This window comes from Dipodomys merriami, unplaced genomic scaffold (assembly GCF_024711535.1).
Source record: "Dipodomys merriami isolate MVZ:Mamm:240054 unplaced genomic scaffold, mDipMer1.0.p SCAF_9, whole genome shotgun sequence".
Lineage (NCBI taxonomy): Eukaryota > Metazoa > Chordata > Mammalia > Rodentia > Heteromyidae > Dipodomys > Dipodomys merriami.
Window position 1 is genome coordinate 10813454 of NW_027206512.1, and position 71855 is coordinate 10885308.

Genomic DNA, 71855 nt, shown 5'->3' on the forward strand with positions numbered 1-71855 from the left:
AAAATTTCAAGCTATGTCACAGACTAAGTCTTTAGCCTAAGTTCATATTAAATCAAGTGGTTCTCAAAATTCTCAGGTGTTGGAGTCAATCTGGGTTTGACTAAAACAATGCCTTGCTTCAGATTTTTTTTTTTTCAGATTCTTCTTCTCATATATTGAAGTAAGGAGGTCAGGTCTGGCTGCCGCCATATTGGCCACATGGTTGGATGGTAGGGTCTAGCATCTTGTCTTCATGCTGGAGGGGAACGAAACCCCCTGCCCATCATCTGCCTCCCAGGTGATGGTGTGCCGGATCTCTGGAGACAGGTGTGGACACTTGATTGAATGGTTACTGTCAGTCCAGTGCCTGGGACTGGGAAGTTCCTGTGTTTCTGCCCCCTGAGCCAACCCTATTTAGCTTGGCCACCATTATGCCCTGCCAGGTATGTCTCCATGATCGTCTCCTGTGTCCTGTTTCCTGGGTCATCTCTGGTCATCATGGCATCCCAATTCAGCTCTCCATTGGAGCTGAATTGGCTTGTTGTTATTGGTTTTGTTCTTTCTTTCCTCTCTAGCATGTTTCTTAGCTGTGTTATGTTTATTTGGTGGCTGCAGGCCTTGTAACAACTGCTGCCTGCACCCTGTTAACTGTATCCTAAGACTCCAATATTCTATATTTCAAAATGTGGCTTCTGGGAGGATTCACAACAATATACAGTTTACTATGTATCAAGACCCAATGTAAGCATTTGAGTAACATCAATCATCCAGATGACCATAATAAAGCAAATATTGTCATTATCAGTCTTTTATTGATGATAAAGCTGAAAGGTCACAGATAGCAATAAGCTGATCTAAGGTTCAACCTCAGCCACTCCAAAATCTGCTTCCAACACAATTTTTCTGTTATCTTCCAAGCAGTGCAACTGCATACATGCACACTTTGTTTCTACCCCATCTATGTGTACAAAACAGAAACAAAAGTTGCATTAGCACATACTCAGACCAATACCCTATGATATCTTTTATATTTAACTTTGATTTTTTTAGTGAACCTCTTAAGAAGGACAGGGAGCAATCCGAGTTTTATTTCTGTTTCTGATTCCATAGTGAGCATTCAGATAGATAGATAGATAGATAGATAGATAGATAGATAGATAGATAGATAGATAGATAGATTTAAATTTTAAAAGTGCCAATATAACCCTTTACATGGATTTTATAATAAAATTGGTTTTCTGACCGAGTAATAGGCAAAGTCACACGAATTTTAAGTGCTTGACTAGAATACAAATATACTTTTCCAAATAGGCAGAACTTATTTCAATTGACTTAGTTGCAAATAAAAGATATAATTTTAGGCTGGATGATGGTTCAAGCCTGTATTTTTAGCTACTCAGGATGCTGGGATCTGAGGGTTGAGATTTGAAGGTCAACACTATTTGTTGACCTTCAGCTTTTAGGATCAACTAAAATATGAAGCAAATGTTAGTGCTATAAAAATGAGAAAGAAATATCATCAGCCCTGATAATGTGAAGGAACACAAACAGAATATAGAAAGTGGGAGGGAGACATAGGCAACTGAGGGAAAGAGTGGGCATGTCTTCCTCCCACAAAACAGGAAACTAACAGTTGTCACCTATAGTTGCCACAGCAAGAAATAAACTTGTTAAGTATGTTCCCTAAAATTACAAATAAAATGTAACAGAAGCAGTGAAGAAAGTGACATAGACAGAGAAGGAAATAAAATTTTAAAAAATTGTGAGGCACATCTCAACTAGTATAGGAGGAAAATCAATTAGAATTATCTATACTTGATGAAACTGTGTTGTAAACCTTTAGGAAAGACAGAAAAATCAACCCTGTAATAGACATATGAATGGGTTAAAAGTGCTTGATCAGAACTACTGAGCAATGGTAGAGTTATTTACTGAACCACTTTAAAAAAAAGTATTCTCACAATAAAAACTTATTTAAAAAAAAAGAGTGCATTCATTGCTTTCAATTCAAGAATTCATTTTTATATGTCTATGCTGGTACTGAAGCTTGAACTCAAGGCTCAAGCTGGCATCTTACCACTTGAGCCACACCCCTACTTCTAGCAATTGTGTGTGTGTCTGTGTGTCTGTGTGTGTGTATGTGTAATAGATTTTTTTTTTTTTTTGTCGGTTGTGGGGCTTGAACTCTGGGCCTGGGCGCTGTCCTTCCGCTCTTCAGCTCAAGGCGAGCGCTCTACCACTTGAGCTACAGCGCCACTTCCTGTATGTGTAATAGATGTGAATCCAGGCACTCATATTCACATCAGGGCCTCTCCCTTAGCTTTCTCAGCTTAAGTACAAAAGGGAACTCTACTGCATAGTTGGTGGGAGTATAAACTTGTTCAAGCAATTGGAAAGCAGTATGGAGGTTCCTCAAAAGACTACACATAGAGCTCCCCTATGACCCAGCAATCCTACTTTTGAGCATTTACCCAAATGATCACAAACAAGGCAATACTAAAGCCACCAGCACATCTATGCTTATTGCAGCACTATTTACCATAGCTAAGATATGGAACCAACCCAGATGCCCCTCAGTAGATGAATGGCTCAAGAAAATGTGATATATATATATATATATATACATATATATATATATATATGGAAAGACGGAAAAAATTATATTAAGTGAAGTAAGCCAGGACCAAAGAAACATAGGTCCCATGGTTTCCCTTATTTACAATAACTAGTATATGTCTAGGACAAGCAGAAAAGGTCAAAAGCTATGTACATATGACCAGATAAGATGATACTAAGCAAAATGAACCCCAAGATAGGGACACAAGTGGTTTTATCTTTCTTGCTGTTGTTATTAATGTATTTATAATGTACTTTGTGATTTTTTTTTTGTTCCTTTTGTATGTTCTTCCCCCATGGTCTAACTCCTGTTTTCACTGTATTTGATTCCAGTGCCCTGCATCTTGTATATACATTTTTCTAATTTGGGGAGGGGAAGGGGAAATAACAAAATGCTGAAATAAGGATACACGTTGACCCATTGTAACAATGAGATATAAAAGACACTATGTTGAAAAAGAACTTTACAACTTGAGGTGGGGAGGAGAGGAGTTGGAGAGGTGAGGGAAGGGATGGTAGGAGAAAAACAAAGGAGGAAGTAACAATGCTCTACAGGAAATGTGCTCTTTAGCTTATTCATGTAACTGTAACCCCTCTGTATAGTATTTTTAGAAATATATATATATTTGATTTGATATATATATATATATATATGATTGGCACAATATACCTTGACCCACACATACCTCCAATTCCAGCTTTTTGCCAGTATTGGAAGATAAGAATCTCACAGACTTTTCTGCTCAGAATGGCTTCAAAAGTTGATCCTCAGAGCTCATTCAGCCTCCTGAGTAACAAGGATTACAGGTGTGAGCCATCGGCATCTGGCTGATTATGTATTAAAAATGTGGTTCCACCAGCTGGAATCTAATTCTGTTTAGCTCTCAAATTCAGATTCCAGAGCCAACGGTAAAGACTTCTTTCCCAAGGTGACAGCAAAACTACTGAAATGCCTCCTTTGGTACAGCCTGGATACCAACTTCCTCAGCACACAGTTCTTCATGCGGTAGCCAGATTTACAAACACAGACCCCTTGCTGATGATTGGTTAGAATATAACAGGTAATTATGAAGCTCTTACTGAACACAGTTCTACTTATGTATTTTCTTTCCATTTCCAATCTCTAGAGGTTTTTTGTTTTGTTTTTCGTGTTTTTTTTTAAATCACCAGTTAATATATATTGAATACTCACATGTTTTGGCTACAAAACCACAAACTACACAGGTTATCTATAGGTGTAATGCATTTCTAATTATTATTCACTCAGGACACAGTGATTTATTCACTAATAATACCATTACACCATGAAATATATGCTGTTGGTTCCCTGGTCCTATTTGAGATAGGTCAAGCGGGAAGATTGTCTAGATATAGTCCTTCCTTGTGGAAATAATTTCTCCTCTAATACGATAAGATTTTTAGGTAAAATTTGATTATGACTTAGAAAGACACAATTTCCTCCGTCCTCCGGAAATGGTGCTTCATTCCAACTCAAGTGGGATGCAGGGTGAAATCTTAGCAGCAGAACTGTTGGCTTTTTCCTGAGTATTTTCAGATTTGATTCTTCATTTTCATCCTTTTGCCAGTGATAGACAACCTTCAACTTCCAAAGAAGCCAGCTCAGGGCTGCAGGCATTCAATCCAGAGAGCGCGATTGCGCTAACAGGGGAAAACAAAGGGTCAACGAACCCTGCCAGGCCAGCTGTGGAGAGAAGAAGGAAGTAGGTGCAAAGCCACCCAGGCCCCACCCGCAGTGCGAGTCCGGCTGGGGTATGGACTTTTGTCCCTCCCAGCTCTCTGAACCAGCGAGCGGTCGGTTGCTCTGCACTGCAGCCGCAGCCAATTGAAGAAAACCTAACAAAGCCCGGCCCAGCGGAAGGAAAGGTTTCAGAGTTGTTTTTTTTCTCCTAGGGGTTGAGCGGATCTTTTCCTTGAACCGCTGTTTGTTCAACCCACTCTCAGAAGCAACTGCGAGGGTCGGTAAAGAAGGAAAACGGAGCTGAGGCTCGCCGGAAGAATGAAAGTCTTCCTGAACTCCCTCCTCCTTCTGCCCTTGCTCATCATCTGCATCTTGGAGTCACTCATCAAGCTTTTTCTCCCGAAGAAGAAAAAATCAGTCACCGGAGAAATAGTGCTCATCACTGGAGCTGGACATGGAATTGGAAGACTGACTGCCTACGAATTTGCCAAACTTAAGGCCAAATTGATTCTCTGGGATATCAATAAGGTAATAGCACTTTCCATGCTTTCCTTTCTGGTACGTTTAAACTTAGGGCTATATGGCTACATTTTATCATCAGCCACCCTTTACCGTGTCGTCTTAAAGAAAGCATAAGACTGTTACTTTTGCCATTCCAGGCAGGGAAAGATGAATTAATTAATCTCTTTAGGATCACAGGATGAGTAGATGGAGAGGAGACTCCATTCTCCGCTTCTGCCGGTCACCATGTAACATTGTACATTCATCCAGAACTTTTGCCTTGAAAATCATTTTTAATCTTTCCCCATCCTGATTTTACTCCGTCTATCTAGATCATGCGGAAAAAATAGTCACCTACGGTGTCCTATTTGCAGTAACTGAATTAAATGGTTTAAAAGATTATATCCAACAGAAAACAATATTATTCTGCTGTGATGACTGCCAAGAGAAATTTTTGCGAATCACCTTTTAGTGAAAATATTTTTTTTAGAAAGGCAGGAAGGAAGGAAAAAAAGGAAGAGAAAGGAAGGAAGGAAGGAAGGAAGAGAGAGAGAGAGAGAGAAAGAAAGAAAGAAAGAAAGAAAGAAAGAAAGAAAGAAAGAAAGAAAGAAAGAGAAAGGAAGGAAGAAAGAAATAATTTTCAATTAAATTTTTCCCCAGGACAAGCAAAAGTGTGGGCTTAGGGAAAGAGAAAGCCCTAAAATAGAACATTTTGTTTGACCTTTGACAGATGAACAAAGGTTTCTGGGAGGCACTGTTGAAACACTATTGATTGCATACTAGCCAACATCTAATTCTGTAAACAAGAATTTAAGTACCTGAGGTTAAATAAGTGTAGCCCAAGGGATAGTTAATGAAGATTATAAGCAGCAAGTACTAATTATTAACAACCTAGACACTAGGATCAGATAGAAAATAGAAGGGGCCCTAAATCCAGCACAGAAAATATGTTGTTGTTTTTGTTATTTTTGGTTCCAGTCCTAGGCTTGAACTCCCAAGCCAGCTTCTCTTCCTGAGTTTTTGCTCACAGCTCCACTTCTGGCTTTTTCTGAGTAGTTTAATGGAGATAAGAGTTTCCTAGACTTTACTGTGCTGACTGGCTTCCAACAGCCATCCTCAGACCTCAGCCTCCCAAGTAGCTAGGATTACAGGTTTGCACCACAAATGCCTGGCTCAGAAAATAGTTTATAAGTAACCAATAGGGCAGTGAAAGATAACAAGAGGGCTTATAGGCCTCGGGCTGTGGTCTACCTTGGAAGTTTGGCCAGACATAAATGCTTAGAGTCTTAGTCATTTCTTAGCTTAAAGACTTAGTCACATTCTCAGAACTTTAGTTTTCAGAAACAATGGGTAATATAACTGTCCCTTCAAAAATCAGGAAAATGATAGGAGCTAATGCATGAGATGATTTAGCCTTGTGAGGCATATGGTAAACACACTAGTTTGCTAGTTATTGTTCTTCTTTGACAAAGAGGAAGGAAGTTCATGGTTCCCCATCAGTGCCTAGGGTTGATTAGCACAAAATTTCTCTGATCTGAAATGATGTTCATGTATCCAACAAATACTTATCAAGCATTTACTTTCTACCACACAATATGGATACAGCAGAAAAGAAAAAAAAAAACAAACAGCTGCTGCATGGACCAAAGACAGTGAATAAGTCATACTGCATAATAATATAATTATTGGATGCTGTTAAGTATAAAAGAAAAATAAATAATACTTGAAAGGAGATAGGGTTGTATGTGGTGGGGAGGGCTGGGTTGACTATTTCATACAAGTGTCTAGAGAAGGCCTCATTAAAAAAGATAAAATAAACAAGATAGAGACATTAGAGGCTTCAGATGTAGCTCATTGGTGAACATTTGCCCAGCAAGCAAGGCTCTGGGTTCTATCCTCCGCACTACAATAAAAAAAGATAGGGACTGTTGAGTCAACATCAGATGCTGAGAACACAGGGAGTCCTATGCTCTGTGGCGAGTGCTCAGCAAATGCAATACCTGGCACAATGTGAGGGAACAGAGAGAAATAAACAGAGCTGTCAAATACAGAGCCAGGGAGTAGCCACTGGTCACTTGTGGCTGGTGAGCCTTTGAAATATGGCGAATCTGAGCTAAGGTATGATGTCTGTAGCCCACTTGTTTTTGACAAGTTAGCATGAAAAACGAATGTAGAATATCATATTTAATTTGCTAAAATGACAATGATTTTAACATACAGGGTAAATAAAAGGATCAGTTGAATAGTTCGTCAAATCCGCAGGATTGTAGACATTGCCCATTGTTATGTAGAAACTGTTGGCCATGAATCTGTTCAGATTTTGCTGCCTATTTTGTGATGCTAAGTTCAGCCTGACCCTGATTCACTCTGATTCATGAGCTGTGGGTAATAGCATTCAGCCTTTTCTTGACTTTCCACACTTGAATCAACCATCATAATGTCAACTTAGTTCAGTGTTACCTGTGGTACACATACCCCCAAATTAGGGCCTGTTGGAACAATAAAAAGTAAAGCAGAAAACCATTAGAAGAGTTTGACATAATATGTTGTGCTTTATTTGTCTGAATTTATGTGGTACAATCAATGTGGAAATAATGCTTTCAATTCCCCATGTCTGAACCATTTCTTGTTAACTATGACATGTTTTGACCTTTGACATTCATATGTTTTTAGTACAAATACCCAGGAATTAGTACAAATATCCACAAGTTATCTCATGATAAAATAGGTGAAGGTACCTAAGAGACAAATTGTTCAGGTAATTCAGAGAAAATATACTAAGTTAAATCTTACTTTTCTAGCCAGGCAACAGTGGCTCATACCTATAATCCTTGCTTAGCAGAAAGAGATCTGAGCTCAAATCACAGTTCAAAGCCAGGCCAAGCCAGGCAGGAATATCTGTGAGATTTCTTATTCCCAACTAACTAGCATAAAGCTAGAAGTGGAGCTGTGGTTTGTGTATAAAGTTCTAGCCTTTAGCAAAAGAGCTATGGGACAATGCCCAGGCCATGAGTTCAAGCCCTAGTACCAGCTCTCTATATACATTTTTATGCATATACAGTTATTTTTATATAAGGAAAGGTTAAATTAGGGGAGGAGTTGACAGGGAAGAATGATGAAAGGAGGGACATCTCTCAAGATGCACTGTACTTATGAATTGATTTGTTAACTGATAACTCCTTTGTACAACAACTTACAGATAATACAAATATCATTTTTTAAAATTTAAATTAGATATGTAGTTCACATTACATTTCTCTGGGACAGTGCTGGTCTAGAGATGTACCTATTGTTTGAACCTGGTATCTCCTCTTGGGAAAGCAATGGAGGGTTTGACTCATTTTCTATTGAGAAGGATCCTGCAGCCTCCAGCTGAAGAACAAAGTGTTAAGGACAGTTGGAAGGAACAACAAACAGGTTAAGACACCATTGTGGTAATCCCAGTAAGAGGTCATATGGTGGTGCCAGGTTGGTAGGAACAGAACTTGCTAGAAGTGATTGGAAAACGTTAAGGACCAGATAGCGAGCTCTTTATCAGGTGCAATGAATTCAGTTTTAAAACTTCCCCTTTTGCCTGGGATTATAACCTTCCCAATTGCAATAGGTCACCTGTTGGTCTCTTGCCTTTTGTTGCTTTTTCTAGCATGGCATCGAGGAAACTGCTGCCCAATGCAGGAAACTTGGGGCCCAGGCTTATTCGTACGTAGTAGACTGCAGTAACCGGGAAGAGATTTACAGCTCTGCAAAAAAGGTGAGAATTTTTGCATTCATCTAGAATCACATCTGTTAGCACTAGGAAGTATTTTGAAGATCAAGTCTGTTCATGATATAAAGTAATTGGCAAATATTGTGATTTTTTTTTCTCCCAGTAGCTGGCTAATAGTAGACCAGATTTAGAACTAAGATTTGCAGATCATGGTATATTCCAGATCCTTCCAGGAAGCTTTTTGAAATATATACCCTTGAGCTCTACTCACAGTCAGCATGAGAACAGGACTCAGGAATTTATATGTTTACCAACCTGGCATCTTCACTCATGATTCTGATACAGTTGAGTACCTGTGTTGTAAGTTCTTACATTTGCAGCATCCAGCAGCAGTGTTTTAGATAATGACACTTCTACTACTAGTTAGGATTTACTTAGAGCAGAATATATATCAGAAAGTATATGACTACGTTGTAACATTAAAAAATAAAAAAGTACAAGCTGAGTGCTGGTGGCTCATGCTTGTCATCCTAGCTACTCAGGAGGCTGAGATCTGAGGATTGCAATTTGAAACTAGCCAGGGAAGGAAAGTCCATGAGACTCTTATCTCCAATTAACCACTTTGAGCTATGGCTCAAAGTAGTAGAGTACTAGCCTGAAGTGAAAGAGCTCAGGGACAGTACCCAAGCCCTGAATTCAAACCCCATGACTGACAAAAAAAGAAAAGAAAGAAAGAATGAATGAATGAATGAAAGAACAAACGAATGAAAGGACGAAAGAAAGAAAGAAAGAGAAAAAGTAAAAAGGACAGCTTAAGCATCAAGTTTCTGTGAGTGTCCTGAACAGTGCAAATATTCTTCACAGTTCAAAGAATGCCTTCTATTGTTTTGGGCAGAAGGCTCTGTTCTCTTGCTTATTCTTTTTCAGTTGAAAGCATTTTTCCTATGATAGTTGTAGTAGCCTTTGAAATTTAGCCTATCAGCATATATAAACCCTCCCAGTCTAGGTACCCATGGCTCATGCCTGTAATCCTACCTACTCAGGAAGCTGAGATCTGAGGATCGAGGTTTAAAGCCAACATGGCAGAAAAATCCTTAGACTCTTATCTCCACTGAACCAGAAAAAAGCCAGAAGTGGAGTTGTGGCTCAAGTGATAGAGGACACACCTTGAGTGAAAAAGCTCAGAGCAAGCTGAACCTTATTGGTTCAAGTCCTAGTACTGGCACACAAAATAAAAAGTTCTCCCATGTGACCACATAATTTCTTGAATGTTCTTCCTTTTGATTAATACCAAAATAAGTAATTATAAAAACACATCTATACCACACACAACATATATTAGGAAAATATACAAATACTTTAAGATTTTATTTATCTCATACTTAAGTTCCTATATTAAGTAACCGAAGATGAGCCTTGAAGGTGAAATGGGTAATTCATGCCTATAAATCCAAGCTACTCAGAAGACTGAGATGCAGAGGATCTCAATTCAAGGTCAGCCCCAGTTAAAAAAAGTTTACTAGACACCATCTCCCAAAAAATAAACAGCAAAAGTGTAAGGTTAGAGTGGTTTAGTACCAGGTATGAGCAAGAAAGCCAGACAAGCATGAGGCTTTAAGTTCAAATCCAGTACCACAAAAAAAAAACTTCAAACATGTACTTCATACATAGGAATGAAGTGTATAATAATACAGGGTTGAAGGTGTAGCTCAAGTGGTAGAGCACTGTCCTAGCAAGTGCAAGACCCTAGTTTAATCCTCAGTATAACATAATAACAAATAATAATATGATACACAATAATAATAGTCATAGCAATTTATAAGGCATAGAGAGAGTTCCATTATATCATTTCATTTGTTCCCACAATAACTCACAAGCAAGTTATGTTACTCTATTTTATTTCATTATTTTTTTTTGTCAGTCATGGAGCCTGAACTCTGGGCCTGGGCACTGTCCCTCAGCTCTTCAGCTCAAGGCTAGTGCTCTACCACTTGAGCCAAGCACCACTTCCAGCTTTTTCTGCTTATGTGGTACTGAGGAACCGAATGCAGGGCCTCATGCATGCAAGGCAAGCACTCTACCACTGAGCCACCTTCCCAGCCCCTTTCCCTCTATTTTAAAAGGAGTAATTGAAGTTTTGAAAGGCTCAATAGTTTTGTTTCAATAGTGATAGAGCAAGAACTCAAGGCTGGCCTAAGACACCCCAAACTACCCCTCCCTTCATTAGGAATGTAGGAAAATGACTGGTGACCAGTAAGACAAAGTGATTATGAAGATATAAATATAAAAGCTGGACAGCGGTGGCCTGTAATCCTAGCTACTCAGGAGGCTGAGATCCAAAGATCACCATTCAAAGCCAGCCCAGAAAGGAAATTCTGTGAGACTCTTATCTCCAATTAACCCCCAGAAAACTGGAAGTGGCTCAAAGTGGTAGAACATTATCCTTGAGTGAAAATCTCAGGGACAGTGCCTATAATCATTTATATATATATATATATATATATATATATATATATATATATATATATGTGTGTGTATGTATGTGTGTATATGTATACATGTATATATATATGTGTGTGTGTATATGTATACATGTATATATATATACATGTGTACATATATGTGTGTGTGTATATATATATACACATATATGTATATATATGTATACATATAAAATGTGTGGCCAGCCTCCAGTATAGTCAGTTCTCCAGAGTAGTCCCTGAAATTGCCCATAAATTGGACTCTTCTAGACTTGCCTTTTTAAATAGTGCTTCAAAAATAAATGCTGCTTAGGCAGAGGTCTTTTGAGCTATAATCAATAGAGAAACATCAACTTTGTCTTAACTAAGTTTCAAAAGAAAATGTCTAACTGGGGGCTGGGAAGTTGGCTCAGTGGTAGAGCGCTTGCCTTGCATGTATGAGGCCCTGGGTTCGATTCCCTAGCACCATATAAGCAAAAAGAAAAAAATCTGGAAGTGGTACTGTGGCTCAAGTGGTGGAGTGCTAGCCTTGAGTTGAAGAGCTGAGGACAGCGCCCAGGCCCAGAGTTCAGGCCCCACAACCGGACCCAAAAAAAAGAAAAAAGAAAATGTCTAACTGGTATACTGGTTGGCAGAGTTGCTTTGGACAGTAAGTACTTAAAATTAAAAGAGTGTGCTTTTTTCTTCATGTCAACACAAAGACAAAACTACTTTTCCTACTACATCTAGTAGAAAAATATATATGCATTTAAGGGTCATTACATGCAAACCTACGTGCCTGCCTCTTTGTGAATGTAGTTTTCTGGTTTTATTTTAAAGGTGAAGGCAGATGTTGGAGATGTTAGTATTTTGGTAAACAATGCTGGTGTAGTCTACACATCGGATTTGTTTGCCACACAAGACCCTCAGATTGAAAAGACCTTTGAAGTCAATGTTCTTGCACATTTCTGGGTAAGCATGATTCCTTCCACAAAAACACTTTAAGCAGGGTGCTGGTGGCTCCCACCTGTAATCCTAGCTATGCAGGAGACTGAGATCTGAGGATTGTGCTTCAAAGCCAGCAGAGCACGAAAGTCCATGAGACTCTTATCTCCAATAAACCACCAGAAAACTGGAAGTGGCGTTGTGGCTCAAATGATAGAGTGCTTGTCTTGAGCTGAAGAGCTCAGGATCAGTGCCCAGTCACAGAGTTCAAGTCCCATGACCAAAAACACCCAAAAAACAAAAACACTTTGAAAACCCCAAAGATTAAGTTTAAAAGGTGCTTCAGCACATATATGAAAGTATTAAGTCAGTCCTAAAGTTTCCAGGGAAAACATTCTACAAAGAATTATTTTTTTTCATGCTACGACCAATTCTGCCAATTGCCTTGCTCCCCAAATTTAATAATACTAATAATGAAGTGAATAATAATAAACTAACTTACTATTATTCGTCCTAAAATTGTATTGTCTGGGGAGTGAGGAAGAATTGAGACAGGGTCCTATTATGTAGCTCAAGCTGGCCTAGAACTATACGGGATAGGCCAGCCTTGAACTCACAAACTCACACTCTCCTGCTTCAGCCTAAATGCTGGGATTGCATGTAGACACTTACCACACTTGTCTTTATCTTTGTACTTTTATGTTTGTTAAAATGAAAGACCTGGAAGTGGCGTTATGGCTCAAGTGGTAGAGCACTAGCCTTGAGCTGAAGAGCACAGGGACAGCGCCTCAGGCCCAGAGTTCAAGCCCCATGACTGACAAAATATAAAATAAAAAAAAATTACAAAAAAGAAAGACATGCTTGTATTTGCTTCTGCATAGGGGGTCAATGTTTAGTCCATGAATCATGAGATTGCCCTTCACTTCCATAGTATGATACTATGAGCAAACTGTTTTTTTTAATAATTTCACATTAAGTATAAATTCTCCTGTGACTCTAGTTTGTTCTCCTTATTTAACACATGAGTTGGTAGAAGACATCATTGTGTTTCATCATTTGTGTTTTTAATGTGAGCATCCTACCTAATTGCCTTATGAGGACACACTTGGCAATTTAGATTTTTTTCATTCAGACCAAAAGCAAAGTTTTTTAATATACTTGTGTTATAAAATATTCCCAGGGGTCCTGTGGATCATAAAAAAGATTTGTTTTTCTCTTTCAATGAAAACTATTTCTAGACTACTAAGGCATTTCTCCCAGTGATGATGAAGAACAACTATGGCCATATTGTCACTGTGGCATCAGCAGCAGGCCACACCACCGTTCCCTTCCTGCTGGCTTATTGGTATGTGAGTTCCACACTTACTGGTATTGGTTCCTATGCTTAACTCATGTGGGATTTCTTACTCTATCTAAAGGAGACTATCTTTATCGTGTCAATAGCCTAAAATCACTGATATGCAAGGCGTTGCATCAAATCTCTTTTAAAGCAACATAATTGCTAGAAACCAGTGGCTCACACCTGTAATCATAGCTACTTGGGAGGCTGAGTTCTGAAGATCAAGGTTTGAAGCCACCTAAGGCAATAAAGTCCTTGACATTCTAATCTCCAATTAACCACCAAAACGCAAGACATAAAACTTAAGTGGTGGGGGCTGGGAAGTTGGCTCAGTGGCAGAGCGCTTGCCTTGCATGCCAGAGGCCCTGGGTTCGATTCCTCAGCACCACATAAGCGAAAGGAAAAAAGCCGGAAGTGGCGCTGTGGCTCAAGTGGTAGAGCGCTAGCCTTGAGCTGAAGAACTGAGGGACAGCGCCCAGGCCCAGAGTTCAGGTCCCATGACCGGACCCAAAAAAAAAAAAAAAAAAAACTTAAGTGGTAGAGTGCTAGCTTTGATCATAAAAGCTAAAGGACCATATCTAGACCCTGAGTCTAAGCCCTAGTACTAGCACCAAAAAAAAAAAAGAAAGAAAAAAAAAAATAATACTGTTCTAGAGGTGGCTGTGGGAATTTATGCAATTGCAGACAAACATCTTAACTCATTTCTCATCCTTTTCAACAGCAAGGAATTATAAAACAAGGCTGGTATTTTTGTATCGCTAAAAAATTTATATTAATCATTTACATGATCAATATTAATTAATTACTTGGGATATAACTATCCAAGTAAAATTTTTCCAGAAAGAAAACACAATGAAAAAGAGGGAGAATGAGTGAGAATATTTATCTGGGATTCTAAACAAAGAAAGCATCCAAATAATTAAATTGTTTTTTACTTTAAAAAATGTAATGGCTTTCCATTTTTGGAAACCCTATTGTTATAGTAAGTGGAGAATTTGCCATAACATGTATTTAGTTCATGGTAATGGTGTGCTACACTGTACTGTAAGGATCAGATTTGTGGCTGGCTGAAGTGGTGCTTGCCTGTAAGCTCATATTGTTAGAAAGTGGAGACCAGAAGATAAAGGTTCAAGACCAGCTTGGGAAAAGCCCCAAGACTCTATCTGAATAAAACACCAAAAGGATTTTGGGCCTGGCTTAAGTGGTAGAGTACCTATCTAGCAAGCCCAAGGCTTGGAGTTCAATTTTCTAACCATAATAAAGAAATGACTCTTTCCTCCCTCCCTCCACCCCCAATACTGAGGTTTGAACTCAGGGCCTTGTACTTGGTAGGCAGGCACTTTATTAACTGAATCACATCCCCAGTCCAAGAAGTTGTTCATATAGGCTAGTGATACAGCTCAGCCACAGATCACTCATGCACAAGACACTGGGAACTGAAAACAAAACAAAAACTTCAGTTGCCATTCATAAGAATAACTACTTCTTGTTTTTTAAAGTTCATTGCCCTCCAACAATTGATTTTTTATTTGATTTTTATTTTGTTCTTTGTATTCATCTGTGTTTTCTTTATTTTTCCTTCAGATTATAGATTTGTTTTCTAATGTTTTTAACAATGAATATAAACTTAGATTGAAATTTCAAATTTAAAAGAAGATGACAAAGTGGTGAGCCAATCCTAGAACAGAACCATTGTATCACATTGCACAGAGCCAGCTTAAGTTAGGGGATTAGCTCAAACAGTATACAGCTAATGTGGCTATACTTCCTTTACTTTGCTTCCTGATGAAAGGTAGTTTCAGGTATGCTACCTGCAGGGCTACTCCACCACATTCCACTTTCCTGCCACCCCTAATCTTGTTACTAGGCTCTGAGGTAAATGGAGGATTTACATCTAGCAAGATGGGGGGACGATTGCCTGCTTTCCCCTCCTTTTGGTGGCAAGATGAGAAGGAAAGGTGGAACTGGAGCTTGAACACAGAGCCTGGGCACTGTTGTCCTTTAGCTTTTTTGCTCAAGGCTTGCATTCTACCACTTGAATCACGCTCCACTTCTGGCTTTTTTATGTTAAAGATAAGAGACTCAGAGACTTTCCTGCCTGGGCTGGCTTCAAACCACCATCCTCAGATCTCAGCCTTCTGAGTACCTAGGATTACAGGTGTGAGCCACCAGTGGGTCCAGCAGGCCCTCCTCCTTTTTCATGTTAAACAGTAGTTCTTGGGGCTCTGAATTGATTCTGTGCCAATGAGTGTTCCTTAATAATAACAAAGAGAGACTACTTTGTGTAACTAACACACACATACACACACACACACACACACACACACACACGCACACACACTGTTAGTGATGGAGCTTTGGGCAGAAATATGGTTCTCACTAATTACTGTCAGAGTAGGGATGACACACAGTTGTAGAGATTGTACACTACACAATTGTTCTCTCATTCTGGTCATTTTTAGACTTGAATTACATCTTGAATTATATTTTACTGCAGGTGGCAGTAAAATAGCTTGAGAAGAGGAAAAGCTTTGAAAATCTACACCAAGTTGTCATTTGATATAGCAGGAAAGGATATAACTACCCCAGGGGTTTGTACTCTTCAAACTTAGCAACAGATTTGTGGTTTCTAGTACTCCCAGAACTCCCTTCTGGAGACCACAGTTCTCTTGGCCATCTGTGATCCTAGCCTGACAGTTATCTTCTTCATTTGGCTCTGGTTCTTACTAAACATCTGATCAGTGGTAGGACTTGGAAGAAACATGCCAAAGACTTCCACCAGCAGTCAGCATTGTTTATCAGATGCTATTACAGCTGGGCAGTTTAGGAGACACAGCTATTTAAGTGTAAACATTGTCTTTCAAAGCACAATACACATGGCCTGAAAAGAAGAAATCTTGGGTATACCAAGTAGATGCATTTGTTTTACTGCCAGGCAGGTAAAAAAAAAATAAACAAACATTACCAGATCCTAGATTGGGGACAGTGTCTACCACTCATCTCCCCCTTCCTTTTCAAAGGTAACCACAATCTTGACTTGTGACACCACAAATCAATGTGCCTGTTTGCTATTTTTCTATACATGGACTACACTGCATTTGTGAGGTTTATCCATGATGTAATTGTGAACTATTGTTTGATCATTTTCATTACAGTGGAGTCTGGTTTTGTGTGACTCAACAATAACCTATTTTTTCCTTTTTTTTTTTTTGTCCGCCATGGGGCTTGAATTCAGGGCCTGAGTACTGTCCCTGAGCTCTTTATGCTCAAGGCTAGTGCTCTGCCACTTTGAGCCATAGTGATACTTCCAATTTTCCAGTGGCTAATTGGAGATAAGAATCTCACAGACTTCCCAGTCCAAGCTGGCTTTGAACCATAATCCTCAGACCTCCTGAGTAGCTATGATTACAGGTGTGAACCACCAGCACTCAGCTATTTTTCTATGCTGTTTGTGAATATTTGGGTTATTTCCAGCATAGGATTATTATGAATGATGACATTGTGAAGATTAATTCAATCGCTGTTTTTATAATCTTAGGCAAGTTAGTCAACTCTTCTAGAGTTCATTTTCCTCATCCATACAATGGGCTATTAATTGTCATAAGGTTCATATATAGTGTAATGCATTTGGCACAGAATCTGAAATTGTGCAGGTGTTGAGTAACAGGAAGATGCCTGTTGGTTTTATGTTTCATTCCCATTCCCTGTGTTCAAACAAAACAGTGTGGTCCCACCTCTCCTCTTAGCTTCCAGAATACTTTGCTTCTGTGACACTGGTCATAAATGTTGCAGCACCTTTTGGTTACAATGAAATGAGGGAAACATAGAATTATTTTTTTCTGTACAATCCATCCCTCAGCCTTGAATCCCAACAGCAATAAAATCTATTACAATTCTGATCAGCTATCATGGAAAAATAAGTTCAGTTTCTCTTGGGAATTGGAACACAACACATTTAATGATGAATGTGCAAAATGCAAGATTCTACTCTAAAAAGAAAATTTGCTGTTTACCAAGTATATTTTTCACCAGTATCTTGTGTATGTTTGTATGTGCATGTGTGTGCATATGCAGTCACTGGGCTTGAACACAGGTCCTGGGTGCTGTTCTTGAGCTTTTGCAACTCAAGGCTAGCACTCTATCACTTAAACTACAGCTCCATTTTTTTTTAAATTTTGTTTTCTGTTCTTTCGGCCTTTTTTTGCTTTTTTGGGGGGGGGTCCGGTCATGGGGCCTGAACTCTGGGCCTGGGCACTGTCCCTCAGCTCTTCAGCTCAAGGCTAGTGCTCTACCATTTGAGCCACAGTGCCACTTCCGGCTTTTTTCTTTTTGCTTATGTGGTGCTGAGGAATCGAACCAAGGGCCTCATGCATGCAAGGCAAGCACTCTACCACTGAACCACCTTCCCAGCCCCCCCCCCTTTTTTTTGGTATTAGAGATAAAAGTCTCACAGACTTTCCTGACTGCGCTAGCTTTGACTGGGCTAGCTTTTGATATCTACAGATATCAGTCTCTTGAGTAGCTAGGATTAGTCACAAACTACCAGCAGCCGGTTATCAGTATTTTTTCTTAAACAAAAGAACAAAATTACCTAGCTAATATATTTTGTCAGCTCAAATAATCAGTTTTTAAGTATGGCAATTACAAGTGTCCAAACAGCCAAACTGAGTCATTAGCATTAGATTTTAACAGAGCACAAAATCATTAGAAAATAATGTAAAGGAGGGCTTAGAAAAAGTCTTGAAGGAAGACAAGCTGAAACTTATAGAAAGAAGAGGGGTTTATCTGGGAGTATTTTCTAGTAAATTGCATGCACATTTTATAATAAATAATGGACAGCTGACAATAGCATTGGGTTTAATGGAAGGAGCAACAATGAAAACATTGCCCATGTTCCTAGCCCCGCATCCATCACACCAGATTCTGACTCTGATGAGTCACTCTGATGTAATGACTCTTGCATGTCCTTTGTCTTCAGCTATTAATATGCCTGGATTGACACTGAAGATCTAATGCAGTGTGGCCCCTGATTCAGTAGCTGTGCACTTAGCCTGAGATGCCCACCCTGCTGCTGGTCAGGGGCCCACACTTAGCAATGAGAAAGTATGTGTGTGGAATGAACAGACTGGTCAGAGTGCTACAGTTAGTTTGTAAATTCTCTGTTGCAGCTCAAGCAAGTTTGCTGCCGTTGGATTTCATAGAGCTTTGACTGATGAAGTGGCTGCATTAGGAAGACCTGGAATCAAAACAACATGTCTCTGTCCTAATTTCATAAACACTGGCTTTATCAAGAACCCAAGGACCAGGTAAGTAGGGACTGCATGGAGACAAAAGGATCCGGTAGCTGTGGTTTTCCTAAGTAGTTGAAAGCCCAAAACACCTGGCATTCAATGCCTTTCATTTACTTTGCTTTCAGTTTCTATGAGATTATGAGAAAACAGGTGAGGAAACAAAGGAGAGAGTGACTACAAACGTAAATACGAATGGCACAGATGCAGTCGCTAATCCTTGTTCTTTCCCAAGCAGTGGTTCTTAGACTCAAAGATGTATTTATGTCTCCAGGAGTGTTGGAGACAAAGGTAAAATCCTCACCCACACAGATGATGGTTTATTGGTATAGTGGAGGTAATAGAGTGGTGAAAAGGGGGTCTGGGAGTCTCTGAGAGATAACCAGACTACAGAGTGACAAAGTATTGCTTGGGTCATTTAGAAATTATCCTCTAAGCCAGGTGCTAGTGACTCACCTCTGTCATTCTAGCTACTCAGGAAGCTAAGCTGTTCAAAACCAGCCTGGGCAGGAAAGTCCATGAAATTCTTATCTTTAATCAACTACCAAAAAAAAAAAAAAAAGGGAGCTATGGCTCAAGTGGTAGAGGGTTAGCCTTGAGTGAAAACACTCTGGAACAACACCCAGGCCCTGAGTTCGGAGCCTCAGGACCTGCACACACACACACACACACACACACACACACACACACACACACACACACACACGCACACACACACACGCACGCACGCATGCACGCACACACACACGTACACACACATACAAAAGAGAGACCTCCTCTAAAACATGTTCTAGACCAAACTCTTGCCTTGTTTAAAAACATAAAAATTATACAGAATCAGTTCTGAGAATACTGTTTAACATTTCTTCTCTTTGGAACTAGCTTTAATGTCTTTATAACCATAAGCATGCTTTTAAAAAACCAAATTGCAACATTGTGGGGGAAAATTAAATACATTTCTTTTCAAACTGAGTCTGGTGGAAACTACTCTTTAACATTTTGATAGAAACACTTGTATATATCCATGTATATTAAAAAATGAAAGTCTAATTTCAAATAATGAGCATATATTACATATGAAGTTCTGGCAACAGTAAACTGCTGGGTTTTCTGAGCATTATCACCTGATCATCTGTTCATATCAGTGAATTCAGAAATAATTGACAGTACATATTATTCTGGGTATCTTTTCATGGTTGTCGAATATAGATCTTTATTATAAACTATATTGGTTATAGAAAAATAGTGCCTCAAGTGATAATTTTAGTGTTGTTTCAACTTTCCATGTTTTTACCTTATTCATTTTTTGGTTGTATTGAGTTTGAAATCAAGTCCTCCTATTTGCTAGGTAAGTGCTCTTCTGCTGAACCACACCTTCAGCTCTTCAATTTTCTTCATTTTTAGTAAAGCAGAGCTGTAATGAACATCTTTGTATATGCTGTTTTCACATTTGGGTAAATGTTTTCTTTAGGAAGATTTGTAAGGAGGCAATACTGAATCAGATGCAATATTTCCAAGTTGTAAATATTTGTGGCTCAGATATTTCTATATCTATTTTATTTCTAGTAGCACTATATCACCTGCCCTTTTAGTAATTTTTTTATCAGTACTGGAGTTTAAACTCAGGACCCTGCTTTTGTAGGGAGGTGCAATATCACTTGAATCATGACCACTTGGCTTTTATTTTTCAAGTAGTGTCTCATTTTTGCTCAGGTAAGCCTAGAATGTGAGCCTCCTATTTATGCTTTCTGTGTACTTGGGATGACAGGTGTGTACTAGTGTCCAGATTTTTATTGCTTGAGATGTGATCTTCTGCTCCTAGAAGGGATAATGATGTAGCTCAGTTTTGGAGTACTGGCCTTGAACTATCATCTTCCTGATCTCAGCCTCCAGAGTAGCTAGAATAACTGGCTTGAGCTACTGCCTCCCTTTAGTAGGTATTTTATTATTACACTTTTACATCAAACTATTCTTTCTACCCAAATTTATTTTAATTAAAGAAATAAGGTTATGGTATAGTTTAATTGCTTTGCACAAATAATGAGTTTTCTTACAATAATACATTATTTCTCTCACTGATTTAAAATTTATATCCTACTAAATTCACATACTGACTTGAACTGTGCTTTTTTTTAACCCCTTGTTCTATTGTATTGTTAAGATTTGCTGTTTTATCTTCATTCTGCCCTTTCAAACTTCATCCCTCTTTCGTCCAGTTTAGCTGTTCTTGGTAAAATGTATTTAATATTGATGAGGAATATTGAGTTTGGCCACTTGAGCAATAGTAGGTTCTCTTGTTATTGTTTCTGTTGTTAAAGTCAAACTGTTTTAAAATTATAGTTGACTGTTTTTAAAATTAGTTATAATTGTTGTTATTAAGGAGTTGTACAAAGGGGTTACAATTCCATAAGTCAGGTTATGAATACAATGCTTCTTGGTCAATGTTACCCCTTCCTTTGTTCTCTCCATCCATACCCGAAAGTTACATAGCTCATTTTTTTGGGGGGTGGGGTCCAGTTGTGGGGCCTGAACTCTGGGCCTGGGCACTGTCCCTCAGCTCTTCAGCTCAAGGCTAGTGCTCTACCATTTGAGCCACAGTGCCACTTCCGGCTTTTTTCTTTTTGCTTATGTGGTGCTGAGGAATCGAATCCAGGGCCTCATGCATGCAAGGCAAGCACTCTACCACTGAGCCACCTTCCCAGCCCCACATAGCTCATTTTTTATATAATGTATATTGGATATAATGACTACATTATATTCAATTATATATTACATGCTTGAATGTTTAACCTAGTCCCTGGACAAGGCTGCAAGGCAAGATCGCCATCTTTTGGCAAAACTTTGCCAGTACAATTAAGAAATAATTAGGAAACTAAAAGTGTGACTAGAAGCTAATTCTTGCTTAATCATAGCAATCCAAACCTGTCCTGGCAAAGCTGATGGTAGAGGGCATACTAAAGATGAAGTTGGTTCAAATACATAAATTTGGTACTTTTAATTAGAGGGAAGAACGTATATCCTAATTGAACGTGTGTGTGTGTGTGCGTGTGCGTGTGTGTGTGTGTGAGAGAGAGAGAGAGAGTTCTGGAATTCAATCCAGGGCCTAGATGCTGTCCCTGAGCTTTTTGTGCTCAAGGCTAGTGCCCTACCACTTAGGACACAGCTCCACTTCTGGTTTTCAGATAGTAAATTGGAGATGAGTCTTCAAGACTTTCCTGCCTGGGTTGGCTTTGAACCGTGATCCTCAGATCTCAGCCTCCTGAGTAGCTAAGATTACAGGCGTGACTTACCAGCACCCAGACAACTTTACAGTATTTTTTGGGGGAGGGGGGGATTCCAGTCATGGGCCTGAACTCTGAGTCTGGGCACTGCAGCTCTTCAGCTCAAGGCTAGCGCTCTACCACTTGAGCCACAACACCACTTCTGGCTTTTTTTTTGCTTATGTGGTGCTGGGGAATCGAACCCAGGGCCTCATGCATGCAAGGCAAGTGCTCTACCACTGAGTTACCTTCCAGCCCAACTTTACAGTATTTTAAGAGAGATGTTCCTATTCCTCTTTCATAGGTAAGAGTTATGCCCATAAACAGCATAGCAGAACTTTAGACCAAGATACACAGAACCAGATTTCTGAGTGAAGAGAATCAAAGCAACCTTCAAATGGCTAAATTTGAACTGTGATGTCTTGCGAGGATTTTTGTTTGTGTGTTTGTTTGTTTGTTTGTTTGGTACAAGTATTAAGGCTTGAACTCAGGGCCTCATATGTTCACTTGCCTTTTCTGCTCAAGGCTTGTGATTTAGCATTCGAGCCACAGCTCCACTTTTGCTTTTTGCTGGTTAATTTGGTACGAGTCTCACAAACTTGCCTGCCTGGACTACCTTCAAAATTCCAAACTGCAATTCCCAGATCTCAGCCTCCTGAGTAGCTAGGATGACAGATGTGAGCCACTGGCACCCAGGCGTTTTTGAGAAAAACATGTATTCTTATGTTAGTAGATTGGGGGAGGGGGAGTTTTATCACATACTATACAACAATGGTGTAAATGGTGTATAATGTAACTGTTTGCTTCCATGTTACCATCCTACCCTCTGCCCATGAGCACTGGCTTGCAATCATTCAGCAATGTCACTAGGGTAGCTTAAAACCAGCCATATTGGGAGACCATGAAAATCAGCAAATGGAACCAAACTGGCATTGCTGTCCTCTAGAGATCCTGTTGTTACCATCATTCCATCACCTTACCCCAATTTCAGACTAAGAAATGCAAAATGAGTCGAATATTTCCCCCCAAATTACTCAGCTACTTAGATGGTCAAGTAAGCAGGAGACAAGATAGAGAAGCAGACTGTGCTTCCAAAGTGAAAACAATCCCTGCTCTTCTACCCCCAGTATCCCTGGCTCCCACAGGTACCATCCTGCCCCCCCCCCTTGATTAAATGGCTTCTGTACGGTTTCTACAAACTCCATGGAACATTTGTTTAGTTTCATTGACATTAGAAGGTTAGGGGGAAAACATTGCTAATTAGTGACTTTTTTTTGTTTTTTGTTTTTTTTTTTGTCGGTTATGGGGCTTGAACTCTGGGCCTGAGTGCTGTCCCTCAGCTCTTCAGCTCAAGGCGAGGGCTCTACCACTTGAGCTACAGCGCCACTGGCGGTTTATTGGAGATAGGAGTCTCATGGTCTTTCCTGCCCGGGCTGGCTTTGAACCGTGATCCTCAGATCTCAGCCTCCTGAGTAGCTAGGATTACAGGCGTGAGCCACCAGCGCCCAGCTTTAGTGACGTTTTTGTACATTTTATTCTACCAAGAAATTTGGTTTTCTTACTCTTCTGAATACCTTTTGTTTGTTTTGTTTTTGTCAGTCATTGGCTTGAACTTAGGACCTGGGCACTGTCCCCAAGCTTTATGTTCAAGACTGGTGCTCTACCACTTTGAGCCACAGCTCCACTTCTAGTTTTCTGGTGGTTAATTGGAGATAAGAGTCTCATAGACCTTCTTGCTGGGGCTGGCTTTGAACCGGGATCCTCCAATTTCAGCCTCCTGAGTAGCTAGGATTGATTACAAGCGTGAGTCACCAGCACCCAGTTTACCCTTTGGTATTTTTGAACCAATAATATTGTGAAGTATTTGGTAGACATGTATGAAGGTAGAATAATGAAATAATGAATTGTTTAAAGTAGAGGGTGAGGCAGGTGGGGTGGGGCACAAGGAGGAGAAGGATTGAAAGAGGGAGGTGAGTTTGACCAGGATACCTTGTGCATGCAAGGAAATGTCACAATGAAACCCCTTTAGACAATTTATTTGCATAAATAAATAAATAAAACTATATTGGCCAGCCATTATATTGGAAATAGAAAGTCTCTGAAAGGGACTCAGAACATCAGGTAGACTGGGTACAAGGTAAAAAATTCAGGCACTGAAGTAGCTTCTGCTTGGCAGGGTAGCAGGGCCTCCATGCTGACAGAGTGTGCTGCACCATTCATGTACTCAGATGTTATGGATTACAAGGAGTCTGGGATCATGGAGGCTGGTAGCCAGAATGAGACTCTGAAATGCTTAGCAAGGCACAGCATCTTTCAGTCTCTGGGCTCATCTTCCCAGGTGTCCATACCTGCCTATCTTGTTTGTGTCTTCTTTTTTTCTATCCTTCTTTATTCTTCTCTCTCTCTCTCTCTCTCTCTCTCTCTCTCTCTCTCTCTCTCTCTCTCTCTCTCTCTCTCTCTCTCTCTCTCTCTCTCTCTTCTCTATCTCTTTCTCTTTCTTTCTTTCTTTTCTTTCTTTCGACAGTACTGAGGTTTGAAGTCAGGGTCTCTTTTGCTTGCTCGCTTTGCCTTTTTGCTGGTTAATTGGAAATGGAACCTGAAAGACTTTTCTACCAGGACTGGCTTTAAACAAAGATCCTCCAGATTTCAGCCTCCAGAGTAGTGAGGCTTGCAAGTATGAGCCACCAGCATCGAGCTTTAACATCTAGATTTTAAGAAGCCATGCTTTGGGGACCACCTACTAATCTGTGGTACATATGCCTGGGTGATTATATAGGGCGGTTGTCACATAGAATGAGGTCAGGAGGCTGACCAATAAATCAAGACCTAATAAATCTGGAGCTTCCAGGTAGGATAAAAGTCCAAAAGCCAGACACATAGCGATTACATTTTATTTACTTGGATACTTCACTGTATATCTAATAAAATTTGTGTAATTGTGCCCAAGTCAAATGAAGGTTCAAAAATGAACTTTCCCTAATCTAGCTAAATCATTTCTGAATCCTAGTTACTTCCATAATCCTCATTTGTAAAATAAGGATCATAGATCAAGTGCTTTAGGTTGTTGTACAACTTCAGTGCGACAACCTACATAGACTAAGCAGCACAGAGTAACGTTATAGAGATTGTGCTTGCTGATACTCATAATTAAGTGCTGCTCTCTCTAGGCATCTGTAAGGGACTGCCTGCTGCAGATGAGCTAAGCTTCAAGTCTTGCAGTGGGTTCCTTTCCTTGCAGTGAGCCGCCGTGCGCCCCCCCACCCCCCACCCCACCCCCCCACCCCCTGCACAATCTCAGAGGGTTTCTGTTTCTAAAGACTGCCTCTGATTTCAGCTTAGGACCCACCCTGGAACCTGAGGAAGTTGTCAGCAAGCTCATGAATGGAATCCTGACTGAGCAGAAAATGATTTTTGTTCCATCTTCTATACTCATTTTAACGGCACTGGAAAGGTAAGTGATGGATAAATTTGTTAGTATAAAAGCAAATGGCTATTACACTGTAAGTTGAACTCAGGTCCTCAGAGTTGGGTCACATTACCACTTGAACTCTCCAACTAACATGCCAGAATGTTTTAAATACATGTGTTCACCCATTGTCTGTGCCTCACATCTGTAATCCTAGCTACTAGGAATCACGGTACGAAGTCAGCAAGAGCAGGAAAGATCACGAGAGTCTTATCCACAGGAAAGATCACGAGAGTCTTATCTCCAATTAACAACCAAAAAGCCTGAAGTGGAGTTGAGGGTCAAGTGGCAGAAAGCCAGCCTTGAGTGAAAAAATGGAGTGAAAAAAATTGTAAGAGACAGCACTACCCAGGCTCTGAGTTCAAACCGCAGTACTGCATGCATGCATGTGTGTACACACACACACACACACACACACACACACACACACACACACACACACACACACACACACACACACACTCAGAGTGTGTGGTAATGATATTGGTAAACCATTTTCATGTTTTCTTAAAGTCTTTGTAAGGAAAACAACAATAGTGAAATTTGCGTATTTCTGGAACTGTTGTCTTGTGAATAAATTATTATAAGTGACTTTTTTTTTTTTGGTCAGTTGTGGGGCTTGACCTCTGGGCCTAGGCACTGTCTCGCAGCTCTTCAGCCACAGCACCACTTCCGGCTTTTTCTGCTTTGTGGTGCTGAGGAATGGAACCCAGGGCCTCATGCATGTAAGGCAAGCACTCTACTGCTGAGCCATCTTCCCAGCCCTATAAGTGATCATTTTAAAGTGTTTTTCCATTGTGGATTTGTAAGAAAGTGAATTCAATTCTAAGTACTCATTCACTATGTGGAAAACCACACTGCAATATAGGAGTTGCTATTTGACCTTATCATTGAGCCTAACTCCTTCCATTGAGGCCCATGGGTTTTTTTAGCATCACTATCTCTGGGGAGTTGCTTAGAAACACAGATTCTCCAGATCTTAGTAAAAATTTGCATGTACAGAAGATCACCACAATGACTGTATGCTTTATAAAATCTCAGAAACACTTCCTTTGATGAATATTGCAATTACCTGAAAGGTTTTGAAAATGCAGATGTAGCCTGGTGCAGATAATCCCCACTAATCAGGAGACTAAAGCCCAGAGGATTGAGATTTAAAACCAGCCTGGGCAGAACATTCCATGAGACTCAAATCTCTAAAATAACATCAAAAAACAGGACTGGAGGCATGGCTCAAGAGATACAGAACCAAACAAGCAAGCCAAGCTTGGTACAAGTGCAAGGCCCAGAGTTCAAATCCTGGTTGCAACAACAACATAAAAAAATACTTACACTCAGACTGATTCTCAAGGGTCTTATTTAATTGGTGTGGCCTATGGCTGGGCTTTAAGAGGTTTAGGAACTCTCCACATGATTCTAATACACAGCCAAGACTTGGAAACCCAGCAATTTAAAGAAACCTTTACCATGGCTTGCCTGGGAAAACTGTGCTGCTGAGGTTGGTCCAGTTAATGAGTGGAAAGAGAGGGATGAGGACAAAAAGTCTCTTGCTGCCGGTGCTGAGACTCAAGATTGCCTGAATTGGGATCTGAATCACTTGTGAAGTCTACAGATATTAATGTATTTGAGTTGCAACTCTGAAGTTTCTATTTTAACAGGTATCTGCCACCAACAGTCCAAAGATTTACAGAACTATAATCACAAAAAAGTAATAATAATAAGTCACGAGATCCAAAGTATGGCATGTGTCAGGCTTGCCAATCCTTTAATAGAACCAAAGTTGAATATGACTGGAAGGTTTAGGTAATGAATCTGAATCTCCAGGGTGTCCTTGATGAGAAAAGAGTTAAAACCTGACAAGTTTCTTTTTTTTTTTACTTTTTGTTGGTCCTGGGGCTTGAACTCAGGACCTGGGAACTATCCCTGAGCTTCAGTGTTCAAGGCTCTCTCTCTACCACTTGAGGCCCAACTCCACTTCCAGCTTTTTTTTTTTTTTTTTTTTTAGTAGTTTATTGGCGATAAGAGTCTCATGGACTTTTATGCCCAGGCTAACCTGGAACCCTGATCTTCAGATCTCAGCCTTCTGAGTTGTTAGGATTACAGGCCTGAGCCACTGGCACCTGGCAAAACCTGTAAAGTTTTAACATTTTCCATGACACATGGCGTAAGCAAGCATTTAGCTTTGACAGCCCTGAAGATTATCATCCTCCAGAGAAAGAACTTGGCCAGTGTTTTATAAAGAGTGGCTGACATATAGGACACATCAAAATGTTTGCCAATTGAATAGATGAATTCTAATCCCTAGACTCTGTGTGTGTGTGTGTGTGTGTGTGTGTGTGTGTGTGTGTGTGTGTGTGTGTGTGTGTGTGTGTGTGTGTGTGTGTGTGTGTGTGTGTGTGTGTGTGTGTGTGTGTGTGTGTGTGTGTGTGTGTGTGTGTGTGTGTGTACTGGGACTTGAACTCAAGGGCTTACTCTTTGGCATGGCTTTTTTACTCAAGGCTGTTGCTCTACCAGTTAAGCCACATCTCCTGTACTGGTCTTTTGCTAGTTAATTAGAGATAAGAATCTTAATGGGCTATTCTGTTGGGGCTGGAAGATCCTCAGATCTTAGCCTCCTGAGTAACTAGGCACCAGCACCTGGTTCAAATTCCTAGCCTTTTAACATGGAGACTCAGTGTGGTCTCTGGAGTTAGATGTTCTTGCAACGTGAATGAAGATGAGTTACACAACATCTTTGATGCTCAGCTTCTTCAACTGTAAAATGAGCTGAGTAAGGAAAAAACAAATTGTTTAAATAGGGACACAGGTGGACCCATTGCAACAATGAGACGTACAAGTCGTTATGTCGAAAATGAACTTTACAACTTTGGTTGGGGGGGAGGGCTGGGGGGAACAGGGGGGCAGGGAGGATAGGATGGGAAGGGGAAACAAAGGAGGAGGCTACAATGCTTGATAAGAAATGTACTCATTATCTTGCCCATGTAATTGTAACCCCTCTGTATAGTATTTTCACAATAAAAAAAAAGATAAACGGAAAAAAAAAATGAGCTGAGAGAGGAGTCATTGAGATAGTACGATTAACATCTCACCACCATTCACTATTACTACCACTACTACTACTCTCATTGGTGAGTGTGCATTACCAAATCCTATTTTAATGCAGACTGCTAAATCTCTGTGGGTCATGACACTGACTTACATATTCTGTAGATTTTCTCTCACTGGAATATGACAAATCTTTTTTTTTCTTTTCCTTCTTTCTTTTTTGCCTGTCCTAGGGCTTGAACTCATAGCCTAGATGCTGTCCCTGGGGTGTTTTTTTTTTTGCTCGAGGATAGTGTTCTACCACTTGAGACACAGCTCCATTTCCAAAATTTTTGATAGTTAATTGGAGATAAGAGTCTCATGGACTTTCTTGCCTGAACTGGCTTTGAACTGTGATCCTCAGACCTCAGCCTCCTGAGTATCTAGGATAACAAGCATGGGCCATAGCACCCAGATCCTAAATTTATACTTAATTCTTAAGTATAGATTGGGAAAAGAGATAGGATCTGCTACATGTCCATCACAGTTTAAGATCTTTTATATGAATACATAGATTCCTATAAGGAATAAAGTATTCTTACAAAGAACACTTGTGAGGTAGGCATTAATTATTCCATTTATTTGTGAGTTATTTAAACCTAAAGGCTAGTTGATTTATTCCACATTATGCTCAAAACACAGGTGCATGGTCTACATTTTCAGTTAGCAGTTCTATTTCCTCGGTTTTTCAGTGGAACATTTAAATGACATTCGGAATTATAAAATTAGCTCTCACTTTTACTTGCTTTCCAATGGCGTTTCCTTTTTTAAATCTTTAGCATTCAACTATTCATTCCAACTAATTTTCAACTAATCTCTTGAAAAAAGTGGAGAAGCACATTTAAAAAACAAATATAGCTAGGTAGTCTATATTTCAAATGACCTTTGTCACTGAGCACCCATAGCTCACATCTATAATCATAGCTACCAAGGAGGTTGGGTTTGAAGCTAGCCTGGGCAGAAAAATCTAAGAAACTCTTATCTCCAACTAACCAGCAAAAAAGCTACAAATTGAGGTGTGGTTCAAGTTGAAGTGCTCCAGCTTTGTGTAAAAAAGCTAAGCAATAGACATAGGCTCTGAGTTCAGGAAATAACTACACTAACAAATGTAAACTTTGAGTTACTACTACCCTAAGAAAGTGAAGCTTCCTTACTTTTCATTTTAAAAGAAACTGAATTTAATAGAGAAGACTATAGTCAAAATTCAGAGTAAAAGTTTGTAATCATGTCTAAAATGGACTTAACATTAGCATGTGTTAATTATAAATATTATAAAGGTTTTGAGGTTTTTTGTTTTCTTGTTTATTTTTTGTTTTATTTCAACTTTATTGCTATCTTCAAAAAGAAGATATTTTGTAAATGAACATAATAATTTTCTATTCATTTTTACATATCTTTCTTTCAGGATCCTTCCTGAGCGTTTCCTGGCAATTTTGAAACAAAAGATCAACATTAGGTTTGATGCAGTTATTGGATATAAACCCTAAGGATAAAAAGTGCCTTATTTTCTTGAAAACTAACTTACCAGATTTAAGACAATTTCATGTAGTGTTAATCAGAATTTAAATGTTTTAACTTCTGATTTTCCTAATTATCCTCTTACCTTTAATATTGTATTTTGAGATTCTGACAACATTCATTACTTCTGGTTCTTTAGCTGAAAGCTAATTTTACGCAGTAAGCTAAATATCTTAAGAGTTATTCACATGGAAAATAAGGAAAGAAGACAAAAACAATTTTATGACAATAATTGCCTAGATATGTGCCTCATCTAAAGGTTTGCAAACTATGTACAATCGATGTTTACTTAGGATATATGATTTTGAATGGCACTTTAACTTTATGTAATTTGTGTTTGCTGTTCTCTTCTGAACACGACCAGAAATGTTAAGTTGTACATCTCTAGATAGAAAGCTCTCTAGCTGTATCTAGTAGCATTTCATGGTGAATTTCATGAGTTCCACACATTTCATCCCGCACATTGCCACCATGTTTCCTGAGACATACCTCACATTCTAAAGTCAAATGCTCAGCCCAAGGAAACTATAGGTGGTACATGTGGCAAGTAGAAAGGCATGGTGGGAGCAGTCAGGAGGTGCAGTTATCCATGGCAACAATAATAAATGAAACCAACCACATTTTGCCTTGCCTTTTTTTTTCCTTTTTGTCTTTTAAAAAACTGGCTAACCACCAGGTGCCAATGGCTCATACCTGTAATCCTATCTGCTCAGGAACCTGACATCTGAGGGTAACAGTTCAAAGCCAACCCCAGCAGAAGAGTCCCCATGAAACTCTTACCTCCAGTTAACCACCCAAAAACTAGAAGTGTCTCTGTAGCTCCAAGTGGTAGAGCTCTAGCCTTGAGCAAGAGAGCTCAGGTACAGCATCCAGGCCCCAAGTTCAAACCTTACAACACACACACACACACACACACACACACACACACACGCACACGCACGCACGCACGCACGCACACACACACACACACACACACACACACACACACACACGCACGCACACACACACACACAAACCCAAAAATGGCTAACCTTCAAATTAAATCAATTATGTAAAAAAAAAGATGTTTTTGTTCTTGTTTTAGAAATTTCTTGGCTATGAGGTTCAGGGAGATAAAAGACACACAACAAATAAAGGAAATCTCATCAAGAAAATTTACTTCTGTGCAGAAGGGTGCATAGACACTCTCCCCAGAGTTACGCAGGCACACCAGGTGGGGCTGTCTGCTCAGTTTTTATCTCAACCCAAACTGCCCCTCCTCTTTGTCAAGGAGTCAGGCTCACATCTTATTCTCAACTGGTTACCAGGGTGATGGGCTAATACAAGGAAGTTAGAAAGCACTCCAGCTGACAGTGAAAAATTGCCCACTAAAGAGGTTTCTATTCTTCAACTCCAATGATAAAGACTCATACCCTAGATGCAACTGGCTAGTAACAAACATGGCTGAAAAGAAAAACCTTCATACAACTACATAGAGAAATACCTTTGTACAACGACAGAAAGATAAAAAGAAAAACACCACAGCTGATAACTGCAGTTTGAAGTCAAGAAGCAACTAATTCCAGGAAATAGCAGTACCAGAAAATGTCAATAAAGAATGGTTTTGACAGAAGAAAAAATTGCTTTCTCACAAACTTTAACATTAAACATTACAAGAGGACTGGGAATGTGGCTTAGTGGTAGAATGCTTGCCTGGCATGCATGAAGCCCTGGGTTTGATTCCTCAGCACCACATAAACAGAAAAAGCCAGAAGTGGCACTGTGGCTCAAGTGGTAGAGTGCTAGCCTTGAGCAAAAGAAGCTCAGGGACAGTGCCCAGGCCCTGAGTACAAGCAACAGGACTGGCAAAATAAAAGTTCCCCCTTCATAGTCAGATGAGAAAAATTCATCTCAGTCACTGGCAGGGCTGCTTATAAGGGTCACATCAAAATCAGAAAGATTGTCAGGTGCTGGTGGCTCACACCTGCAATCTTAGCTACTCACTGAGATCTGAGGATTACAGTTCAAAGCCAGCCCAGGCAGGAAAGATCATGAGACTTATCTTCAATGAACTAGCAAAAAGCTGAAAGTATAACTGGTTCAAATGGTAGAGTGCTAGCCTTGAACAAAAAAAAGCTCAAGGTCAGTGCCCAGGCTCCAAGTTCAAGACTTGTACTGGCACATTAAAAAAAAAATCAAAAAGGTTTATGTTGGAGCGGAGGAGGACTTAGGAAGGTAGGGAGGGTAGGGGTGGTAGGGGAAAAACAAAGGAGGTAACAATGCTTGATAGGAAATGTATTCATTACCTTACTCATGTAACTGTAACCCCTCTGTACACTGTTTTTACAATAAAAAAACATTAAAGGTTTATGTTATGTTTGGGTAAATTAAGAAATACTCTGGTTGTCAGCTGTTATGATGTAGTGTGGTCCTGCAGTAGTATAGTAGGGAATCCTCCAGTGCTGATAATTAGCTTTGAGGTCACTTGACTGGATTGAGAAGTGCTTCTGGGATTAGCAAAGCATACCTCTCTCTCTTTCCTCTTCTTGGTCTTTGGATGTGTCTGGGAGGGCTTTTCCAGAGATGACCTACTAAAGAGAGTAGAACCTCCCCTCCCCACTTGATGTAGGTGGGGACCTGTACTAAAGAGAGTAGAACCTCCCCTCCCCACTTGATGTAGGTGGGGACCTGGATAGAAAAAAGGCAAACAGAAAGCAGCCTGCTAGCACAGGCTTCTCCTTCTCTTCACCCCCTCTTTTTCTTCTCCCCTTCCTCTCTCTTCCATTTCTCTCTCCTCTCTTCCTTCTTCTTCTTCCCCCTTCTCTATCCCTCCCTCACTTCCTCTCTTCCTCTTTTTCTCCTTTGTCTCTCTACCTCTCTTCCTCTTCCTCTCTTGTCTCTCTTCTCTCTCTCTCATTCACTTGTCCCCCACACTTCCTGGCTGCCATGAGGTGAATAGCTCTGCTATACCACACTCATCTAATCTACCAGGATACTCTGCCTCACCACAGCCCAGAAACAATGCAGCCAGCCAACCACACATTGTTTAAAACCTTGGCCAAACTAGATCTTTCTTTTTCCTGGTATTTTGTGACAGCAGCAAAAAAGTGTTAACATAGATGGCAAATGGCTGTCTTGTTCACAAGGTACAGAATTCTTCAGGAAGGGAACCTAGCTTCCTTCAAGCTTTCCTTTGAGAGCTTTCTGTCATCCTGGTTCTATGCCATAGGATTGCCTGGTCTCTTTTCTATTTCCATGGAAAATATTCCTAGGGTTGCCTTCAGAAACAATCCTACCACTCTCACTTGCCAGAAATCTAACTTTTACTGGAAACAAGGATCAGAATATATGGGGAAACAGGTTAAGGAAAGGGGTTAAAATGACCCTTAGTACAACTTCAGCACCAGCCAGCTTGGCTAGTGACTAAACAAATGTTACTGCAGCAGGGAGGGGAAAGGGAAAATGGTTGATTGGGTAAATTTGACCTACATATACTGTGTGCATATGTGGAAACAGCACCATAAACTGCTCTCCAACAACTAATATATGCTAATAAAACCATTAAAAAGAAATGTTATTGTGAAGGGAAATAATTATTTTTCTTTTTATTGTCAAGGTGAAGGAAATAATTATTAAGATCCTCCTTTCCAAGGTTTGGTGACCAATGTACTTTCTTAGACAATTCTGCATGGTAGATGTCATCATTCATACCTATAGAGAAGGATAGCCCAGAGAAGTTAGGCTTACCTTAAGTTCCATAGCCAGCTGGAGATCAAACTCTGGAATAGAACCCAGACATTTTGACTCAATATTATCGAGCCTTGGTGTATAGTTCTTGGTGTTTATTATTGCTCTAAACATGGTCTACTTCCATATGCCCAATCTTTCCTTGGAAAGCAACTAGAAATATCTATGATAAATACTAAAACTATTCAACATAGAAACTATTTTAAGCTGCTACTGGCCCCAATGGCTCATGCTTGTAAGCCTAGCTACTCATCAGGTGAAGATCAGAAGATTGCAGTTAGAAGCCAGTTGGGGCAGGAAAGTCTGGGGCAGGAAGTGGAGCTGTGGCTAAAGGGGTAACACACTAGCCTTGAGCTAGTGTGGGAGCTAGCCTGAGGGACAGCACCCAGGCCCCACGTTCAAGCTCCAGGACCAACACACACACACACACACACACACCAGTTATGATACACAGTTGTTCCCTTTTATGAAGATCCATCCTGGTCTGGCCATGTTTCATCACACTCTAAAGTTTCCTGAAATTAAAATAAACATATATACACATTGGGATGAGGTTAATACACACAGGACAAATGATTTTGCACCAAAGTAGACAGCATATGCAAGGATAGTATTTGTCCTGTGACACAGAAGAGAAGTGTCATCCAGCAGCCATCAAGAAATGGCTGCAGAACAACTTGATCCATTGAATTGATCAAAAATCAAAGTGCCTCTAGTTTTAGCCCCCACTAGTTGGTAGGGACCTTGATGCCATGAGTCAACAGTGCTCACATTGTTCGTGTTAAAAGAATAACAAAGCCCAGGTTTGAGAGTAGCTTAAAAATTACTTTCATAGTTAGCAAAAATCAAACTTCTTATTTAGAGTAAATTACACAAAAAGTGATCCTGAGGTTCTCTCAAACATAATTGCTGACATTCTTTGTTCTAGTACTTGGACTTGACCTCCAGGTCTGAGCACTGTCCCTGAGTATTTTTGCTCAAGGCCAGCACTCTACCACTTGAGCCAGAACTCCACCTCCTGTGTTTGGTGGAAAATTAGAGATAAGAGTCTTACCTACTTTCCTGCCTGGGCTGATTTCAAATGGCAATCTTCAGATCTTAGCTAACTTCTGAATAGATAGGATTAAAGGCATAAGCCACCAGCATCTGACCCACTGGTGACATTTTTCAGTCTAAATTTAGATCAGCACAGAATGGTTACTTCCTCACAAGGACAAGTTTTGCACTAATGTTGCTCATAAACCAGTATGGCTAGGCACTGGTGGTTCATACATGTAATCCTAGCTACTCAGGAGGCAAAGATCTAAGGATTGAAATTCAAAGCTCACCCTGGCAGGCAAGTACATAGATTCTTTTCTCCAGTTAATCATCAAAAAAGCTGGAAGTAGAGCTGTAACTCAGTGTTAGAGTGCTAGCCTGAAGCAAAGAGAAGCTTAAGGACAGATCCCATGCCATGAGTGCAAGCCCCAGAACTGACACCAAAAGGAAAAAATCAGTGATATCTCTAAGTCTAGTCTTGGTTTAGGAGGCTTTGTAAAAGCATATCATTCTCAGGGCTAGGAAGGTGGCTCAGTGGTGGTGCTTGCCTTGCATGCATGAGGCCCTGAGTTCAATTCCCCAACACCACAGTAAGCAGAAAAACCCAGAAGTGGCGCTGTGGCTCAAGTGGTAAAGCACTAGCCTTGAGCTGAAGAGCTGAGGGACAGGGACCAGGTCCAGAGTTCAGGCCCCACAACCAACAACAACAGCAACAACAAAATATCATTCTCATGTCAGAGCCAAAGTAAAAAAAAAAAAAAAGACTCCCGGAGAAAAGCTTGAAGGTAGCTGGATCTTTAGGTACTTGGGTAGGCTGAGCATGGATGCACATCATCAGAGAAAGCTTCTGGACCCCTTAGTAGGACTGAATGGCAAAAGCCTTCTGGAGGGTTCCCAGTCCAAAAGTCTCATTGATCTGAAAGTCTCTGTCCTTATGACCACTTCCAGGATCCGTGGTGCTAGCATTTGTGCCAGGTAAGGCTAAGGAGGACATGAGACAAATGAGATAAGCCTCTGAACTTCTGCTTAAAGGGAACATCTGCATGGGGTGGACTGGGCTGACACAGGCTGCTTCTCTTTTGTATATGTGTATATGTGTGCCAATACTGGGGCTTGAACTTAGGGACTAATGGTGTTGGAACATCACTCACAACTGAGTAGCTAGGATTACATGTATGAACCACCAGTGCCTAGCCATACTGGTTTATGAGCAACATTAGTACAAAACTTGTCCTTGTGAGGAAGTAACCATTCTGTACTGATCTAAATTTAGACTGAAAAATGTCACCAGTGGGTCAGATGTTGGTGGCTTATGCCTTTAATCCTATCTATTCAGAAGTTAGCTAAGATCTGAAGATTGCCATTTGAAATCAGCCCAGGCAGGAAAGTAGGTAAGACTCTTATCTCTAATTTTCCACCAAAAGCAGGAGGTAGAGCTCTGGCTCAAGTGGTAGAGTGCTGGCCTTGAGCAAAAATACTCAGGGACAGTGCTCAGACCTGGAGTTCAAGTCCAAGTACTAGAACAAAGAATGTCAGCAATTATGTTTGAGAGAACCTCAGGATCACTTTTTGTGTAATTTACTCTAAATAAGAAGTTTGATTTTTGCTAACTATGAAAGTAATTTTTAAGCTACTCTCAAACCTGGGCTTCGTTATTCTTTTAACATGAACAATGTGAGCACTGAGGAATCATGGCCTCAAGGTCCCTACCAACTAGTGAGGGCTACCATTTAAGCCATGCCTCCAGGCTAGCATTTTGCTATTTAATTGGAGATGGATTCTCACAGACTTTAATTTCCTAGCTGGTTTTGAACTGCGATCCTCAGGTCTCAGGATTCTGAGTAGTTAGGAGTGTGAGCCACCAGCAGCCAGATTGCTTTTCTTCTTTAGTTTGTGGAGTGCCTCTGTTACTCAGAGGTGCTTGATCTCCTCGGTGGTGAGGCCCTCGTGGGATATAGAGCCAGCGTGTCACGCTCTGCTTGTTGTTCCAAATGCTGGATGGTCTCCTGGGTCTGTTTTGTGATTGAAAAATTCATGATGGCATAGGTAGCTTTAGGCTTCACCAACAAGACCTTGATGCTATTCTCAGTGGCCATTGACAGGATTGGATAGGAAGGAGGGACATACTGGCTTTACCTCCCTCCACCTTGGTGAGGTTCTAATATTTGTGCTCTGGAATGCCTGGCTTCCAGGAGGTGATGCCTATGCCCAGTGGAGAGGGAGTTATGGGCATGGGATCCTCAAGGGTATCATAGTTAAATGTCCAGGAACACATCCCAGTGACATCTTATGAAGAGGCTGGCTAGACTCAAGAACAAGCACTTCTAGTTATCTTGAAGCCATTGAAAAACTGGGTTTAGATGATTTTTCTAGATAGAATTCAGAGCTGAGTCCTTGCCACCACAGTGAAATGATGTCATAGCTATGCTTACAGATGCTAATGAGGAGCATTGTCCAACTGTTGAAAAATGGCAAAGATTTCTAGGCAGAGTCCATTGCCTCCAAAATCTGGCATCAAAGAAGTTGGGCATATACAAGTTTCCAGATGGGTTGTGGTATAGTCCAGACCCCAGCCATCATGAGAATATGCCAACACGGGTGGCTAGCACCACCAACTCTGGGGCACTTATGTTTGGTTTGCTTAACTAAGCAAGTCTTTGAGGTTCATGCATATTGTGATATACACTAGAATTTCCTTCCTTTTAAAGACTAAATAATCAGCCAACCAGCAGTGGCTCACCTCTGTAATTCTAGATACTCAGGAAGCTGAGATCTGTGGATCACCATTCAATGTAAGGCCAGGTAGGTAAGTCCATGAGACTCTTATCTAGAGTTAACTACCAAAAAGTTGGATGTGGAACAGTGATAACTTTGAACAAGAAAGCTCAAGGAGCTTCTTTTCTGGAAGAAGATGGCAGAGGAGTAGCTGGGAGCTAACTGAGCTCTCAGGAAAAAAACAGTTTCAGTGTTCCATTGAAAAATCCAAGGCTAGAGAGTCACACCAAGTGTGGCATCATAGTACAGAGAGTTTGGCCAGAGAGGAAAAGTTCAGGCAGCTTGTTTATGGAGACAGATTTGAGCACAGACAGAGAGTGGCTTCTACTTAGTACCAGCACAATCTGACAAAGAGTGGAACTCTTCATCCTGCTGACCTCAAAAGGACACAGTGGACAGCCAAAAATCAAGAGAAAAGTGTGAGACATTCTCACTCCTTCTTACAGAACTGTTTGGAAGGTAGCCTCTCCCCCTCCACCAGAGGAGAGTGCCATCTTTGAAACTGGCAAAGATGGTGCCAGAGCAGCTAGCACATAACTCAGGCTGTAGAAGCAGACACTGATGAGCCATTTTTGAATAGAGCAAAGGAACCTGCCTGGCAGGGCACAGCTTCCCAGGCTGAGGAAGCTCAGCCCAGGGTCAGGCGACCTTCTTCCCTGGGTAAACAGAGCCAGAGGTGGCCCCACCCCTCTGCAGCTCTCCCAGCTACAGAAGGTTAAAAGAAAAACAATTTGAATCTGGATACAGCATAAATCGGAGAGTGGCTCCTGGCTGGGCCACAAGAGTGTCTCAAGAGCTAGTCTCTCAGGGAAAAGCTACTGATTCCTAATAGGCCACAACCCTGCCCATATTCAAGCTCCCTTTCAGTGACTCCAAGCTAGAGGAAGCAGCTATCTCCCTCTTGTATGACACACACAGCAGATTGCCCTCCCATTGAACTAGTCTGGAGGAGGGTCACAAAGTCCTTGTGCAGGTAAGGCAGAGCTTCGTTCAGCCTGCTCAAACAAACTGATTTAAGAAACCAACTAAGCCACAGGGAAACCAAACACCACAAGCAAATCAGAGACTCCACTAGGAGTCTGGATACGGACACAGGGGAGACACAAGATCCCCCAAATAAATCAAAGAATTCTTTTTTCTACTTAATTTTTTTCTTTTTTTCTTTTTCCCTTTTGATCCTTTTTCTTTTTGCACTCTACTTAATTGCTGTTCTGTTCATCCCCAGATACATACCCATCTTTGATTAGTAAGCCTTATCCTTCATTGTGTGCATACTTAATTCAGACATCAGCTACTCAATTAGCAATTTCTCAACCTTAGTTCCTTTAATTGTAGTATTATTTCTTTATAATTACATGTATTTTTTAAGTTTTTCATTTTTAAATTTTTTATTTTCCTTTTTCCTTTTTTGTTGTGTTTCTTTTCCTTTCTTTCTCTCTTTCTCCTCTCTCTCAATTTAGGTTTTAGTTATCTTCCCTCTCTTCCATTCCCTCTCTACATTCCTCTAATCTTATTTTCTCCTCACAATTTGTCCTATACCTATTAATTTCTGGTCCTTTGGCTACTTCTTTGATATTCTTTTTTTATTTTTATTTTGGAGGGGGGGCCCGGTCGTGGGGCCTGAACTCTGGGCCTGGGCGCTGTCCCTCAGTTCTTCAGCTCAAGGCTAGCACTCTACCACTTGAGCCATAGCGCCACTTCTGGCTTTTTTTCATTTTGCTTATGTGGTGCTGAGGAATCGAACCCAGGGCCTCAGGCATGCAAGGCAAGTGCTCTACCACTGAGCCATCTTCCCAGCCCCTTCTTTGATATTCTTATCTCATTGATCCCTAGTTGTTTGCTGTTGAACTAGACTGTATCTGCACTCATTTTGACTGTGTCAAAAAAAATCTGTGCAACTACAAGCCTCTGGGTTGATGCTTGCCTTAAAATAGTGTTCTAGCATGGAATTGGTTTTGTTTTCATACCCAAATCGGTGGAACAAGCCTTAGGAACACAAGAAAAGTAGCAAGCCTACGAACCTCATCTCCTGCTCATGATGAACAGTCAACAGAGCAGTTAATGAATAATCCAGAGGAGAGCTCTCAAAATGTGCTACAAACACTACATGTGAACATGCTGAATGAAAAGATTGAAAGCCTGCAAAGGGCACTGTGTGAACGTGATAGGGCAATGTGTGAGTGTAATGACCCTAACCAAACATTAATAGAGGAATTGCATGAGCATGAAGAGAACCAAAGATTAATAGAGGAATTGTATAAGTGGGATGAGAATAAGCAAAGATTAATAAAGGAATTCATAGAATCCCCAAGCAGAAAACTGGAGGAATCCATGGGGTCCACAAACAGAAAGCTGAATGAATTCCAACAGAAGGAAAGGGAGCCCAATGAAAATATAACTACTCAACAAGGGATTTGAGAGTGAACACAGAAAACCAAATCAAGGAGGTAATGAAGTCCATACAAGATCTAAAACAAAGCTCCAACAAAGAATTTGAAGCCATCAAATCTGACCAATTAGGAGGAAAGGAAATTTTTTAAAAAGTAGAAAGTTGGGACTGGGAAGGTGGCTCAGTGGTAAAGCACTTGCCTTGCATGCATGAGGCCCTGGGTTCGATTCCTCAGCACCACATAAGCAAAAAGAAAAAAGCCGGAAGTGGCACTGTGGCTCAAGTGGTAGAGCACTAGCCTTGAGTTGAAGGGCTGAGGGACAGTGCCCAGGCCCAGAGTTCAGGCCCCACAACTGGACCCAAAAAGAAAAAAACAAAAAACAAAAAAAGTAGAAAGTCTTGACAGTAGGTTAAACCATACAGAAGCTCAAATCTCTGGGATTGAAGATAGCTAGACATTTTAGAGAAAGAACAGATAAGTATTCAAAACAAATCCAACAAAGATGATAGATCCATTTATCATATATAAGAAACTATCAGAAGGCCTAATTCAGGCTAATGGTTGTAGAGGAGGGCCTAGAGATAGAAGCTGAAGGCCTAGGAAATTTATTTACCAGAATCCTAGCAGAGAACTTCCCAAACATGCAAAAAGAGGCCCATTCAGATACAATAAGCCTTTAGAACTCATGGCAACAGCCAATTGATTTCCCCTAAAAGGCTCTGAAGTTGGGTTAAGGTCAGAGAGGCTGGAATATCCAACAAAGGCTTAAGGGAGCTGGCCTAAGTCAAGGTAAGGTGGGACCCAAGCACCTTAAAAGGAGGTACCTTTTAAATTTTATTGAGGGCTATGGTAAAAAAAAACCTTTTTTTAATATGGGGAGAACCTGGGCCAGAAGTCCCTCCAGGCGGCTTGGATCTTGGTGCCCCAGAATTATATCATCCATGTAGGCATAGACAAGGGAGGTCTCTGAACCCAGCACAGGCCCTAAAACTGTGGCCAAGTACTGTTGGCAAAAGGTCGGGCTATTGGCTATTCCCTGTGGCAGCACCGTCCATTCGAACCTATGATCAGGCTGGGAACAATTAAGAGAAGGGATGGAAAAAGCAAACTTCTCGCAATCATCTGGATGCAGGGGGATAGAAAAAAAAAAACCAATCTTTAATATCAATCACAACCAAGGTATATTCTGAAGGTATTGCAGGAGTCCAGGGCATGCCTCTTAGCGGCGTTCCTACTAGCTCCATCCTTTCATTTACCTTACATAGATTTTGGAACATACACCAAGTGCCGGAGGCTTTTTGAATAACAAATATGGTGTTTTCCAAGGACTCATAGAAGGGCGTGTGTGCCCAAGGTTTATCTGTTTCTCCACCAAAAGGTGGAGGGCTACAAGTTTAGGTTTGGTCAATGGCCACTGCTCCACACAAATAGGGCTTCCCAGTTTCCACCTAATGGGAGGTACTCGGGGGGCAGTGGCCTTTAGGATTGAGGGGCACCCGAGCGGGTCCCCTATGTTCTTCTCTGTAATTATGAAAGTTAAAAAAAATCCTTTTTGGGGGCTGGGAAGGTGGCTCAGTGGTAGAACGCTTGCCTTGCATGCCTGAGGCCCTGGGTTCAATTCCTCAGCATCACATAAACAAAAAGAAAATAGCCGGAAGTGGTGCTGTGGCTCAAGTGGTAGAGCGCTAGCCTTGAGCTGAAGAGCTGAGGGACAGTGCCCAGGCCCAGAGTTCAGGCCCCATGACCAGACCCCCCCCCAAAAAAAATCCTTTTCCTTAACTCCCTCTAGATCCTGTTTAAGCCTTTGTGCTTCTTCCCATCCAGGATATCATCATAGGATGCTCCATGGTCTGTAGTGACCACGACATCCATTTGTCTTAGTATGTCTTGCCCTAGTAAATTGGCAGTAAGGTTTTTTGCCACTAAAGGGTGTATCTTTCCCTGTTCTCCATCTGGGCTAGTCCATTTCATAAGGGCAACTGTCTGGGACTGGAGTTGCCCCCTACCTCCAATATCGGGGGCCCAGGTGCAAGCTTCCAGTCCAAGGGCACTTCCTCCTCCCTGAGTATGTTTCGATCTGCCCCCGTGTCAATTAGGCAGTGAAACCTCTTTCCACCTATGAGAATACTCATTTAGGGTGGAGTCCTTTCCACCAGGGGGACGGTCCAATGGGCCTGGGTCGTCCTGCCATGAGGCTGCCTGGGCCTCACAGCAGAGGGGGTTCCTCCTTGAGTTAACAGGGCTGGAGGATGCCCCTCCCCTAGTTTAAAGGCTTCCCATCTAAATCAAACTTGGATCGACAATCCTTTTTCCAGTGGTACCCCTTCCTGCACCTGGGGCAGGGTGTAGGGGGTGGTTTGCGGGGGGGGGGGGATTTTGTTGTAAATAGTCCCTCTTAAAGTGCTCCTCCTACCCCCATTTAAAACAAGTCCCTCTCCCTGATGGACTTGGAGTTCCTTGGTCCTGGGCTGCCAGCACCTGGGTAATGGCCTCAGTCATTGAAAATGTCTGAGCCTGTAAAGCTAAAGCTAGTGATTGGGACTGGTGCTGTTGCATTCCCACATCCTGCGAAGCCACCACCCATCTGCTCAGTGAACTCTCTCTCAATCCCGCGCAGGCCATGCGGTGGTCTGCATTCATCCCTTCCCAGACCAGCAGCTTTACAAACTGATCTCGGAGATTCCCTGCGGGCAGCTTGCAGTTAATACTCTGTTGGACTCGGTCTACAAACTCAGCTAGAGGCTCACCAGGTTTTTGTCTCACTCCTGCTTTGGGGGACTCAGTAGGCCCATCATCCAGTTTGTACCACGTGGCAAGTCCTGCCTGACTCACCTGGTCATGGTTCGGGCCAGGTATTATGGCCTATTGGACACCAGTGGACTACCCTTCCCCTGTCCCCTGTTAACATGGCATAAGTAATAGGTATCGTGGGTTGAGCCTGCCGGTTATTCTCCACCCGCACTCTGCATTCCTCCTTAAAGAAGGCACGCCATTTAATAAACTGAGAACTGGTGAGGAGAGCTTTGGCCACAACCAGCCAGTCCTTAGGGACACACGGGTGATAAGCAATGTCCTGTAATAGGATCTGGGCCCAAGGAGAGTTCGGGCCATCCTACGCCACCGCCTTGGGGAGCTCTTTAAGATCCTTAGCTTCCCAAGGATACCATTCCAAGGGCCTGTTAGCTCCTGGTGCCAGATTGACCAGATATGCTTGGGGAAGTGAATCCTGTGGCCCAGGGTCCGGGCTCCCAGGTGGCACTTCCCTTAAAGGGCAGGCCTCTGAGTAGGTTACTTCCCCAGCCCTCAGCCCCTCCATGGAAGGTCAGTGGGGGTCTGGGTCTTGCAGGTCCCTCTCACAGGTCCCATAGGGCACCGTACCTACCCACTCCCAATTGGGGGAATAAGGTGGGGGCCTAGAACCGTCAGGAGCACCGGAGTCAGAGGGGGCAACCTTTACCCTCATTTTGACTTCCACTGTGCATGTTTCAGTGCGTTCTTGGTCAAATTTGACCCGTTCCTTTTCCTTCTCACTTCCCAAGTCCTCCTTTATCCTCTAGGCCAAATGTTGCCTCCTCCTCCTTCTTCTGTGAAATAGCATTACCCATACTAAGGGTTTCACTTACCCTTATCCTTGGCTGGTATCTTTTCCTTTCGAGCCCCACATTGGGCGCCAGATGTCAGGTCTTTGTCCATCGCCCGAAAGCGGACAGGGTCCGAGGAAAGCTAAGTGCGGCGCTCACCTATTCCCCAGCCTCCCTTAGCCGGGGAGACAATCAGACGCAGCAGGGAGTCAAGTCAAGCAGGAAAACTCATTTATTAACACACAGCAAGCACTTTTTAAAGCAAAAAGACTGGGTGGCATGGGAGGGGAGGAGAAGGAACCAATCACAGTCAAGGTCACACCCTATCATGCACCTAAACTTCCACAGGCTGGTTTACACACTGAACGTAAAGCAAATTGGGCTCTGCCCACTCAACTCCCTCTCAGCGCCATCTTTGCCACCCATGTGCCCTACACTAACTCCCAACATGACAGTATTAAGATACAGGATTTGGGGAGGTGATAAGGTCATCAGAACTATGCTGTAATGACTGTCCTTATAAAAGCAACCATGGAGAGTTTTCTCTTCTGTCACATATGGGTACAATGAAATGACAGCTGTCTATAAACCACAAAGACAGTCCTCACCAGACATGGAAGCTACCTGCTCCCTGATGTTGAACTCCACAGCCTTCAGAACCCTGAAAAATAAATTTCCATTGCCACTCCATATATGATGATTCATTATAGCAGCCTGAAGTGACTGAGACAGAAAGTACAGCACCATTGAAACTACTGATAACTTGTCCAATGCTGCTTTTACTATTGTCCCAAAGAGATTGTCACATGAAACTTAAATATCTCTCTCCAGTTCTGGAGATTTTCAGAGAAAAGAGCATTACATATAAAGTGATTAGCCAGCTGAAACCTGGTGCTTATGAAGCGTTCTCAAGAATAATAAAATAGAAGAAGTGGCTCTGTGGCTCAGGTGGTAGAGCTCTAGCCTTGAGCTGAAGAGCTGAGGAACAACGCCTAGCCCAGAGTTCAAGCCCCACAACTGACATTTAAAAAAAAAAAAAAAAAAAAAAAAAGCTTTGGGCTGAGAAGTTGGCTCAGTGGTAGAGCGCTTGCCTTGCATGCCTGAGGCCCTGGGTTCAATTCTTCAGCACCACATAAGCAAAAAGAAAAAAGCCGGAAGTGGGGCTGTGGCTCAAGTGGTAGAGCGCTAGCCTTGAGCTGAATTGCTGAGGGACAGCGCCCAGGCCTAGAGTTCAGGCCCCACAACCGGACCCCCCAAAAAAAAGAAGAAGAAGAAAAATAAAATAGAGTAAGATTAGCTATCTCTAAATTCAAACCCTTGTAACACAAAAATATAGTAAATTAGAAGGCTTAGGGGACGTAGCTTGGTAGTAGAATGCCTGCAGAAAGCTTGTCCTTGTTTGTTCCTCAGCACCACACACATGCCAAGAAAAGAGAAAATGAAAGAAACTAGGCAGCTTTTAACATTTATTTTCTTCATATTAGAGTGAGTAACTCTCAGTAAAATTCCCCAACTATAATATTTAGAAACTTACTCAACTGAACTGCTTTCTGAACTTTACAAAGATCAACAAGCTATTAGCTGACGCAATAGTTCCAGCATGGCTTTGAAAGGCGAAATTTCATGTTGACCCATGGTCACAACAGCTCCTCAGATAAGCCAGTTCAAAGAGCACATTGTGCTGGGTTCCCCTGACCTGTACCGAGCTCTTACTAGAATTGGCATCACTTCAAAACCACAAGGTGAACTTGACCCATTGGAAAACCTCAATCAAGCCTTCATTTTCTTCTGCCACTTACCACCTGCCACTCTCTGGAGCTCTAAGCTGAAGATATCTCTTTCCTAGGACCACCTAAGGACTGAGTCACCAAGAGAGGACCAAGCAGAATCATGAATATTGTTCTGGATCTGCTCCTGCTTCTGCTCACCATTATCTATTCCTATGTGGAGGCACTGGTGAAGTTTTGCCTTCCCCAAAGGAGAAAATCTGTGGCAGGAGAGATTGTTCTTATCACTGGAGCTGGGCATGGAATAGGCAGGCTGACCGCCTATGAATTTGCAAAGCGGAAAAGCAGACTGGTTCTATGGGATATTAATAAGGTAAAAAATGTACCTGCCAGTCTTTTAAGTTACAAAGGAAGACGTGTTTTCTAAATTATTTGAATTAGCATCTGCTTCTCTTTGGAATTTTCTTTTTCAACGTTTGATAAATTCTCTGGAGTCTTACTGTAAATATACATTAGATTGGTTGGTGACATATTTTTTATTTGTGCTAGTCCTGGGGCTTGAACTCAGGACCTGGGTGTTGTCCCTGAACTTTTTTGCTCAAGGTTTTTGCTCTACACTTGAGCTACAGCTCCATTGCTGTCTTTTTATCTTCTTCTTCTTCTTCGTCTTCTATTTTTTGGTGGTTAATTGGAGATAGAATCTGATGGAATTTCCTGCCCTGGCTGGCTTCAAACCTCAATGCTCAGATCTCAGCCTCCTGAGTAGCTAGGATTACAGGTGTGACCCACTGGTACCCAGCTAAGCAGTAACTTTTCAGTTACAGTCTTTGAGGTTGATAACAAAGAAGCAGTAGCTGCCACCTGCCAAGCTGTTGAAATTAGGTCACTCGCATTCTCCAGGTTCAGTTTTGTTTTGTTTTGTTTTTAATTTCTGCAATGGGAACAACTTCTCGAGGGAGGCAAAAACTACAGCAAGTTATTGCAAAGGGCCAAATTTGGTGAGTGGACATTCTGTTGAAAAAGAATAACTTTTATACTTTTTAAAGTGTGTGTGTGTGTGTGTGTGTGTGTGTGTGTGTGTGTGTGTGTGTGTGTATTCACACACATGCATGCATGCCAATACCAGAACTTGAACTCAGGGCCTTTGCTCTCAGTTGGCTTTTTTTGTGGTCGGTCATGAGGGTTGTCCCATTGAGATTTTCATCATTAAATTATTGTTCTCATGATCTCTGTTGTCATGTCTCATTGTTTGCTATTTTCTTAGTGATTTCAACTTATCTCTTAAACTTAAGGAACACATTGTCTGGCTCTTTCTAGACGGTAGAGAATACCATTCAAGAAAAAGTTGGTACTCCTTTACTTAGCAGAGACAGATTTTTATGTAACTGATGAGCTGATATACAGTGCATGAAAAAATGATTTGTCATGGGTCTGGTTTTGTAAGAGATTCCTGTGAAACTTCTAGAAGAGACAAAACACCTACAAACTGAGGAAATTGTTGTCTGCTGTACTCTGGTGTTTTGTTTTGTTTTTTAAAAAAAAACATATACATGTTATAAATCCATGAACAAGACTTGATGGAATTTAATCTCCAGTCTCTTTCCAGATGTATATTTTAGGGAGTGGACTTCATTTGCTGCATTTTTTATTTTAAAATTTCTAATAATAAGTCAGACCCAGTGGCTTACGTCTGTAATCTTAGCTACTCAAGGTGCTTTGACATGAGGATCGCAATTCAAAGCCAGTTCAGGCAGAGAAGGTCCATGAGATTCTTACCTCCAATTAACCACAAAAAGTCAGAAGCAGAACTGTGGTTCAAGTCCCTTGAGCACAAGCTCAGGAAAGCACCCCAGGCCCAGAGTTTAAGCCCCAGGACTGGAAAAAAATTCTAATAATAGGAGAAAAATGAAAATTAGAAAGAAATCCTATGTAAAAGTATTTATAAGTTCTTTTAGCCTGAAGGGCAAAGAATCCAACCTTGTAAATTCTTTTTGAATCCCTGAATTTCATGGTTAAACATTGGAGATATTCCATTATTCACTGTAAGGCTATAAACGTAACTCTGATTTTCGTTTGGAGTAGGAAGGTACCAAGTGGCCTTGGTAGCTGGTTCTTTTTGCCATTTAAGAGGATAGGCACAGCCTTTTAACTAAAGTACTGATATGGAACTCAGTGACCAGGGAAGTGACTATGCACAGTGCAGTCGACCCTAAAGACAAGGCAACCCTTCTTGCTATGTGCTAGCTCAGTGATAACACTGGAGAATGACAAATCTTCCATCAAAGCTCGTGATGCAAGTTCTCACTACTAATGCTGTTTGTGGACCTGAAATCTTAGACAAAATGCAAAGCACATGGAGGTCTGTGCCATCTGGTACCAAGCAAGCATCCAGCTGAAGCTGGAGTCAGTGGGAGATGCCTAACACATCCCTCATTTCACTTCTGCAGTCCAAAAATGGAAGGGATGCTGAATTTGCTACTGGATATCTCTGGGCTGCTACTCCAGGGTTTAGCCTTCGGTGATGAAATACAAAGGACCCCAGGTAGGCAACCAGGCTAGGGAAAACCACCTGACTAATGTTAGGGGATGAACCCCAAGAACAGTACCATAGTACAATCAACCCCATAGGCAAAGGAAAGGACCTTTCAGGCATCCTGGTCTCTTCATCACAGAAAAGAGTTTGCAATTATGAGAAGAGAAAGTATAATTGGAGGTGAGGGGGGAGAATCCTGGGACTTGAACTCAAGGGCCTGAGTGCTGTACCTGAGCTTTTTGCTCAAGGTTAACACTCTATTACTTGAGCCATTTCTGACTTTCTGGAGCTTAAATGGAGAAAAGAATCTCATGGACTTTCCTACCAAGCTGGCTTGAAATGCAATCCTCAGATCTCAGTCTCCTGAGATTAGGATTATAGGGATGAAATCCTGGTGCCCCGCAAGATAGTGTAATTTTAAAACCCGATAACCTTCCCTATAAAAGTCAATAGGTGTCAAAACTTGAGGAAAATGAAAAACAAGGTTTTCAAGAGGTGAGCATAGTGGCTCAAACCTCTAATCTCAGCTGCTGTTCCAAAGGTAGGAAAACCATTATTCAGGATGAGCCTTGCAAAGTTAGCACAAGACCCTATCTGAGAAACAAACTAAAGAGCTGGAAATGTGGCATAAATAATAGAGCTCTTGCATGGCAAATGAGATGAAGGGCAAGAAATAAAAAAGAAAGTAAGGAAAACAAGAGGAGCAAAAATAAGGGTGAGAATAAAACAGAGGAAGGGAGAAAAGCTAGAGGAGAGGGAAAGGGAGGGAATGCATTAAGATAAATTTATCTTAGAAAAAAGGGCCTTTGGATGTTGGTTGAAAGTGAACTGGTATCTCTGTGTCCTAGAGTTGTGTACAAGGTTGTTTTCTAAATAGCAATTGGCCAGTGGTCCTAGCCTATTTTATTCAGTCACCTGAAGAATATCCTAGTATGTCTTGGGGGAAGAACATAAGCTCAATTTAGAATCTTTCTCAAATTAGGATCCTTCTTTCCCCTTCCCTCCCAGAAGGACAAATCAAAATTGTTGTCACCCTGCCACTTGAGCCACACCTTCTCTACCTGCTTTTGGCTGATTCGTTGATGATTAAGAGTATCACAGATCTTCCTGCCAGGGCTTCAAACTTTGATCCTTAGATCTCAGCCTCCCGAGAAGCTAGGAGAACAGGCATGAGCCATTGTTGCCTGTTTAGAAACTTTGACTCAGAATCATTACTTACCACATTACTATCACATAGTTGGTGCTTCACCAAGTTGTTTAAAATTAGCTATTGACTCTTTCGTCCTTCTCTATCCTGTTTTTCAATGACACCTCAAAGTGCAGAATCTTCCAGAATATCCTTCAAACTACAAAAGTACGTTGGTTTAGAAAAATCTACCTACCATGCAACCTCCAGAGGAAAAGCTGAAAAAACAAAACAGAAAGGATGTTTTTGCTAGCTAGTTTCTTTTTGGGTTGTTTGTTTTTCTTTTGCTTTTCTGCTATAGGATGTTTTTTTACAAATTATGAGACACTTTAGATTTATATTTTCCCACTCCTTGCTGAATTTAGGGGTTTTTTGTTGGTTTTTTGTTTTGATTTTTTTTAATACAATTACAGCGTGGTGTTGAGGAAACTGCAGCTGAATGCAGGAAACTAGGGGCCCAGGTGCACGCATTTGTGGTGGACTGCAGTGACAGAGAGGAGATCTACAACTCTGTGAACCAGGTGAGGCACAGCTCCTAAGCAGCAAAGGACTTTGTAACCTCTGCCACTGATGTGGGAAAGGAAAATTAGACTGGAGGGCCGGATGATAGAAGGGGTGCATTAATCAAGATAAATTCACATGTAGAATTTAAACCCCTTTGTATAACCATTTAAAGATAATAAATAAATAAATAAATACATACACACATACATATATATATGTGTGTGTGTGTGTGTGTGTGTGTGTGTGTGTGTGTGTATGTCATGGATAGATGGACAGATAGATATTTATACATACTTTTTGTCTTTGTATGTAGGGCACACAACTCTGGCCATTGTGATTATTTGATATTATTCATCAATTTCATTCTGATCAGAACCTTAAATAGTGACCTAGAGTAAATGACAAAAGATTTATCAGCAGGAAAATTGATTTCTTTCTAATTTTGAGTCCCATTATTTTTGCAGTATTTTTCCTTCAATTGTTTCTTCTGCAAAATTTTATTTGTTTTGATTCAAATCTAATTTCCTATGTCAATAATTACGAAAATCTGTTTAAGAAATTTAAATACCAAGTACTCACAATTAACCAAACTGTTCAATTTTCTTTCCTTTTTATTTAATTCAATTTAATTCATACTTCCTAGATAAGCAAATTAAGATTCAGAGAGGTTAAGCCAGACAAAAGTCATGGAGCCTATAAATGGTAAAACCAGGATTATTCAGTTAGCACTTTAGAAGTATTTAATTAGGGCAGGAGGTTGTGCTCAGTGGTTGAAAGCCTGCCTAGCAAGCATAAGGCTCTGAGCTCAAGCCCTAGTGCTGCCAAAAAAAAAAAGAAAAAATTATCATGGCAAATGAGATTATCATGATGAGATAAAATGATTTATGCGCCAGTAGCACAAATACTAATTTTACTTTATTCATTCATTTCGTTCATAAACTTTCAAAAAGCTCACGATAATACATTACTAAAATGTAAATGTTTAAAAAAATTAGCCCATCTTTTTGACAGATTACTTTATATCCACTATTGGAGCTAGAAGTTTTTTTCATGGCTGAACTCTTAAGAAGATACTTCACTCAGTAGAATTTAAAAAAAAATCTATCCCTGATGGTGTTAGTCCCAAATCTTGAGTTTAAATAACAGGCCTCATGAATGTGTTCTTTCCATTTTAAAAGGTAAAGAAAGAAGTGGGTGATGTGACCATCATAGTGAATAATGCAGGAGCAGTCTACCCAGCTGACCTTCTTAGTACTAAGGATGAAGAGATTACCAAAACATTTGAGGTCAACATCCTGGGGCACTTTTGGGTGAGTGTGAGTCAGAAATATCTCTGATGCCTGGGAATGTGGCTTAGTGGTAGAGTGCTTGCCTGGCAAGCATAAAGGAAGCCCTGGGTTTAAATCCTCAGTACCACATAAACAGAAAAAGCCAGAAGTGGCACTGTGGCTAAGTGGTAGAGTGCTAGCCTTGAGCAAAAGAAGCTCAGGGACAGTGCCCAGGCTCTGAGTTCCCCAGGACCAGAAAAAAAATCTCTGATGCCTTCTCTCAGGCTGTATGAAATCTATAATCAAGTTCATATATCTTTGGGTGGGAAATGGGCCACCATCAGATTTATTGGGTGGGAGAAGTCCCAGAGTCTCTGACAGAAAGCAAGGGAGTCAAGTGGACACAGTGTACCAGGGTGTAAGCCACTTGGTCTGTCTTATCTGCAAGTACCTAACCCAGAGCCAGGTATGAACCTGCTCTTCAACAAATGTTTATGGAGTTGTATTGAGTGTTGTCAATACACATTTCTTCAATACTTTAGAGAAATATATACAATGTACCTTTATTTGTGACCTCCTTTTATGGAATTTTAGAAACAAAAAGATTTCAGATGTAGCTATTTTGATGTATACAAGGATTTGGTAGAACTCTGAGACTGATGGAATGAGACTGATGGAATTTAGAAATATGTAAGAACTCAGAAGACCTTTTATAGATGGGTGCAACTGTTCATACCTGTTATCCCAGCTTCTCCAGAAGCGAAGATTCAGAAGATCACAGTTTGAGACTAGCCTAGGCAAAAATTAGTGAGACACCTCATCTGAATAAACAAGCTGATTTCAATGGTTCATGCCTGTATCCCAGCTGCACACAAGGCATAAATAGGAGGATTGTATTCTAAGGCTAACCCCAGACAAAAAGCGTGAGATTATATCTAAAAATAACTAAAGCAAAAGAGCTAGGTGCAAACACAGGTTTTGAGTTCAAACTTCAGTACTGCTAAGGAGAAGAGAGACAGTTCAAACCCCAGCACAACAATAATACAAATAATAATAAATGTTAATAAATAATAAATAATACATATATTGTTTGGGAGTGGGGTATAGCTCTATGATACAGTGCTTGCCTACTATACATCACTCCCAGCCACACAAACAACAATGATAATAATATTCCAGGCTGAGCTGGTGCTGGTGGCTCATGCTTGAATTCCTAGCTATTCAAGAGGCTGAGCTCTGAGGATCAAGGTTCAAAGCTGGCTTAGGCAAAAAGTCCATGAGACAAAGTGAAGGTGTGGCTCACGTATTAGAGTACCAGCTTTAAGTGAAAAGGCCAAGCAAAACCCAGTTAGGTACCAGTTTTCTAGGTACTCTAACTGCTGAGATCTAAGGATCTCAGCCAGCTGTGAGTTCTGAAGCCAGCCCAGACAGCAGAGTCCATGAGACTTTATCTCCAATTAATCACCAAAAAGCTGGAAATGTTGCTGGGGTTCAAGTGATCAAGTGTTAACCTTGAGAGAGAGAATAAAACCTCAGGGACAACATCCAGGCCCTGAGGGGAAGGAAGGAAGGAAGGAAGGAAGGAAGGAAGGAAGGAAGGAAAGAAGGAAGGAAGGAAGGAAGGAAGGAAGGAAGGAAGGAAGGAAGGAAGGGAGGGAGGGAGGGAGGGAGGAAGGAAGGAAGGAAGGAAGGAAGGAAGGAAGGAAGGAAGGAAAGGGGAGGGAGGGAGGGAAGGAGGGAGGGAGAGAAGGGAGGGAGGGAAAAAGAAAAAAAGAAGAAAGAGAAAAGAAAGGCAAGACCAAGGCCATACCCAGAGTCCTTCTGAAGGAAGGGGCTCCTGGGGTGTGGTATATAGGACACAGCACTCAATGCTGGTTCAAACAATAAATATTTATTTTCTTTCTTTTTACCATTTATGTAGACATGATCACAGAATCATGTCATTGCAGAAGTTCTCTCAAATGTCATACTATTTGAACAAACATAAAACTACCTGATTGGCAAACTCTGTATTGGTGTCATTGTTTCTCTTCTTCTTCACCAACTTTCAGATCACAAAAGCTCTTCTTCCATCCATGATAAGGAGAAATTATGGTCACATTGTCACAGTGGCTTCAGTGTGTGGCCATGGAGTGATTCCTTATCTCATCCCATATTGGTGAGTATTGCTTTCAAGTGGTGCCATTATTTCCTTACTTATCTTTTGAGTTGGTACTGGGGCTAGAATTTCTGACCTCAAGCTCTTGCTCAGGTAATTTGCTCATATGGCACTCTACGACTTGAGCCATGCCTCTAGTTTGAATATGTTGTTGGCCAATAGAAGGTAAGAGTCTATCAGAGGGCTGGGAAGGTGGCTCAGTGGTAGAGCGCTTACCTTGCATGCCTGAGGCCCTGAGTTGGACTCCTCAGCACCACATAAGCAAAAAGAAAAAAGCCGGAAGTGGCACTGTGGCTCAAGTGGTAGAGTGTTAACCTTGAGCTGAAGAGCTGAGGGACAGTGCCCAGGCCCAGAGTTCAGGCCCCACGACTGGAACCCCCCCCCCCCAAAAAAAGAGTCTATCAGATTTGTCTACCAAGGTTGGCTTCAAACCTAAACCTAAAACGTCAGATCTCATCCTCTTGAGTAGCTAGTATTATGGGGTGAGCCACCAACCTGGTATTATTTGTCTACTTTTATGTGTTCACAACATTGTAATTCATATTTATTATAGCATTTCTAGCTTAAGGGAGAATAATTTTAAAACAACAAAACTAGATAATTGTATTTAAAATACTTTTTTATTTTCTGAAAACTTCTCTGTTGAACAATATAATAAAATGACATATCCAGAAAGGATGGTTCTGTTATATGGTAGAACAAATAGATGTTGACAAAAGAATTAGACAAGACACAGACTAAGGAGCAAACTATGCAGAAATTTGAACACAAATCCCCCTGAGATCCTGGAATCCCAAGATAAAGGGACCTCAGGATCAAAATATATTGCTGCATGAAGTAACAGTTCCTTTCTGTGTCACGCACATGTGTGTGCATGTATGTGTGTGTGTGTGTGTGTGTGTGAAGGAGAGAGAGAGAGAAGACAGAGAGAGAGAGAGAGAGAGAGAGAGAGTGGAACTGGTGGGTTCAAGTGATAGAGCAATAGCCTTGAGCAAAAACACAAGCAAACAATCACAAGGCCCTGAGTTCAACCCAGTACCAGCACCAAAAATAAATGAAAGAGAGAACCTCTACTTATGATGGACATTTTAAAAAGGGGGGATGGAAGTACTGTTATAAAAAGAAGGGGAAATTGGGCATTGGCAGCTCACGCCTGTAATCCTAGCTACTTAGGAGGCTGAGATCTGAGGATTATGGTTCAAAGCCAGCCCAGGCAGGAAAGTCCTTGAGACTCTTATTTCCAATAAACAACCAGAAAACCGGAAGTGGCCCTGTGGCTCAAGTGGTAGAGTGTTAGCCTTGAGCTGAAGAGCTGAAGGACAGCGCCCAGGCCCAGAGTTCAAGCCCCATGACCAACAAAAACAAAAGAAAAGAAAAAGAAGTGGATGGAAACACTGAATATGCTTCCCTTGTAAACTCTGATAATATCTCATTTTCCTACTTCTGCTTTATATTAATTCAGAAATGTTCTACCAATGCATGAAATATCATTGTGTATGGAAGAGGGTCTTGAAAGTTGTTGATTTCTTTTTTTTTAAAGTTGATTTCTTATCTATTTATATATACACATGCAAGATTAAATCTGGGCATGTAACAAATCATTTGTGGCATGGCATGGACTCACAGATATATTTAAATTTCAATCCCTGATGAAGGCAAAGCTGGGAGCAGCCCAGGGAGGAAGACTGGCGTAGGGGTCACAGGAACTCAGAGGAGTGTCTGTGCAGGGCAGAGGAAGGTGCCATTGTAGACACATATGGCCTTTAAAGCTGCATCTAGTATCTTAAAACTCCACATACGAATTGTGCAGCCTAAGGCCTGGAAATGTGGCTCAAACCTATAATCCTAGCTACTCAGGGGGTGGATGAGATCCAGAGGACTGAATTCAGAGCCAGCCCCAGTAGAAAAGTACATAAGACCCCCATCTCCAAAATAACCAATAAAAGCCAGGCTAGAGGCATAGCTCAAGTGGTAGAGCACTAGCCATGAGCAAACAAGTTGCGTGAGCCTGAAACATTGTGTTCAATCCCAAGTACTGGCAAGAAGTAAGTAAAATAAAGTGACTAGAAAACATTTTGAAACTGGAATGAATTGAATGGAAAATCTTACATTAAGCTGGACAATAACGTTGTTACTGTTCTTTTACTATCATTAGTGTTTGAGAAACGAGTTACAGAGGCTGAGGGTGTAGCTTAGTGGTAAAGTAGATTCTTGGCATGTTCAAGGCGCTGGGTTCAATCGCTAGTACCAAAAAGAAAAGAAAAAATCAGAATTCTGTTAAATAATATAAGAAAATGAGAGTCTGTTTTATCTACTCAGGAAAATATCAATTAGAAGATTCTGGGTATTTAGTTTCTTGTGGTCAAACAAATTGTACTGCTGCTCACAGGAAGCTAGGGTCTGTAGCATGGTCCTGCTCCTTTAGTAAAGATATTAGTGTGACTATCTTACAGTTCCAGCAAGTTCGCTGCTGTTGGCTTCCACAAGGGTCTCACCGCAGAACTTGAGGCATTGGGGAAAACTGGAATCAAAACCTCATGTCTCTGCCCAGTTTTTGTGAATACTGGATTCACCAAAAACCCAAGCACAAGGTGAGAAAGAATCATGGGAAAATGAAAACATGGCATGAGATACTGGTAAGAAAATTATATGAGAAACTTGAAGCTGGTCAACTTAAAAAATGAGGGAAGCCAAATGTTTTTTTTTTTCTTTCTTGCGATTGTTTCTAACATATTTATAAGATGATTTCTTCATTGCTTTGTATGACCCTCCCCCACAGTATAACCCCTGCTTTCACTTTACTTGATGTTGGTATAATTTGTGGAGGAGAAGGGAAAAAAACAAATCATTTAAATAGGGATACAGGTGGACCCATTGCAACAATGAGATGTACAAGAAGTTATTTCGAAAAAGGAACTTTACAACTTTGGCTGGGGGGGTTGGGGGAGTTAGGAGATGGGAAGGGATGGGAAGGGGAAACAAAGGAGGAGGCAACAATGCTTGATAAGAAATGTACTCATTACCTTGCCCATGTAATTGTAACCCTTCTGCAAGGTATTTTCACAATAAAAAAAAAAGAAATAGACCACAGGGACATCAAGAGTTTTGAAGAGAACAGTTTTGAAGAGCCATATAAAAATAAAAGAATTAAATGAAGCCTAAGAACTGGCAGACATAAGAGAAAAGTTTCATTTTTGTAAATTGAATTAGAAATTTCTAGAAAAATGAAAAATGCAGGAAGAGCTGTACAACTCTTTTTGACACCTCCTTGGTACTGAGAAATACCATGTGAATGTACATGTCTTGATTCTTTCCTAATTTATTGCAAAACAATCCCACACTCAAGGTTCTTAAGGAAAAAAAATGACATTTTCAATGTTTGTCTTAATGGAAAAGATCACTTGAGAGTAATACAAAGCTGTAGATTTGCTTAAGCACTTCATATACACAGCCTTCCTGCATTCATGGTTTCAAACAAATCTGAAATAAAAATATTCTAGGAAAAACTTAAAAAAATAAAAAAAATGAGGGAAGCTAGATGCTGGTAGCCATGCTTGTAATCCTAGCCATTCAGGAGGGTGAGATCTGAGGATTGCAGTTCAAAGGCAACTTAGCCAAGAGAGTCTGTGGGACTCTTATCTCCAATTAACTACCCCCCCCCAAAAAAAGCTAGAAGTGGACCTGTGGTTCAAGTGGTACAGTGCTAGCTTTGAGCCCTGGGTTCAAACCTTAGGACCAGCACCAGACTAAAAAAAAAAAAAAAATGGGAGAAGAGTGCATTTTTCTTCTTTTTTTAAAAAACTTTATTTTGTTTTATTTGTGAACATACTGTACAGAGGGGTTACAATTACATGGGCAGGATAATGCGTACATTTCTTACCAAGCATTGCAGCCTCCTCCTTTGTTTACCCTTCACATCCCTTCCCAGCCTCCCCCCTCCCCCCCCCCCAGTCCCAATCCTTCTCCCCCTCTCCCCCCCCCCCCCACCGACGCTGTAAAGCTCGTTTTGGACATGACAACTTGTACTTCTCATCGTTGCAACAGGTCCACCTGTATCCTTAAACGACTTGTTTTTCCCCATCTTCTCCACAAGTTATAAAATCATGACTGAGTGCATGCTTTGGATCACATATTGGGCTGAGCAATTTTAGTGATAGTATGAAGTTCTATAGTTACAAGTATGAGCTTTAGAGTCATACTTCCTGAATTTGAATTCTAACCCTAGCATCACTAGTATCTGTAGCAACCTGAGAAATATTCTAACTTCTTTCTGTTTCATATTCCTGATTTATAAGATTTACACAATAATAAACGCTGCCTGTCTCATTGGATTGTTATGAGGGTAAGACTATATGATACCGGAAAGCCTTAAAAACACCTAAGTTTTTGATCAGTCCAGTCAACAAATAAATCCTAGGTCAAAATTTTTCTGTATGCCAATACTGGGTGGGGCTTGAACTCAGGGCCTAGGAGCTGTCCTTTAGCTTCTGTGTTCAAGGCTGGTGCTCTTCTATATGAGCCATAGCTCTACCTCCAGCTTTTTGGTGGCTAACTGGAGATAGCAGTCTACTGAACTTTCCTTCCTAAGCTGGCTTTAACTTCAATCCTCAGATCTCAGCCTCCTAAGTTACTAAAATTATAGGCATGAGCCACAGATACTTGGCCTAAGTGCAACTTTTGTGAAAAGGTTGATTTTGTTGCTCTTATTAATTTAGAAAAATTAAAATTAAGAGAATAGGTGTGCAGTTCGGTGGTAGGACACATACTTAGCATAGGTAAGGCTCTGGATTTAATCCCCAGCACCAAACTAAATAATAGAGAGGACAAAAATAGAAATAAATATATTTTCTTTTCCTTCATAGATTGTGGCCGATTTTAGAGACAGATGAAGTTGCAAGAAGGCTGATGGATGGAATACTTACCAACAAGAAAATGATTTTTGTTCCATCATATATCAATATTTCTCTAATCCTGGAAAAGTAAGTGGAGCACAAAACATCCGAACTATTAAGACACACATAGAACTATTATTATGGACAGTCTTTCATTGTGAAAGTTGCCATGGAAACTCTCCATCCTTAGGTAAAGAATTACATTGCTTCTATTATTGCCTTATCTATTCTTCTCTCTACATCTACCATTTCTACCCAATCTTTGCTGAAAACTATTCAGACTGAAAGAAAAGCAGTGCTGCTATTGTTTGAGGGATTTTTTATTAATATCTTTACAAAGAGATGTCAGATCAATGTACCAGTTTATGAGTACACTCATCTAATCGATGTTGCCCCTTCCATTATTCTCCACCTCTGCCAACCCCACTCACATCCTCAAGTTACCTTGTCCCATTTTCACCTGTGTACATAGAGAATTATGAGTCCATTTGCCTTCCTCTCTCCATTAGTCTGCCCTTTCATCCTTTGACCTTCCTCACCCCTTTTCCTTCCTTACCCCTGACAACATAGGTCCCAGCATCCTGGTATTCATTGTTAAACTATTAGTTGTTCAAAGGAGTTACACCATTGGAATTCTCTCCTCTGTATACTATGTTTTAGTCAATTTTTTTATACATATACGCATATGACCTGTATACATTTTCATTTGTTTATAAATTAGATTTAATTTCCACATATGGAAAATTCATTTTAAGAGAGCATAATATATTATCATAGCTAACAAAGGCTCTATTTTTTTTTTTTGGGTCAGTCATGGGGCTTGAACTCTGGGCCTGGGCACTGTCCCTGAGCTCTTTAGCTCAAGGCAAGCAGTCTACTGCTTGAGCCACAGCTCCATTTCCAGTTTTCTAGTGGTTTATTGGAGATAAAGTCTCATGGACTTTCCTGCCCAGGCTGGCTTTGAACAGCGATCCTCAGATCTCAGCCTCCTTAATAACTGGGATTACAGGCGTGAGACACTAGCGCCCAGCAAGGCTCTATTTTTTGCGGGGGGGAAGGGGGGTTCAGTCGTGGGGCCTGAACTCTGGGCCTGGGCGCTGTCCCTCAGCTCTTCAGCTCAAGGCTAATGCTCTACCACTTGAGTCACAGCTCCACTTTCGGTTTTTTCTTTTTGCTTATGTGATGCTGAGGAATCGAACCCAGGGCCTCATGCATGCAAGGCAAGTGCTCTACCACTGAGCCACCTTCCCAGCCCCGAGGCTCTATTTTTTTAACAGAAAATTTTGATTGGAATTTCTTTGATTCTGTAGATCAGTTGGGGGAGAATTGACATATTAACAATATTGAATCATCTAATCCAAGAACACAATATGTCTTTTTCTTTAAGAAATACTCCTTAAAATTTTTAGACAACTTTTCAGTCTTTAGTGTTCAAGTGTCACACATCTTTTTGTCAGATTTATCACAAAGCATTTCATGGTTTTGATGATGCTATTACAAATAGCATTTTATAAAAAAAATTTCTTGGGGCTGGGAAGGTGGCTTAGTGGTAGAGTGATTGCCTGGCATACATAAAGCCCTGGGTTCTATTCCTCAGTACCACATAAACGGAAAAAACCAGAAGTGGCATTGTGGCTCAAGTGGTAGAGTGCTAGCCTTGAGCAAAAAAAAAAGAAGTTCAGGGTCAGTGCCTAGGCCCCACAACTGCAAAAAAACAAAAACCTTCCCCATTGTTAGCTACTAGTATCTATTTGATTTTTGTATTTTGAGCTTACATTTTGCAATCTTGCCAAACTTTTAATTTTCTAAGCTTTTTTGGAGATCCCTACAGATTATTTTACACAATAATCATATTACCTATGACTTGCACTTTTTCCATTCTTCTCTCTATTCACCAGCATAAGAAAGGGTATGAATGCAAGTACACTTCCTGATCTAAGAGAAAAGTGTTCATGACTGAGTAAAAAAAAACAGCTATGCATTTTCCTCACAGATGCCCTTTATCATGTTAAGGAATTTCCTTTTTATTACTACTTTTTGTTGTTGTTGTTGTTTTTGTTTTTATGTCAATTGTGGACCTTGAACTCAAAGCCTGGCACTGTCCCTGAGCTTTTGGGCACAAGGCTAGTGTTTTATCACTTGTGCTGTAGCTCTATTTCTGACTTTTTGGTGGTTAAGTGGAGATTGAGTCTCCTAAACTTTTTACTGGGACTGGCTTCAAATCATGATTCTCAGATCTCAGCCTCTTGAGTAGCTAGGAATACAGCTGCAAGCCACCAGCACTTTGATGAGAGTTTTATCAAAAACTCTTTTTTCTTTTTCTTTTGGTGGGGGTGGAAGACGGATGAACTGGGATTCTAATTCCGGGTCTTGTAATCTCTTGTCAAGCTCTCTACCACTTGAGCACTCTTCCAATCCTACATTGATTCATTTTAAAGGACAAACCAATCAGGAAATGCCTTTCCCTGACATTGTTTCAGAGTAATACAGGCTTCATAGACTGAATTGAACAGTAGTCTCTCTTCCTTTATCTTCTGAAATAGTTTGTGTGGTATGGTACTATTTCTTCCTTAACCAAATCACCTGGCCCATAATATCTCCTCCTCCTCCCCCTCTTCTTTCAACTTCTTTGGTTATTTCTTCTTCCTCTTCCTTCTCTTCCTGTTTCACCCGCTTCAATAATTTCTTCTTCCTTGTTTTCTCTACCTCTTTATCTTTCTCCTCTTTGTTTTTCTGTAATTTCTTCTTTTTATCTTTCTAGTCCTTCTCCTCCTCCTTTTTCTTTTTTTTACTTTTTTTCTTTTTTATTTCTTCATTTTTTGTGGTTTTCTGTGTGTGTGTGTGTGTGTGTGTGTGTGTGTGTGTTTGTGTGTGTTTGTTGGTTCCAGGGCTTGAACTCAGGCTCTCAGGCTTACTTTCCTTGTTGCTCATGCTGTAATTTTCTTTTCTTTTTTTTTTTGGTATGAAAACTTGGCAGAGATTTATTAATTGAACAAGCAAGGAAACAGACAAAAAAGCAGACAAACAGAAGGGCAGCGGCACACTCTAGCAGGGTGTGGGTGCTCTCATAGGGACACAAAGACACAGACACAGACACACACAAGGAGACACCCAGAGAGACCACCTGTGATTTCCTTAATGAAAAAAGTTTTATTACAAACTTAATTTCTTTAGTAGAGATATTAAAAGTAACAATAAGATTCTTTGCCTTGAACTCTACGTTGATATTAATATATGTCCCAACCCGCAGGACGTCAATGAGGGCAGTGAACCTAAGTTAGAAGGAATGAAGGGACAAGAGACACGAAGAATGACAGCAAGACAAGGGTTCTAAGATCAAGCTGCAAATTTTTATTTTTCACACAGGGGTATTTATATGCTTGGAATAAGGAAGCCTTTCCATTGGCCGTTAAGGAAGCTTTTTCATTGGCCGTAGCAGTGCAGGATGTTTGCTTAGGGCAGGGGGAAAGGGTGGTCGTTAGCAGTTGCAGCATGTTTACTTAGGGTAGGATGAGGGTCAGATTCTGCAAACTCAGCCTCAAGATGTTCCAGTGAGATAGTCAAGCCTATTATGTTGAGAGACTCAACTTTTGGCTCCGGACAAATATAGTTAGTATATTCTTTCATCCTTCTACTTTTAACCTCTTTGACTAAAACAGGTCATATTAATGCTGAAATTCTAAAATCAGAACAGGAAGGCATACGTATGGCTCATGTGGTAGAGTGCCAGCCTTGAATTAAAATAGTCCAGTGACAGTGTGAGGCACTGAGTTCAAGCTCCAGTACTGGAACATACACCCATAACAAAAAAATTAATAAAAGAAAACAGATCAAATAAAATTAGAGAGTAAAAACAAAATCAGAGAAGACATGCACATGATAAAAATTGTAAACATACTTCTGCTAGACAAGAAGAACTATACTCCTATACAATTCCGGGTCCCTCAAAATTTTTTGAAACATTATGGAGTTTTCATGGTAGTTCAGCACCAGAAGCAATTTGTTCATATTCTCTGCACTTAACTCCAGTTACAGAGGCAATTTTATTAGGTTCAATTACAGAATGAAAGTTTCTTTGTGTGAGTAGTTAAAAGAGGAACACAAGCTCTCTTCCTAAGCTTGTTCTCCTCCCAGATTGGGTCTTTGCTCATTCACCTGACACCTACCTTCTAATCCCCCCTCCCCACCCCCCAATCAGGGAAGTAAATCCAGCATTTATAAACAATACCAGCTGATTGTGTGCAGAACTGGGGCTAGAACTCAGAGTGTTACACTTTCCCTTAACTTTTTCACTCAGAGTTGGCTCTGGACCACTTGAGCCATACGTCCTTCCAATCCAGCTTTTTGCTGTTTAATTGGAGATAAAAATTTCACAGATTTGTCTGCTCAGGTTGGCTTTGAACAGTGATCCTCAGATCTCACTCTCCTGAGTAGCTAGAATTATAGACATGAGCCACCAGCACCCAACATACAAGCTGGTTTTTAATATACCTTTACAGGACATGTCATACACATCTAATGGAGAGACAGACAGACATTGGGGAAGAAAGGCAAGCCAGATAACTCGGGGCATTTTGATTGACAACAAAACAAAAGAGAGACCATGATGGTAAAGATTTTAACTTGAAAATTTTCCATCTCTTTTCAAATGCAGGTTTCTTCCTGAACGCGCTTTGGCAGCTATAAGTCGTGTACAGAATATTCAGTTTGAAGCACTAGTTGGTCAAAAAACCAAGAAGAAATGAAGTATACCAGAGATTTATGCACATTTATGATCTGAATCTAAGTTTAGAATCAATGCTCCAATTATTTTTCCCTCAGTGCTATTAATATTAAAAAACATTGGTTTGGCACTACCTGCAATTGAATAAATGGGACTAATTGTATTTCTATTTTTCAAAAATAGAGAACCATGAGAAATAAATTCTTACTACTTATAAGTAACTCACTCTGTGGTGTTTGTTGTGGCACAAGAAAGAGATTAAGACAGTGTCTGTAAGGAATAAAATGGAAAGGTAATAACTGTCATTGCATAAATATTGCAAATTTATGCAAACATTTTATAAAACAAATTACTTAATATTACTAAAGCTAAAGGGTAAAATGATTAAAATATTGTATTCCAAAAGGTTACAACGATGTTGTTTTGGGTTTTTTTGTTCGGTCAGGGGTGGCTTGAACTCTGGGCCTGGGTGCTATCCCTGAGCTCTTCAGCTGAAGGCTAGCACTCTACCACTTGAGCCACAGTGCCACTTCCAGTTCTCTGAGTGGTTTATTGGAGATAAGAGTCTCATGACTTTCCTGCTCAGGCTGGCTTTGAACTGCAGTCCTCAGATCTCAGCCTCCTGAGTTGCTAGGATTACAGGCATGAGCCACCAGTGCTAAGCATAATGTCTGTTTTGATGGAGGTATTTTAAAATTAAAAACGAGTGCTTCAGAAAATGTTTTATTCACAAATAAGCTTTAATTTACAAGTGATCTGCACATACCAGATTATACAACAGAAAGTAATTTTCTTAGTTTTCCATTTTGACATGAAAAATTTAAAAAACCATAAAGTCATAGTCACAAACAGGATACTCTGTCTCCTAACATTTCATATGACTATTCACAATACTAACATAATGATTTAACAATCAGCAATTCTGTCAGGTTGAGTATTAAAGACAAAAATGCAAAACCTAAGGGAAATTATATCAAAATTGCCTTTGTTGCATCAAATAAAAATGCAAATGTTACTGAGTACAGAAGAAATGGTAACATACACTTACAGAGTATTTTAAATGTTATGTTAGTGATACACAATAGGCACATAGGAAATGACAAACTCCTTATGCATATCTGCAAACCTCAGCCTGGAAAATAGATGGATGGAGAATTTTGACATTGCTGTGATGGAAATTTGTTTTGTTTCGTTCCTGTATGCATTTTTCTTAAAGTTCTATTTTTTCTCCTAACATGGTTGTAAATTGTTAAGCCATTTTATTTATCTAACCTGGTAAGAGAAACTTTCACACAGACTTGCTGTTGTGAAATCTCAACACCTTGTTCTTTACTTTAGAAAGACCTTGAATGGACTTGGGTGTTATTTTTTCTCCCCTATTGAGCAAATACTAAATACATAGTCTATAAACTGGCTTTAAATTATCAAATTACACACCTGTTAAGATGTAATCCTCCCCACAAATAAGCCCCAGTATTAAGTGCAGAAAAGAAAACTTCCTGTATTTTTGTTGTCATTTCTTTGTCATGTTTTTGGTGCTGGAACTTAAGTTCTAGGACTTGTCATGTGCCAAGTAGGCATTCTAACAATGAGCTACAAAACTTGGTGTTTTGGTCTGGGAAGATGGCTCAGTGGTAGAGCGCTTGCCTTGCATGCCTGAGGCCCTGGGTTCGATTCGTCAGCACCACATAAGCAGAAAAAAAAAGCCAGAAGTGGCTCAAGTGGTAGAGCGCTAGCCTTGAGCTGAAGAGCTGAGGGACAGCGCCCAGGCCCAGAGTTCAGGCCCACGACCAGACCCCCCACACACAAAAAAAAACTTAGTGTTTTAATTCTAGCTTTGATTTTAAACTCATGAATACTGTCAAGATACTCAAGGATTCTGATTGTACTTCTTCAGTGATAACTACACATTCAAGACTTATCCAGAGTATATAAGAAAACCTGAATGATAAATTTGATTTCTGGTCATGATAAATTTATCATTAAGAATGTTAGAACATAACAGAATATTGTATCTTCCATCTATGTCTTGTCTTGAACTCTTTAGGCCTTTAGTGATTCAAAGTATTGATCTCTTTCATGTTGACTGCAACCTTATCTCCTGTATACCCCCTGCAGCTCAAGGTCATGAGAGACAGAACAAGGTAAGCAATCCCATTTGTATGAAGAATGTCTGTCATTTAGGAGAGCTTAAACCAAGCAAGGAAAACATAGCATCATTGCATCAAAAAAAAATCATTTCTTTGAGCCAGTGGCTTGAAATGGCTCATGCATGTAATCCTAAATACTCAGAAAGCTTAGATCTGGAGGATCTCAGTTAGAGGCTTGCCTGAGCAGAAAATTTCACTAGGTTCCATGTCCAAAATAAGCAGTTAAAAAAAAAAAAAGGCTGCACATGGATTTTAAGTGGTAGAGCACCAGATGAGCAAGCTTCTGAGTTAAAACACTAGTACTTCAAAAAAATTATTTGTTTGTGTGGAAAAACAATAATCTTGAATGCCCTCGTGAAAGATAGACGTAAATCAAGCAGTGCCTGACCCCATGACATAGAATTCACAGAGGGCATGGAGTAACTGTCCCAAATCCCAGTGGAAAGGGCATAAGGGCATCTTCTGCCACCCCTGCAACCCTTAACTGCTACAGAACAGAAGTGACCCCAATGCTCGGAGCACAGATAATAAGATGGATACACAGGCCCATGTGTGTGGTTTAAACAGTGAACCTTGGATATTCCAGGACCCTGAACTTGACCTATGTCCTCTATGAGTGAGAATCACTCAAAAGCAACATGTCAGTTGTGTGTCCAGCAGACAGATTTCACATGATCCAGGCTACCCACTTGAGACCAGAGCCTGGGAACAGGGCCTCAGTAGAAACTTACGCATATAAGTCTGAGTTCACTGGGATATCTTGTCAATCCTATACACAGACAAAGAGAGCACATTCCAAAGGGGACAGACAGAAGCAAATCTAGAAGAAGAGTTATGAGGATCACATTTTGAAGCCAGCCCAAGTAGAAAAGTTCATAACACTTTATCTCTAATTAATCACCAAAAAGCAAGAAATGGAGCTGTAACTCAAGCAGTAAAATGCCGGCCTTGGGTGAAAAAGTCAAATGAGAGCATGAGGCCCTGAGTTCAAGCCCATTACTAGCACAGTAAATAAACAAACAAAGAAATATTATGCCTATGTAATTCATACATGCCCTGAAATTGCTTTTTGTGACATTAGCTTTGAATTTAGTGCAGTATCATGTGAAATTGGCTGTGCTAAACATTATCTCAACTCCAGCACTTACCTTTCTGTTTCTTTCTTGACAAATAATGTGAAAAATCTTGAGGACAGACTCCCAAGCCCTGTTGTAAGCATCTTTTCCTACTCTGTCCTCTATACTTCCTCTTGTAGCTAAGTGTTGTTACATACCAATTCACTTCTCTTATGCCAGATGTTTGCTAAAAAAAAATTCTTTGGTTGGATCTATTACATATGATGAAATTTGCCTGAGAGCAGCTTATAGCAAGTATGAGTTGTAGGAAAGTTACATGCCATGTATTTGATGGAACTTTTATAGCACCAGTAATCACAACTTCTAAGAAAAACATATTCTGGCTTACTTAGGTTCTAATCATGTCTCATTCAACTTGCTCACACCCAGTTTGCAGTTAGAGATTGTTTATAAATTCAGATCAAAACACTTACAAATCTGGGCATTTGTGGTTCATGCCTGTAATCCTAGGTACTCAGGAAGCTGAGATCTGAGAATCACAGTTTAAAACCAGCCTAGCCCCCACTATACAACCCCTGCTTTCACTGTATATGATGTTGGTATAATTTGTGGAGGAGAAGGGAAAAAACAAATAGTTAAAACAGGGATACAGGTGGAACCATTGCAACAATGAGATATACAAGATGTTATGTGGAAAAACAAACTTTACAACTTTGGTGGGGGGGAAGGGGAGAGGAGAATTCGGTGGGGAGGTGTGGGGGGGAGGATGGGAAGGAGAAACAAAGGAGGAGGCTACAATGCTTGATAAGAAATGTTCTCATTATCTTGCCCATGTAGTTGTAACCCCTCTGTACAGTATTTTCACAATAAAAAAATAAAATAAAATAAAACTAGCCCAGGCACGAAAGTCTGTAAGATCCTTATCTCCAGTTAACAACCTAAAAAAGTTAACAACCTAAATAGAAGTGGTACAGTATTAGCCTTGAGTGAAAAAGCTAAGGGACAGTGACCAGGACCTGAGATCAAAGCTTAAAACCAGCACACACACACACACACACACACACACACACACACACACACACACACACACACAAAACAACAACAACAACAACAACAACAACAAGCCAACGAAAACCCACAAAAAGCAAAAGGAAAACCATAAGGTCAACTTGCTTAAGACTTAAATGTTACCAAACAACTTCAAACCTAATTCTAATAACTGGGGGGTTTGTTAGTTTGTCAAAATCCCTTCCCTTTTTAGGCCTTTTTAGGCTTGACACTCTGCCACACTGGTTCTTGACTCTAACTCAACTCAGTTCCTAAGCTACATTTACATTTTCTGTTTTTAGTTATACCAACAACACCATTTCTTAGTACCAAGTTTCTGTATTAGACTGTGTTTTGATAATGCAATGAAATACCTGAAACTGTAGTGTCTGTGTGTTTATGTGTGCACGTGGGTGCACACATGTGCGCGTGCTAGCACTATCAAACTCTGGTTCCTCTGGTTCTTGGTGCTCTACCTTAGCCTTTTCATTCAAAGCTAACACTCTACTGCTTCCAGCTCCACTTCCAGCTTTTTGGAGATAAGTATTAAGGACTTTTCTTCCTAGTCTGGCTTTGAACTGAGATCTTCAGAGCTCACCTTCTTGAGTAGCTAGGATATAGATGTGAGTCCTACAAGACTATATTATTATGAAAAAAATAAATGTATTCCTTCTAGTTCTGGAGGCTTGGAGTTCCAAGTGCTCAGGTGCTAGCATCAGTCAGAGCTCTTCTGCTGTGGCATAATGTAGAAGAGAGCATTTGTAAGCATGCAAGAGAGACAGAGAGCTAGAGAGAGACCTTTATTAATCCATTCATAAGGTTGGACCCTTCATGACCTGACCACCTCTCCTAGGTCACATCTCCCAATACAGTAGCAGTTAGAATTAAATATTACTTTGGAGTGGGATATTCAAACCATAGAACCAAGTTAGGTGATTTTATATTTTTTTCACAATTGCAATTTTCTTGGTTGTATTAGAGATAAGTATACAAACATTTCTATTGTACACAATTCTTCTCTCTCCTCCTCTTCCTCCTTCTTATTTTTTTGTACTGAGGTTTGAACTCAGCTGATGCTCTACAACTTGAGCCATACCTCTAGCCTAGCCTTTTGCTGGTTAATTTGGAGAATGAGTTTTAACTGCTTTTCTGCCTAGGATGTCCTTGAATGTCAAACCTTCATATCTCAGCCTCTAGAGTAGCTAGATTACAAACAAGTGTGAGCCTCCAGCATCTGACTTCAATTTGTACATAGCTCTTACACATTTCAAAAGTCTAAAAGCTATGGGCTAGAGTGTGGTTCAGTGGTAGAGCTCCTGCCTAGCAAGCACAAAGACCTGAGTTCAAATTCTAGAACTATCAAAAGAAATATATTGTGAAAGGTCTAAAGCTATGTATTAGGTGTTTGGAGGGAGGGAGGGTTGTATATCAGTCCAGGGTCTTGAACTCAGAGCTTGGGTGCTGTCCCTGAGCTTTTGTACATAAGACTAGTACTCTACCACTTGAGCTACAGCTCTACTTCCAGCTTTTTGGTGGTTAATAGGAGATACAAATCTCATGAACTTTCCTACTCAGCTGGCTTTGAAGTATGATCCTCATATCCCAACCTCCTGAGTATCTAGGATTACTGGTGTGAGCCACCCGTACCCAGCTTGTATTAATTCTTTTTTTTCACAGTATTTCAGTGACATTTCATCTTCAAACAAAATAGTGATTTCTATAACATTTCATCTTCAAACCTAGAGGCCCTTAAGAGGTTATTACTTATCAATATCCCCAAATACTGACCATTTGATAATTAACTTCTGCCAATTCACAATTCTGTAGCACATATACTACATATTCAAATTTTCTGTCTGTTGCAGCGTAGTAACAAATTAGGAAAACTACTACTGAGATCAAAGATGCTCCAAGGTATGTACACACAGTTCTCTTACCACAAAGATCGAATGTTTTTCTTTAGGCAATGATGCTACTAGAAAACAACATCAGAATAGTTGCTTGAAATATTCAAGGCATTAAATACAGAACTACAGAACTGTGAATCCAAATTGCCATGTGGTATGCTTTGTTTTGTAAGATATAAAACAAACACCCCTCATTACTCATGAACGTTAGCCAACACCCATGGGACAAAGGATTCCATAATTCAACATCACACTATTTTCTACTTGTACCAAAAAATAAATGATCAGTAAAAAGATCTTTTAATGGGATGATATAGAATTCCCTCCTTTCAAAAATGTTTCTGGAGCTACTAAAAATTCGTATTACAAGATAGTTGATGCAAATATTTCTCTGGATTGGACAGGGAGACAGGGACTACTGATAAGACATGGAGCATGCTGGGAAGACACAAGGAGCCTGGCTAGGCAATGAGGGCAAAGATCCTCTTCTCAAAGAGGCTCGCATCTCTCACGGCAGCCTTAAGCAGTCTGGAATACAGGCCTGTAGCCATCACTGTAGCCTTGAGCAATTGCGCCTGAGGGCCCCTGGTCACCACTTCGTGGCCCATTGCCCCAGGAAAACTTGTGCAGGAACAGCGGACTCATTGGACCCCAGAGGTGTGTGCTGGATTAGGCATCCAGTCATAAGGGCTAAAGGATGCATGGAGAGATCATGCAGGCCATGTGGAGCCTCTGATTGTTTCCCCAGACTGATATGACCCATAAGCTGCCCAATGATCTTGAGAGTCACCTGAAGACACCTTATTAACCCCAGGACAACAGCACCTTAGGTGGTACCCTCCCTAGGGACCCCTACTATCTACTAAGAGCTCTGCTTCTCTTTTTCTTCAATAAGCTCTTGCCAACTTTCTTATACCTCTGTGGCCATGGACTCATACGTTGAGACCAGTAAGACAAAGGACAGGATCCAGATGTTGCAGTTTTCTGATGTCACATCACAGAACTGTGACACTGACTGCTGAGGGCCTGAGGAACTCAAGACTCAGAGTTGCTAACACCAAAGGAACTGTACTTGGTCTGTTGGTTTCTATCCAAATAGGATAATTGGTTCACAGCCAATTGATAATAATAATATCTGACCTTTGTTAGGTAATTAACATCATCTTTGAGTCTGATATTGAAAACTAAGAGTGGCTATCAATTTAAAAGTAGTTATTATCCAGTAAACAAGCACAGGTCTTATTTTAAGAATAAAACTATGGGCTACAGAAGCCAGGTAGGAAAGAAAACACCGAGTTGAATCCACATAAAAACCCAATGCAAATAATAATTGGCCTGGAAAAAAATTCAATAAACCATTTTGCTCAGAAGGTGTCAAACATACAGTTTCAGTAAACATCACCACGTTCCTTTTCTGATTGGTCTCTAGGCCTTAACAGAGGTGCTGCCCTTTCTTTGCAGAGCCTCGCTAAATAAGCAAAAGGTAATGATTAGAAGTCAGTGCTGGCAAAGCTCAAAGGAAAACAGCCTAGCTAAAACAAATGAGTACAATCATCTCTTGTGATTTCCTAGGGTTCCTCCACACATAGATAGCTAGCGATTTTAGTGTGAAGAACTTAACTGTTTCAGTAAAGTCAAAGCCTATTGTTTGGACTGAAACATAGCCTGGATCCACATCTTCTTTGAGTTCAGTCAGGATGTACTAGGAGCTAATCTGGACTAGGTTTCGGGAAAAAAATATTGTATTTCTTTTCAGAGGGAAAAGTGGAAAGAAGCGTTTCAATATTGTTTGATAGCTCATGCCTGTAATCCTGGCTGCTCAGGAGGATAAGATGTGAGGATCACAGTTCAAAGCCAGTGGCTGGGAAGGTGGCTCAGTGGTAGAGTGCTTGCCTTACATGCATGAGGCCCTGGGTTCGATTCTTCAGCACCACATAAGCAGAAAAAGCAAGAAGTGGCGCTATGGCTTGAGTGGTAGAGCACTAGCTTTGAGCTGAAGAGCTGAGGGACAGCACGCAGGCCCAGAGTTCAGCCCCCACAACCAAAAAAAAACAAAACGGAAAAAAAACACACAGTTCAAAGCCAGCCCAGGCAGGAAAGCCTGTGAAACCCTTATCTCTAATTAACTGCCCCCCAAAAAGCCAAAGTGGAGCTGTGGCTCAAGTGGTAGAGCATTAACCTAGAGCACAAAAGCTCAGAGACGGCACCCAGGTCCTGAGTTCAAGCCCCAAGACAACACATACACACACACACACACACACACACACACACACACACACACACACACAAATGCATATGCATACACATATACACTATATAGTTTGTTTTCTTGATTTTTTTTTTGTTGGTGTGGGGGCTGAACTCTAGGCTTGGACACTGTCCCTCAGTTCTTCAGCTCAAGGCTAGAGCTCTACCACTTGAGCCACAGCACCACTTCCCGGATTCTTCTGTTTATGTTATGTTGAGGAATCAAACCCAAGGCCACACGCATGCGAGACAAGCGCTCTATCACTGAGCCACCTTCCCAGTTTTCTAGAAGTACCCAAATAGTGATGTGCTTATTTCGCTGGGTCAGGTAACCAAAAAGTGCTATCAAGAGAGAAAAAGCCAAAAAGCAGAAAAAGCCAAAGTGGCAGCTGAAGAGCTGAGGGACAGCGCCCAGGCCCAGAGTTCAGCCCCCATGATGGCAAAGAGGGGGGGAGGAGGAGGGGGGGGAGGAGGAGGGGGGGGAGGAGGAGGAGGAGGGGGGGGAGGAGGAGGAGGAGGGGGGGAGGAGGAGGAGGGGGGGGAGGAGGAGGACGACGACGACTGTCGACCAGGCATCTGTGGCTCAGACCTGTAATTCCAGCTATTCAGGAGACTGAGATCTGAGGATCATAGTTCAAAGCCAGCCCAGGTAGGAAAGTCAGTAGCTCTTATCTCCAATTAACCACCAGAATATGAAAAATGGCACTGTGGCTCAAAATGGTAAAGCACTATCTTTGAGCTCTTTTGCTCAAGGATAGTGCTCAGGCCCTGAGTTCAAGCTCAATAACTGATTTAAAAAATAAATAAAGTCAGGCTGGGAATGTGGCTTAGCAGTAGAGTGTTGCCTAGCATACATGAAGCCCTGGGTTCAACTCCTCAGTACCACATAAACAGAAAAAGCAGAAAGTGGCGCTGTGGCTGATGTGGTAGAGCACTAGCCTTGAGCACAGAGAGGCTCAAGGACAGTGCCCATGCCCTGAGTTAAGCTCCGAGACTGACAAAAAAAAGTAAGAAGGCCAGTTGCCAGTGTCTCATACCTATAACTCTATTTACAGAGGAGGCTGAGG

The 71855-nt window shown here is 40.8% G+C and overlaps 2 protein-coding genes and 1 pseudogene across 2 annotated transcripts; 2 read left to right on the forward strand and 1 right to left on the reverse strand.

The window, feature by feature from the left end:
* The first annotated feature begins 4374 nt into the window (after window positions 1–4374).
* Window positions 4375–30480, forward strand: Hsd17b11 (hydroxysteroid 17-beta dehydrogenase 11). Its single transcript, XM_070012914.1, has 7 exons — window positions 4375–4822; window positions 8439–8546; window positions 11801–11932; window positions 13144–13250; window positions 18413–18550; window positions 25127–25243; window positions 29748–30480. Exons 1-7 carry the CDS (start codon window positions 4613–4615, stop codon window positions 29827–29829), a joined length of 894 nt encoding a protein of 297 aa, XP_069869015.1. The 5' UTR covers window positions 4375–4612; the 3' UTR covers window positions 29830–30480.
* Window positions 30481–36469: 5989 nt separating this feature from the next.
* On the reverse strand, window positions 36470–36967 carry LOC138820945 (putative monooxygenase p33MONOX pseudogene; annotated as a pseudogene).
* Window positions 36968–45080: 8113 nt separating this feature from the next.
* Window positions 45081–62734, forward strand: Hsd17b13 (hydroxysteroid 17-beta dehydrogenase 13). Its single transcript, XM_070013024.1, has 7 exons — window positions 45081–45470; window positions 49230–49337; window positions 50499–50630; window positions 52640–52746; window positions 55200–55337; window positions 57609–57725; window positions 62293–62734. The coding sequence occupies exons 1-7, from the start codon at window positions 45261–45263 to the stop codon at window positions 62381–62383; spliced, it is 903 nt and encodes a 300-aa protein (XP_069869125.1). The 5' UTR covers window positions 45081–45260; the 3' UTR covers window positions 62384–62734.
* The last annotated feature ends 9121 nt before the right edge of the window (window positions 62735–71855 follow it).

What these genes read in the sequence shown, in the direction of transcription:
- Hsd17b11 (XM_070012914.1), top strand. Translation starts at nt 4,613, where the DNA reads ATGAAAGTCTTCCTGAACTCCCTCCTCCTTCTGCCCTTGCTCATCATC. An exon ending in ATGTTCTTGCACATTTCTGG is followed by an intron (nt 11,933 to 13,143) that starts GTAAGCATGATT and finishes AACTATTTCTAG; the next exon opens with ACTACTAAGGCATTTCTCCC. An exon ending in CCCTTCCTGCTGGCTTATTG is followed by an intron (nt 13,251 to 18,412) that starts GTATGTGAGTTC and finishes TCTCTGTTGCAG; the next exon opens with CTCAAGCAAGTTTGCTGCCG.
- Hsd17b13 (XM_070013024.1), top strand. Translation starts at nt 45,261, where the DNA reads ATGAATATTGTTCTGGATCTGCTCCTGCTTCTGCTCACCATTATCTAT. An exon ending in TCTACAACTCTGTGAACCAG is followed by an intron (nt 49,338 to 50,498) that starts GTGAGGCACAGC and finishes CCATTTTAAAAG; the next exon opens with GTAAAGAAAGAAGTGGGTGA. An exon ending in ACATCCTGGGGCACTTTTGG is followed by an intron (nt 50,631 to 52,639) that starts GTGAGTGTGAGT and finishes ACCAACTTTCAG; the next exon opens with ATCACAAAAGCTCTTCTTCC.